At 40.8% G+C, this 72,089-nt stretch overlaps 1 long non-coding RNA gene across 1 annotated transcript; it reads right to left on the bottom strand.

Annotated features, from left to right (window-relative positions):
• Window positions 1-21,879: 21,879 nt before the first annotated feature.
• LOC118649874 lies at window positions 21,880-52,829 on the bottom strand. The gene is made up of 3 exons (XR_004965767.1): window positions 52,789-52,829; window positions 32,772-32,825; window positions 21,880-22,029 (listed from the first exon to the last, which is right to left on the bottom strand). It is a non-coding gene; the product is annotated as an uncharacterized LOC118649874 (long non-coding RNA).
• Window positions 52,830-72,089: the final 19,260 nt, after the last annotated feature.

The raw sequence follows: 72,089 nt of genomic DNA, 5'->3' as shown, positions 1-72,089 counted from the left end.
GGTATCAAAGTAAAGTTCTCTATTCAATATACAAATGTTTTCTGTGGGAATCAAACCTGGATGATTATCTAACCAACACTTTTTTTCCATTGCAATCAACAAAAATATTATTTAACCAGAGGCCCAGTGCATGAAATTTGTGCACTGGGAGGGGGGTTGTCCCTCAGCCCAGCCTGTGCCCTCTCGCAGTCTGGGATCCCTTGGGGGATGTCCGCCTGCCGGCTTCGGCCCTTTCCCCGTGGAGATCAGGCCAAAGCCAGCACTCAGACATCCTTCTTGCAGTCCGGGGCTCTCACAGTCCAGGACCCCTTGCTCCTTACTGCCTGCCTGCCCCAGAGGCAGAAGAGGCTCCCACCACCACTGCTGCACTTGCCAGCTGTGAGCCTAGCTTCTGGCTGGGGCGGGGGTGGGGGGGAGCACCACTCAACCAGAAACTGAACTCGCTGCTCCTCAGCACTTGCCAAGCCCTCTGTCCACTGGTGGAGGAGGCGATCAGGAGCCGGGCCAGCCAGGGGAGGGGCCATGGGAGGTTGAGGTGTCATGGTTGCACCCTGTCCCCCCTCTGCAGAGGCACCGGGACCATGCCACTGCCTCTCCTGCCGCCTCTGCGGAAGGTGGGGGGGGGGGGGGGGGGCGCTGGGAACACCATGGCTGGCCTGGCGGGGCAAGCTCACTCACTGGTAGTTCAGGAAGGCCGTTCCACTGTCTGATCTAACTAGCATGTTATCTCTTTATCATATAGCATTTTCTATATCTAAACAGCAATTATTTGCAACATTTCAGTATATTTTTCCTTGTTTTTAAATAGAGTGTCAAATTTTCTATGGAAAATGTATTTAAAGCTATGCAATCATTTATGTGTTATGTATAGTAATGGGGGAAGGGAATACAAAAGGATTGTATTTCTCTTTTCCCAGCTTCTCTAAGGACTAACTATGCCTAAGATCTAAGTCCTTTAAGGCTGAGGTTTTGAACCCTACCCTAAATAAGCTACCCAAGGGATTCTGATTGAGCTTGGAAACTACTACTTTAAAGGAAAAATTACTTCTGCCAACAAAGACACATCCACCCCCTGCATTATGCACTTACATAACCCCCCTCCCCTCTCCCCCCAAGCACACATTAACTATGCCTGGATACACTGTCATTCTGGTCTAGCTGGTTTGCTGTGTACTTTTTCCTCATTCACTCCTGTTTCCATTCTCTCTAAAACATCAACCCTCATACTTTCTGTCCAGTTCAGATCTATATCCTGAACTGGCTGCTCATTAGACATTTTTACGTGGATGTTTTACAGGCATCTCAAAGTCAATATATCTAAGACAGAACAAATGAGCTTCCCCTTCAAATGTGTTCCTTCTTTTTGAAAAAAATATATTTTTTTATTTATTTTTTACAGAGAGGAAGGGAGAGGGATAGTTAGAAACATTGATGAGAGAGAAACATCGATCAGCTGCCTCCTGCATACCTTCTACTGGGAATGTGCCCGCAACTAAGGTACATGCCCTTGACCGGAATCGAACCTGGACCTTTCAGTCCGCAGGCCAACGACGCTTTGAGCCAAACCGGTTAGGACAAATGTGTTCCTTTTGGGAGTAAATGGCAGCACCACCACCAGGTACTCTAAACAGAAACCAGGAAATCATGTTAATCATCCTCAGCCTCACGTCTTATACCTACCCAATGATTCACAAAACCCAACAATTCTATCTGTTTAGTATCTTAAAGCTCCATTCCAACTCCCTCCAACTCTGTAATCCAAGCCACTCTGTCTCATCTAAGCCTCCTGACAGAAATTCCTCTTCCATTCTTTCATTTCTCCAACCTATTCTAACCCCCAAAGTCAAAAGGAAAATCTGACTATATCATTTCTCAGATTGCATCCTTTCAAAGCCTTCCAAATGCTTTTGGGAGAAAGGACAAAATCCTCCATGTAGCTCATAAGACCCTAGGTGGTTTTGCTCCCACCCACTTCTGCAACTTTATCTCATAGCCCTCTTTCCCTGGCTTTCCAACCTTTGAATATAGGGGCCGTTCATGAATTCCTTGAATGTGCCAAGTTCTTTCCCACAGCTTTTAGGCCTTTGCAAATGCATCCCCTTTGTCCATAACTCTCTCTTCCCCGTTTACCATCCAGTTAATCCCACATTGATCTTTTGGACCTCAACTTCAATGTCACTTCAGTGGAGAAGCTGGACTTGACCACCCACTCCTGCAGGCAAGTCAGGTTCTTCCACTATACACCTCCACAATTTACTTTTCCTTCACTACACTTTGTTGCATAGTGTATTTTCCTTTGAAATCCTATTACAGTTTATTATTTTTACATTTGCTTTGTTCTGTCACTTCTGATTGACTACAGAATTGAGTCAAAGACTAATCTTTTTCACTATTCTGTTAACAGTGATTAGGGCAAATCCTTGAATGAATGAATGAATGCATGAACAAATTACTGCTATTCTAGAGGATAATAATAATAATAGACACTTGAGGCATACTTTTCCATTTTATCCCAATAACAATTCTGTGAGAAGTTATTATTGTCACCCTTTTACAGGTGAGGAAGTAATGTTCACAGGAGTAAGATAACTTGTCCAGGCAGTACAGAGCAATTCTTCCAGGATAAAGGACCATTGGGATCAATCCAAGTATTTTTTTTAAATAATGTACCTATTTTTAAATATACCTTTATTGATTTCAAAGAGGAAGGGAGAGGGAGAGACAGAGAAACATCAATAAGAGAGAGTCGTTGATCAGCTGCCTCCTGCATACACCCCAGTGGGGATCAAGCCCATAACCTGGGCATGTGCCCTGACCAGGAATCAGACCATGACCTCCTGGTTCATAAGTCGAAACTCAACCATTTAGCCATGCCTACCTGGCCGCTCTGTTTTAAAGAATAAATAGTTGCCTACTAAAAATTTTTCTAGTTTCTTTGTCCTTTGTAAAAGCTAAAATGTATTAACATCTTTTTGGTATTTCAAATGAGTTCTTCAGGATGACCAGAACTAGTTACTACCAATTCCCATTTAGAACAAAGCCCACTAAAACCTTCAGGGAAAGTCTGGATACATAAAAAGCATTCTACATTCACTGAAATGGCAAAAACACAGAGAAAGGAGCTGGATGGATTAACGCAAATTAGGTAGAAAAAAGAAATTGGTGTGATAAAGTCAGGAACAAAGAAAATGAATGAGATAAAGGAAGAAAGAGAAGGAGAGATAAGGACACAGGGAAACAAAGAGGAAAACAGACTGACCTCTTAAGTCCTTGGGAGAGTCCAGAAGAGAAAGAAGCAAGAAAAATGCCGTTTGTGATTTGAACAAAAATAGTGGTGTTTCGGAAGACCCAAGCATTGAGTAGCAAATAGCCAGAGCATCTGGTGACCACCTGGGTTGTTCATGCCAAGGTTGTAAAGAATTTTGGTGAATCATGTTCAAAATAACATTTTCCATTTGCTCCTAAGATATTTGTGTTTGAAAATGGGTGAAAGTAAGAGGAAGTTAGAGGAATGTCTTAGGCCAAAATATTGTATATACTGTGCCCCCTGTTTTGTGCTCTGTTTCCCCTCTGGCACCACTCGAAGGTGTGCCCGGGCCCCTGTTAAATTAATTAAGCAAGGACTGAGGTGTCTCTCATGCCGTGGTGTCCTATGTAAGCAAACCAAAATCAGTCTGTGACTGCCTCAGTTACAAAATCAAAATGCTAGGAACAACCAATCACAGTCAACCAAGCTTTAAGCTACAGCTAATCAAATAATATCCTTCCTTTACTTCTGCACTTTCTCAAGAATAGTCTTGGCTTCCAACAGCTTCCGGTTTAGCGCTGCCAGATTGGAATTAATTTTTGTTCAAATAAACTCTTAGAATATTTAATACGCCTCAATTTATCTTGAAACACCCCCTACCTGGGTGCTTCCACAGACCAGCCATGGGAAACACATTTTGTTCCTCTGAATCTGTTTCCTTATCTATAAAGTGGAGCTAATCACTCCTGGCTGGCTTTTCTCTGCATCTTGACTCACAGGATCTCAGTGGTGGCAAGGAGTGAGGGGAGAACCAGGAGAACCTCCAACCGGATGCATTATCCCGCTCACCACTCACTGCCAAACTGGACTGGCTCTTTCACTCCTCCCTCAATGTCCAATACCTTACCTTTTAGACTTTTAGTATTAATCTATGACATAGTTTTTCTGGAATTATGTTGTATAAATAGAAACATTTTGTAGTCTTTCAAAGTTAAGGGGAGATAATTTCTGCTTTACGCATTATACACAAGGAAATATAAATTGAGGGTAAGTGAAAAATAGCATCAGATTTGCAAGATATTTTTCAAGGAAATCTAGATTTTTTAATATTGTTTTGGAACCCAAAGGTGGAAAGAAAAAGTAAGTGTCAAAGGTGCATAATTGAGGACGCTGTCCCTGTGTACCCTTAAGGCCCAAGCTGTGAACCTGGTCCAGCAGCTGCACGAACACCTGGGTATTTGTTAAAATTCAAAATCACTGGCCCCACCCCAGACCTACTCAATCAGAGACACTGGGGTTGGAGACCAGCAGTCTGTTTTCTGACAAGCCTTGCCCCTTGAAATTTGAAAATACTTGCTTAATGCTATGAAGTGGGAAGCTTGGATGGAAGGCAGGGGGAGTAGCTAAAGAAGTGTGTGTTGGTGTGTTTTCATCATTAAAAATGAGGATAAGATTAGGTGAAAACATGTGAAATTGGCAATAGTCAATCACTTTTGGCCTATATAAAGTGTAAAAATATGATTTAATCTAACATATGTATTTTTAAGTATTATGAGGATAGGATAATTACTGTAAAAAAAAAAAAAAAACACCTTGCACAGAGACTGGATATCAAAGTTCAAAAAATTAGCTTCTCTACTTTATTTCTAATGCTCTAAAATGTACTGATTGGGGCCTCTATTCTCAGAAGCAAGCTATAAAGTAATTAGTAGATATGCCTTCCAGTGCCCAACTTGGATCAATGGCAGGCAGCTCACCCCACACTCACCGGAAAGAGTTGTGTTGTTAGATGAAGAGTGCACCACCAGCTCACAATCCTTCTAAAACAACCAGTTGCCACTCTCCAATACCTAAAATATCAGATGTTTATCTACACATACCTCTGGGTAAAAATAGCAACTAGGTTTACTCTCATGTCCTGCTTCTTTCAGGCGTACACCTTACCCTTCCAAAATGTTCTTTTCTTCCAGCTACTTACCTGAAGCTAAATTCTTGTGTTCCAAAACAATGGATACACACTTTGAATGATTATAAAATCAATGTTTATTAACAAATAATTCCTTTTCAAAATTTAAAGGAATCTACTAGTGTGTACATATTTTTTGGAACACTCTGTACGTGGCCTCTAGGGAGAGACAGAAATGAGCACCGGGCTCAAAAAAGCCATTCTGAAGCAAGCCATGAACATAAAGTTAAGGCTCTTGGCTGATGTCAGTGCAAATTAAGAGTGAGTCCCAGGTTTCTCTTATCTTGCTGGATTTGTCTGTGGTGCAATAAGCTGTGTGGTTGAAAATGGCCTAGAAAAAAAAAGGAGCACACTTTCTAGCCAAACTAGGTTAAGCAGATGAGTCATTGAACCCAGATGGTTAAGGTAAATGTACATTACAATCCTGGATAGCTTAAAATGAAAAAGCCTGAGATGAAGTTGGAGGAGGAAAAAGAAAAGAGAGGAATGGGAACAAAAATTTTTCTGGGATGTATATAACCTCTTTCCAAATTAAAATTCAAGTGTTTAAAGCATCAGAGTTCTGTCCTATGCATCCTTTTTTTTTTTTTTTTAATGTTATTATATTGATGTTAGAGAGAGAGGAAGGTAAAGGGAGAGATAGAAACATCAATGATGAGATTCATTGATAGGCTGCCTCCTGCATGCCTCCTACTGGGGATTGAGCCTGCAACCCAGGCATGTGCCCCTGACAGGAATTGAACCTGGGGACCCTCCATTGAGCCAAACCAGACGGGGCTGTCTTATGCATCTTTAAATAATTCTCTCTCCCACACCAGGGGGAGAGGGACAGTCAATAAATAGTCAATACTCATAAATGACTGCAGAGACAGAAAAAAAAGGATCTATAGATTTCCATATAGTAGATGGTTGGCAGGATATACACTTTATTAGGTGTCTCAGTTAGTGAAGACTTGCTATGGATTGAATATTTGTGCCCCTTCTTGGCCCCCAAAAAATGTATATGTTGAGCCGAAACCGGTTTGGCTCAGTGGATAGAGCGTCGGCCTGCGGACTGAAAGGTCCCAGGTTCGATTCTGGTCAAGGGCATGTACTAGGGTTGCGGGCACATCCCCAGTAGGAGATGCGCAGGAGGCAGCTGATCGATGTTTCTCTCTCATCGATGTTTCTAACTATCTCTCTCCCTTCCTCTCTGTAAAAAATCAATAAAAATATATTTTTAAAAAATGTATATGTTGAAACCCTAATTCCCAATGTGATGGTATTTGAAGATGAGACCTTTGGGACATAATTAGGTTATGAAAATGGAGCCCTTATAAATAGAATTAGTGTCTTTAGAGTAACCAGAGCTCTTCCTCTCTTCTCTGCCATATAAGGATACTACAATAAGATGACTATTTGTAGACCAGAAAGAGGGTCTATACCAGAACCTGACCATACTGACACCTTGGTCTTGGACTTGCAGTCTCTAAAACTGTGAGAAATGTTTCATGTTTAAGCCATCCAATCTATGGTATCTTGTTATTGTAGCAGCCCAAATTGGCTAAGATAAGACTCTTTAGACATTCAGATTTTAAAATAATATTTCCCATCTTTACAATCTGCCCACAAATTAATGTATTATTATCAAAGCACCTGTCCATGTCAGAAATAATCCAAATGTTTAAGGAATCACATCCCATGTGGAATATTATTGCCCTGCTTTATGTTGGCTTTCACTTGTTGGGAAAATGAATCTGTCCTTCTCTGTTCATTACCAGAGCTCACAGCCAGATGGGTAACCTTACAGCTCAAAAGTGAGGCTACAGTACATTTGGGGAGTTTGTAGTTATGTATTTTCTTCCTAATGACAATCTCTAGCTTGCCTTCTAGTCCAAGCCATTTGACATTAATCTTTCAGAACCACCGCCTGATAGCAAAGGGCAGAGCCATTTTGTAACCTGATTGGGTGTGGTATAAGCACTACAGCTTATAAAGAACATGACAATCCTGAGATAATTGGAACTAGGTACAGGTAATATATTATGCATTCTGTTCCTTCTTCATTACTCGTGCACACCCTCTATTGCACAGGCAATTTTGTTTTGAATGTATACGTGTATCTGATTATAAGAAGGGGGAAACTAGTTGTCATTTACTGTGAACCAAAGATACCTTTGTCTGGTCAGTTTTCCCTGTCACCTAAGTATTAAAGTTATATTCTCCTCTAAATAAAATTTTAAAAAATTTCTATTAACTATAAAAACTTATGAGTATTTAAAATTTTTCTTTTCAGCCTAGTCTTTCTGACCTAGTCAAATAAAATGTTAAAAAATATTAAAAGGCGGTTAACTTAAAGTAACATAAGATCTCTCTTTCTCTCTCTCTCTCTCTCTCTCTCTCTCTCTCTCTCTCTCTCTCTCTCTCTCTCTCACACACACACACACACACACACACACACACACACACAGTCCTTTTTTCTCCTAAGGGCACTCAGTGGCTTCTTTCCTTCATTTCACCTCACTTTTCTTATAGATAGGCCCCTACAGAACTGTTAGCCCAAATCACAGCTCAGGAGATCTTGTTAGGAGGTTCAAGAGAGCACCTTCTCTCCCAGCTGTCATCAATACACCCTTCATTCTCCCTGCTTATGTCAAATTCATTAACATATAAGTGCCCTTAGCACTTCCCGAGTCTTCCTCCTGTATTAGTTTGCCAGGACTGCCATAAGAAAGTACCATGGTCCTAGCTGGTTTGACTCAGTGGTTAGAGGACTTAAGGGTTACAGGTTCAATTTCATTCAAAGGCCTGTACCTTGGTTGCAGGCTCGATCCTCTCATATCGACGTTTCTCTCTCTCTGTGTCTCTATGCCTTCCTCCACTCTCTCTAAAGATCAATGGAAAAAATATCCTCAGGTGAGAATTAACAACAACAACAAAAAAGTACCACAAACTTGGTGACTTAAACAGCATTTATTTCCTCACATTTGGAGTCTGGAAGTCCAAGATCAAGATGTCAGCCTGGTCGGTTCCTTCTGAGGGCATCTCTTTTTGCATGTTCTTCACATGGTCTTCTTCTGTGTGTCTGTTTCAAACTTCTCTTCTGATAAGGACACCTTGTCATATTGAATGAGGAGTGACACTAATGACCTTATTTAAGCTTAATTACCTCTTTGAAGACCTACCTCCAAATACAGTCACTTTCTGAGTTTCTGGGGATTAGGATTTTAAGATATGAATTTATGAGTAGCACAATTCAGCCCAAAATACCCCCTCATGGAAAGAAAGAGGGTAAGTGGGAAGATGAAGAATACGTAACTGATTTCCTTCAGTAAAGCTGAATGGGGGGGCGGGGGCGGGGAAGAACTCTTTTCTCCACTGACTTGATTTAGGAGACTAAAGTAATGTTCTGGGACTTCGAACAGCACAAAGGAGAGAGGAAACAGAGTTCAGGGCCATGTACTCACTAGATACTAGAAGCACTGAACCTCGGGCTCATGAACTTTCCAAGGGCCAATGAAAATGTCTGAAAGGTAAAAATTTAATGATTTTCAAATATGAAAATAAAATTGTAATCAATAAATGTTTAAAATCCTATAAAACTTAACATTATGTCAACTAGTCAACTGCAACACAACCTACATATCATTCATTCATTCATTCACAGTGCCTCTGAGGTACCAGTGACTGTTCCAGATGCTGAGGATCTAAAAATGAACACAGGAGACAAAATTTCCTATCACCAAGGAGTTCACATAGTGATGCATGAGAGGGAAACAGAAAACATACATATTACGTATTAGAAATGGTGACTGTTATGGAGAAAACTAAAGCAGAGAAAGTGAATGCAGAGAGCCAGGGAAAGGGGACTTGCATTTAAATAGGTCTTTAGGAAAGGCTGAGTAAAGTTTTCAAGGAAGTCTGAGAATTCACCACCCAAAATTTTGGGGGGAATAGTTTTAGAGGGAGGCTAAAGCAGAAGTGCCTGAGGACCCTCTCGGAGGCCAATGTGGCTGTACCAGAATGCATGAAGGCAGGAAGCCAAAGTCCATGAAATCGTTATCTCAATGAGATATCTGAAACCCTGTGTTTATTGCAGCATTATTCTCAATAGTCAAGTGGAGATGGAAGAGAACATAGGAGGATAAATGGTGATGAAAAATTTTAAATTAAATTAAAAAAAAAAAGAATTGACTGGAAAAGGGCACAAGGAGACTTTCTGGATGATTACACTATTTCATGTCTTAATAAAGATTTGTGCTACATAAGTGTAAAAAAATAGACATAGAAACAACCTAAAGGTTCATTGGCAAATGAATGGATAAAAAAATGTGAGATATATATAGGATGCACACATACGCACACACATACAACACACAAAATGGAGTATCATTCAGCCATGAATAAAGGGGAAGTAAATCTTAAAATTTGGGACCAGATAGTTGGACTTTGAAGGCATTATACCTAATATCTAAAAAGATCTTGAAATGGCCAAAGGATGAAGAAAGGCCAGTGTAGAGAAGCAATGTCGATTGGAGTATAAGAATAAAAAGCAGTGGAGAGTTTGCTGATGCTGTAGAATAGAAGAGAATCTGAGATTTTAATAAATTGGCATAGATCTTGCACAATTTTGCAAGTCTGAGAGCAAAATGAATAAAGGTTGACCTTGCATCAATAAGTAAAATACTTTTTAGTTTAGATTATGATGGCTCATGGCTTTATGGGGTGTTCAATTATTAAATGTAATATAATCACCCCAAAATTAGTAGTTTAAAATAATAACAAAATTAATTTTGTTCATGAAACTGCAATTTGGACAGGGCTTGGCAAGAACACAGTGTCAGCTGTGAAAATCCGAAGACTAAGGGCTGGAATCATTGCAGTCTTTCTTCCCCACATGTCTGATAAGGTTTATGCTGGAAGAGTCAGAGGGTTAGCACCACCAGACTTGAGTGATGTTGTGTTTATTGTACTATATTTTCCTTTGCTCAGAGCAATGGGGGGGGGGTTTCTTTTGTTATGTTAATGAGGTGATTTTTGTAAAGTGCTTAAGCAAAGCAACCTTGATTAGAGGACTGGAACTTCCAGTCCAGCCCACGACTTCCAGGGAGGGGAGAGGGGCTGGAGATTGAGTTCAGTCACTATTGCTCATGTTCATTCAGTCATGCCTATGTAATAAAGCATCCATAAAAAACTGAGAGGACAGGTTTTGAGAACTCTTGGTAGTGAACACATGGAGATTCGGGGAAAGTAGAGTGTAGGGAAGCTCTTAGCTCCTTCCTATGTACCTGCCCTATGCATCTCTGTCATTTGATTATTTCTGAGTTATACATCCTTTTACAATAAACCAGTAATCTAGTAAATAAAATGCTTTCTTAAGTGATGTAAAGGGGTCATTAGAACCTCCAGTTTACAGCAGGTCAGTCTGAAGCAGAGGTGACAACCTGGGCTTGTAATTAGCATCAAAGTTGGGGCAATCTTGTAGAACTGAACCCTTAACTGGTGGAATCTGATAGCATCTCTGGGTAGACACCGTCGGCATTGAGTTGAATTGTGGCACACCCAGTTGTTGCAGAATTGCTGGGTGTGGAAAAAAACTCCACACACTTTGGAAATGGTGATCAGAATCTTAGCTTTTATATGTCCACTGGACTCTGTACATGGTCTCTCCAGCATGGTAGTTTCAGGGTTACTGACTTCTCACACATTAGCTTGAGACTCCCATGGTGAATGTCCTGAGAGACAGAGGAAGCCTGGTAGACGCTGAATCACCATTTATGATCTAGTCTCAGAAGGCGTGCAACATAACTTCTGCTGCTTTCTATTTACTAGAAGTTAGTCACTAAAGCCAGCCTATATTCAAAGGGAAGAGGATTAGACTACACAGGTGGGAAAAGCCCCAAATAATTTGTGTACATGCTTTAAAACCACTATACACATGTTTTACTTACAGCTCTTTAGTTACCTAGAGTGTACCTGCATAGGCCTCTGACCCTGATGTTGCCAGGCTCTCTGAGCATGGCCCCTTTCATAGGGGTGATGGCCCTGCTAAGCCTCTTTGCTGGAGAAGCGGCTGGACCATAGATAAAGTTTTGGGAGGGAAATAGAGGAAGAAGTCCTCCTATTTGTGCCCACCGATTATACATAGGGATAATTAAATTTTAAGAAACCATTTGCTGTTATTTGTGATGATGTAGAGGTGGTCTGACTGAGAAGATGGACAGAGAGCTTGGTTGGGTAATCAAGCAATATATAAAACTATTGACTCCTGGGCATCTTCATCTAGATATCCAATCAATACCTTGAACTCAATATATCCAAGGCTAACCTCAACTCTATCCTTCTTCAACTCTTCCCCCTTGTATTTCCTATTTTTATTTCCCCACCCAGCACCTGCTCCTATTGCTCAAATCAGAAATCTGATAACCAAGTGCTCTCCTCTCCATCTCTTCCACTAGCTATGTTCAATTAAGTAGAAGTCCACCTCCTAAATATGTCCCGAATTTATCTCTTCCTCTCTTTCCCTATTGCTTCTGCCTTAATTCAATCTGCAACGTCTCCCATTCACAGTAACTGGTTATCTTGTCTCTCCTCTTATCATTTCATCTTCCAAATGATCAATTATTACCTTTCTAAAGCAGATTTAATAAGGACATTGTTTTGGGTAAAACAGTGTTTTCTTATTACTCTAATGGCATTACTTATAGGATGAAGATTCTAGTTTTCTGCAGGACATGAAAGGTCAGGTTTCATTTTTCATCCACATGTGCACCCAACATTCCAACCACTCCATCCTTCTCACCTTTCTGCGAACACACTGTATTCCCTCTTGCCTCTGTAACTTTGAGAATGGTTTTTCTTCCTGAAAAGTCCTCTACCCCTTGGATCATCAGCTCAAATCCTCCATTTTCAAATCCCAGCTTCAATGTCACCTCTATTGTAAAATCTTCACTCTTAATTCATAGCATCTTCTACCCACTTTTTAAAAGAATTCACACCATATCTATAATAATAAAAGGGTAATATGCTAATTAGACTGGACATCTTCCAGACATCATTCCAGATGTCCTTTCTGATGAAGCCGGGGCCAGAGGGAAGCCAGCCTAGGTTCCAGGTTCCAGGGGAAGGAAGGCCTATTCTTGCACAAATTTTCATGCATTGGGCCTCTAGTCCTATCCTATATAACAAAGAGGTAATATGTAAATTGACCATCACTCCAACACACAAGATGGCCACCCCCATGTGGTCAAAGATGGTCGCCCCCATGTGGTCAAAGATGGTCGCCCCCATGTGGACACAAGATGGCCATCAGGGGAGGGCAGTTGGGGGTAATCAGGCCAGCAGGGGAGGGCAGTTGGAAGGGACCAGGCCTACAAGGGAGGGCAGTTGGGGGTGACCAGGCTGGCAGGGGAGGGCAGTTTGGGGCAATCGGGCCATCAGGGGAGCAGTTAGGTGTCAATTAGGCTGGCAGGGGAGTGGTTAGGGGGTGATCAGGCTGGCAGGCAGAAGTGGTTAGGGGCAATCAAGCAGGCAGGCAAGCAGTTGGGAGCCAGCAGTCCTGGATTGTGAAAGGGATGTCTGACTGCCCTTAAGGGGTCCCAGATGGAGAGGGTGCAGGCTGGGCTGAGGGACACCCCCCCCCATGCACAAATTTCATGCACTGGGCCTCTAGTCTATATATATAAAAACCTAAGCAACCAAATGCCTGAACAACCAGTCCACAGGTCACTATGACGGGCACTGACCACCAGGGGACAGATGCTCAACACACAGGATTGGGCTCCCTCCTGTCTAGATCAGGCATGCAGAGATAGTGCTGAAATCAGCTATCTGACATCCCCCAGCATCCCAGATTGTGAGAGGGTGCAGGCCAGGCTGAGGGACCCCATTGGTGCATGAATCTGTGCACCAGGCCTCCAGTTATTTCATAATTAACAATTTCTATACCACTATACCACAAAACCTGTTAGTTCCTTAAACATAAAAATCATGACCTTGTTCATTTTGACATCTCACTTGTGTTTGGCACAGAAAATACAATCAATAAATAATATGTTTTAAATGAATGAGTGAATTCGAATTAGTATTTTTTAAGCTTGCACAACTTTATACTTCCTTATGACTTTCACTGGTCTATACCCAATTAATTAATTTTATTATGCAGGTAATGTTTATGGTACCATTCCAGAGGGACACCCAAAAAGGGATTTAGAGCATATTTATTCCAATAATATCAATTTTCAGATAAGGATGGCAAAGCACAGAGAAGAAGGAAAGAAACAATTTATTGATCCAGCCACATTCACATATATATCACATCTAGTCTTCATGTCAAACATATACTTCAGGTGTTGTTAATTTTCAGTCAAGAAAATACACTTCAGAGAGGTTAACTTCTTCCTCTGTCACACAATAGATAGGGCTTCTAACCCTGGCTCATTTGTTGTTCCTTCCAGTATACCCTAATATATTTTACTTGTTTTTCCTTCTCATTTTTTACTAAGATATAATAATGACCTCCATTACTAAAACCACATTAAATTTTCTTATCCATGCTAGTCTATTTTTTAATGTATTGGAGGAAATATTTGAGTAAAGGTATAATATCTGCAAAGAAAGGGAACATGGGAGTGAATCACCAGAGACATGATAGTAGGGAGGAGAGGTCACAGGCCTCCTTGGAATCAAGTGTTCATGAAATCAATTTCTAATTCTACATTTCATTTGCTGTCACCCTGACCAAATACATAAAAGTGAAAGAATAAGTATACCTCATCCTAGCCAGTTTGGCTCAGTGGACAAAGCATCGGCCTGAAAAGTAAAGAGTCCTGCGTTTGATTCCGGTCAAGGCCACATACCTTGGTTGCAGGCTTGATCCTGCATGCGGGGCGAGTGTGGGAAGCAACCAATCGATGTGTTTCTCTTGCATTGATGTTTCTCTCTCTGTCTCTCCCCATCTCATCCACTCTCTCTAAAAAATCAATGGGAAACTATCCTTGGGTAAGGATTAACAACAACAACAACAAAGAATAAGTATACCTCAGGAGACTATGATGAATAAGAATTGTGATTGCTTTTATAGGTACCTAGCACCTCCTATAGTGGTTACATGAACTCTAGTTTCTTCATTCCTTCTTGAAGTCTTATAACATACAACCTTAAGATGTATCATATCTAATGGACTCAATAAGATAGATTAAAACATATTTTCTCATTATATATATTTTTCAGAGTGATCCTCTGTGTAGGACTGCTTTTTAAAAACTAATCAGGAAGAACCACGCTTTCTCAAAGAAGTTTGACCTATATCGTGATCATTTATGATAGAAGAAAGAAGACGCAAAACAAACTATCCTTGTTGGATAATTAGATAAAACATACAATGGCCAGATTTCAAAAGGCTTAGGATATTGAAGAAATCGTAGTCTTTTGTGAAAAGAAATAAGAGAGAAATAAGTTGGATGGATGGATGGATGGATGGATGGATGGATGGATGGATGGACTGAAGGATGTAACACTAGATAATGTAAGCCATAACTAAGTGATTCTACTTAAGAAAAAGTAACTTCTCTACCTGAGACTTGCCCAGATAAGTAAGCCACATGAATTGTGTAGCAGCCATCCACCCACAAAGATTCACAGAAAAGAGAAGTGGTTAGTAACTTAGAAATTACCGGTATCGGAAAGATGCTTATCAACACTATCAAAAAATGGCCAGTTCCTTTAATAACAGGGGGACTGCAAAGGTTCATAATTCTAGCTAACAATGGAGTCACTAAAAATGTGTAGAATTTATCAGAGCTTATCCTATCTAATAAAAGAGAAACATGGTAATTGGCGTATGACTGCTACCCTTCCCACTGGCTAATCAGCGAGATATGCAAATTAATTGCCAGCCAAGATGGCGGCCGGTAGCCAGGCAGCTTGAAACTAACATGAGGCTTGCTTGCTTCAGTGACAGAGGAAACCAACGTTCCCCACCTGCCTTGCCGGCCTCTGAGCCTGCAGTTTAAGAAACATTGTAACAAATATAGAAGCTAAACAAAACCCCCAAAACCTGCTTTCAGCTAGCCAGGATCTCAGAGCTGGAGTTATACAGTGTTTCGATTATAGAACCGAAACAAACCAGATACCTGCTTTCAGGAGCGGAGGCCTAAGAGCTGGAGCCTCAGAGCTAAAGCTGGCTCAGAATTTAAAAAAAAGAAAAAAAGGAGCGGTTGGGAGCTTCCGTCACCCGCCAGCCTGAAAACAGCCCTCAGCTCCTCACCCAGACTGGCCAGGCACCCCAGTGGGGACCCCCACCCTGAAGGGTGTGTGACCAGCTGCAAACAGCCATCATCCCCTCACCCAGGCTGGCCAGGCACCCCAGTGGGGACCCCCACCCTGATCCAGGACACCCTTCAGGGCAAACCAGCTGGCCCCCACCCATGCACCAGGCCTCTATCCTATATAGTAAAAGGGTAATATGCCTCCCAGCACTGGGATCAGCGGAGCTGCGAGGCCTCCCAGCACGGGGATCAGCGTGACAGGGGGCAGCGCCCCAACCCCCTGATCAGCCCTGCTCTGTGCCTGATAGGGGGGAGCTCCCCAACCCCCTGATTGCCCTGCGGCTCTGTGTGTGACAGGGTGCAGCGCCCCAACCCCCTGATCGGCCCTGCTCTGTGTGTGACAGGGTGCGGCGCCCCAACCCACCCCCCCCACCCCCCGCCCCACGGGCCCTGCGCTGTGTGTGACAAGGTAGAGCCATAACCTTTCCATCGGCCCTGCACTGAGTGTGACAGGATGCAGCACCCCAACCCCCTGATCCGCCCTGCTCTGTGTGTGACAGGGGGCAGTGCCCCAACTCCCCTATTGGCCCTACTCTGTGAGTGACACGAGGGAGCTCCCCAACCCCCTGATCGGCCCTGCTCTGAGCATGACAGGGGGAGCTCCCCAACCCCCTGATCGACCCTGCTCTGTGAGTGACAGGGTACAGAGCCCCAACCCCCCTGATTGGCCCTGCTCTGTGCGTGACAGGGGGTGGCGCCACAACCTCCCCATCGACCCTGCCTTGAGTGTGACAGGGGGCGGTGCCCCAACCCCCCAATCAGCCCTACCCTGAGCGTGACTGAGGGTGGCATTGCAACCTCCCGATCCACCCTGCTCTGTGTATCACAGGGGGCGGTGCCCCAACTCCCCAATCAGCCCTGCTCTGAGCCCAACCAGGGGCTGCACCTAGGGATTGGGCCTGCCCTCTGCCACCCGGGAGCAGGCCTAAGCCAGCAGGTCGTTATCTCCCGAGGGTTCCCAGACTGTGAGAGGGCACAGGCCAGGCTGAGGGGCCCCCCCCTACCCCCCGAGTGCACAAATTTTTGTGCACCGGGCCTCTAGTGTATTATATTTTCAAATAAGTGCCTTGTCATTTTAATCACATAATGTTACCAGTTTTTTTTCTTGTTCAAAATGAAATTTTTATTTAAGAGCTATTCAATTATAACCACTAAATGTATATGGTAGTTAAAATCAAATGTCCATATTAAAACTTGTGGCCAGTCACAACATAAACTAGAATTAACATAAAAATGTTCACCCAGAAGCAACTTGCCATGAGAGACTGTTCTAGCAAACACCTGAATAGAATTCTTATTATTACTATTCTATAAAAATATTAAGCTCTCATTTATAAATGTCCTGACATATATCCAAAGGACTGTGTTTCTATATCTATTTATAAATTCATGGTTTTATAATGTTGAAATAAAAATAAAGTTTGTATGCCTAACCTCATTTCTTTAAATAGGCATTCATTCTACTTATCGTTAGCTTCTAAAGTACTAAATTTATGACATAAACCTTTGTGGTGCTGCCTTCTTCAGAACTGTTAATGGATTTGCTGTTTCTTACAGAATTTCATAATGGATCAACACATAGAAATGTTACCAGTGTTCATTGCAGCCATCTTTCATGCTACATGCTCATGCAAGGTTAACATCTTTAAAGTGGAAGACTGAGAAGAGTATGGATAGAGTCCCTCAGCTTCCTTCCTGTTAACCAAAAGGAGAAGAGATGAGCATTTATGAATACCAAGGTTTAGTCACCAGGAAAAAAAGTTTTTGTAGATCTGAACAAAGAGGCATGGCCACTCAAACTGGAGGGTCAGATAGAGAACTGCACCTCCGTGGGCTTCTCATTGCACACTGAGGGAAGAGACCAACTTGGTATACAGAAGCCTTCTTGCTTTATTTTTCTATTTCTTGTTTTCTTTCCCTCATTTTCCTTTGCATATATTTCTCTTCTCATTTTTTTCTCTTCATCTCCTCTATTGTTATTCTTTTTTCCCTCCTTTGTTCCCCCACCCCCACTTTTAAAATTTCACCAGCAATTTTTCTTACCTGTTAAATTGTGTTTCAGGGTACTCACAACTGTAGGCCTACTTTTGCCCCACCCTGTATAAATGTATCAAATAATAATTTTTTAAAAGCTGAGAAGTCCTGATTCCACAAATAGTGCAGAGTGAATCTTTCCAAGTTTGAGAGCTTCATGTAATCTACACCATAATGGTTGTAGAGAAGGCACTATAACCCCCACTTAAACTGAAACATAAAGAGGGTATTTGTCCATTGATTTATGGGCCCACATTCCAAATCTCCAGATGCCCTTTCCTATGTTCTTTCTATTGCAAAAGGATAATACCTTCATGCATTACTTTCCAATTACCTCAGAGCATATAAAAGAATAATGGCAAAGAAAACGTGAACCAGAAGTGCAAATAGTAATCTCAGCTTTCCAGTCCAGTAGAGCCAAAGAATTTTACTGCAGGACATAGTGATCATTACCCCAGTCAGGAGGAAACTGCTGGACTGAAACAAATGAAAGAGATTGAGAAATGCTCTGGTGAAATCGGTGACATTTCACCTTATCCAAAGATTAACTCAGTGAATGGTGTAACTGAAAGAATGCGATTTAAAGACATGCCTGGCAAATACTGAAACTCAATGTTTTTCAAAGAGATTACTGTTAATAGCATGACAGTAAAACCTGCTTGTGATTAACAGGGAGAAAAGCTTCATCTGGGAGATCCTCCTGATTAGATAGGCCATTCCATGCAAACTGTCACAATAACCATCAGAAAGGCATCCTTGAAATACACAATGAAAGGTTTTAAAAGAAATTGGTTTACCTAGAGACTAAGGCACAATACAATTTAGTCCTTGTGTAAAAAGGTGCAGCCAGAGGAAATGATGGTGTGTCTTCGAGGGGTTCCAAAAAATTGAACAAAAATGAGAAACAGACTGTGTTGCTGTTTCATTCAATTTTCATCATTCAATGGCTACTCATCCTTTTTCCTACTCCTCACAGTCATGAACAATCTGGAACCCACAACAGAAGAGAAAACAGAGTCATCACCCCAAAGACTGTACCAGTCAAGCCTGGCCTGGAATTAATTTCAGGTCAATAAGGCATGCATGGGAGGAAGTGAATATACTTCCCTAACATTCAAAATTCACAGTCATCACTTAAAATAGAGATGATTTTATCAGCAAAATTAGAAAATACTTAATGTACATTATGGGGTTGAATGGAAGGTCAGACAAAGGCCAAAGGAAGATTATAAAGTGAGAAAGAAAAAGCCCTGATAATGAAAATATAAGTAATATATTAAAGTTCAAAGAAATAAATATGTTGGTTGTATTATAAATTTAAATGATGACTATGAAGAATATTTGTTCAAATGGAAAGATAAAATGGATGATAAAAATTTATGTGGTGTTGTTTTTTGTTTTGTTTTTTTTTCAGTTGGAATTGCAGGCAGTTTCCAAATTGAAACTAGATAATTTTCCAAAGGTAATTTGAAAGGTACTTATTTGGAGTGTAGAATATATGTTACCATGGAAACATTGAAAACTCTAAATTAGGTTCCTTGGTTACCTGTGAATTTGATTTAAACCAAATATGTAGCAAAGTAATATTTATATTTTGAATTAGTAGAAAATAAAACTGTTGCATTAGAACAGAATTGGTTACTGAGAGATGAAAAATTAGGGAAATAATTGTATGGAACTCCTGATAAGGGCTTCTGGGAGGTATCAAAGAATTTAGAATTTGATTGTACCAGATTATTATTTAGGTCCACTTTCACTTTCTTCTCTAGCCAACATCAGTTTCCTTAGTGATCACATCTAGTTTATTCTAAGATTTCCCAACTTTATAACTCTAGCTTAGACCTCTCTGCTCAACTGTTGTCAAGTATACTCAATGCTTTCTTGACCTTAAACTTAACATGTCCAGAACTGGATTTCTGATCCCCCTACCCCACCCCACCTCCAAACCCGACCCACCCTCCATTTTCCTCATCTCAGTTAATGGCAACTTTATTCTTCCATTTCTCCCTCCTCTTTTCTCTCATTACCTAAATCCCATCCTTTAGTATGTCCTCTTTATTGCCCCAGTTCTTCCCTATCAGAAGCAGCATTAATTGACTGTAAAGCTGGAAAGATATGCAAGAGGTAGATAATGACAGGACTTATAAGTCAGGTTAAAAGGTGGGCTTTATCTTCAAAGTCATGAAGTTCCACAGTTGCAGTTTCAGCAGGTTTGAGTTGCAGGAAAAGCATTGTTAACTGCTGGAGCTAGAGACCAGACAGAATGCTTTGGGCTGTTTTTTTTCCTTTCCATTAAAAAAAAAGTGTCTCTGTGATGGATGATCAGAGTAAGTGAGAACAGAGCATTTGTGAAATAAGTATTTATTCTTTCAGGTATTCAAGTTATTTGTTTTTTTCAATTTACTCAGCTAATATATGAACTCTTACTCTGTGCCTGCTGGCATTGTTCTAGCAGGGTAAGGCATTGTTTGCAATACCTTTGCATTACATCCAGAATTGTACTTTCATTTCTCATTTTCTCTAGTTCATGACACCATGACCTCTTAGCTATATTACTGCAACTTACTCCTAACTGGTCACCCTGCCTTACTCTTACCCTCAAAAGTCCCTATCAGCACAGCAGCCAGAAAGGTCATGTGAAATCATTAGTTAGCTCATGTCTCTCCTCCACTCAGAAACGACTCCCATCCCACTGAGAGTAAAGTCAAAAGTTTACATTGCTGTGTGCCCCATCCCCAACCCCTTCGAGTTCATCTCCTACTCTGCTCCTCATGCTCATGTAACTCCAGCCTTACTGGCCTATTCCTCTTCCTTGAGCACTCAGTTCTGATGCTCCCTTAGAGCCTAACCCTGCTGTTCCCACTGCCTGAATGTTCGCTACATAACCACACAAGGAACCCGCACCTCACCCCTACTGGGTCTTTGCTGAGAGGTCTTCCATGGCCATCATATCTTTTTAAAAAACTCCCACCTCCCCTGCCACTCTTTGCATGTCCCATCTCTCTCTCTCTCTCTCTCTCTCTCTCTCTCTCTCTCTCTCTCTCTCTCTCTCTTTTGCTTTCTTAACTACTATTACCATTTAACAGATTATACATTTTACTTATTTGTTCATTGTCTATCTCTCCCATTCTAGAATGTAAGCTCCATGAGGGAAATGACTTTGTCCCGGTACCTAGGACGATGCCAGCAGGCATAGAGTAGGCGTTCATATATTTATTGGATAAATTGAAGAAGAAAAAAACAAACACACAAATAACTTAGAAACCTGAAAAAATAAATATTTACTTTGCAAGTGCTCTGTTTTTACTCTTATCCATCACAGATATAGATATATATATATATCTTTATAGATATAGATATATATAGATATAGATATATCAGATATAGATATATATATATATCTATATATAAATAGAAAGAAGAAAAAAAGCATTCTTTGGTCTCTTTAGCTCCAGCAGTTAACAATGCTTTTCTTGCAACTCAAACCTGCTGAAACTGCAACTATGGAACTTCATGACTTTGAAGTCACCTTTTACCCTGACTTATAAGTCCTTTCATTGTCTACCTGTTGCATATCTTTCCAGCTTCACAATCAATTAATGCTGCTTCTGATAGGGAAGAACTGGGGCAACAAAGAGATTTCAAATCATTGATGACTCCTTTGATCAATGGTTGATGCTGCTGGATCCAGGGAGCGTGGTCACTGTGAGAGTTGGCCACCTGCTACTCTTATGTATGAGATGGTCCCTAAGTTGTCATACATCACTCACAGAGTGCCTATGCCTTATAAGGTTACAGTGCAGTTGCTTTACCTACACCTTTTACCTTGAATTAAATGTTATAGAAAACCGCTCTACAAAAATATTTTTCAAGTGAAGCTGTTCTACTTAAGATAATGGGGCTTTGAGGGGTTCGAGGTCCAGCCCTAAGCACTCAGCTACCTTATGGCGAACATGGCCCCTGCGGCCCCTGTGAGCAACTACTGCCATTGAGGTTCCAAGACAGAGACTCTCAGACAGCCTGACAGTGCACCCACACAAGAAAAGAAAACCTTTCAAAACAGCCACTTTATTGGTTATTTACAAAGATTGCCTAAGAAACTGAAATGCACTTTGCTGTCCTCTCCTCCTCTGTTTAGTGTGTGACAAATAGCAACATTTCCAAATGGCAGGAAACAACAGAACGAGAAATATGTCAGCGTGTGCGTCTGCATGGTGCAGGAGACGGAACATTAGGCGGGTTTTTGCCCGATGACTGGCTCCCGGAGGAGTAATTAGGATTTGGCGCACTTCTTACTGGCCTTACCTCAGCTTCTCTGCCCGGATTCTGAGAAAAGGTTTGTTGTTTCAGTTCAAAAATTGCATTTTAGACCAACTCTTCAGAGTGCACGTAGGGACAAATGGTTTGAGTGTTTAGCAAGCGGTGTTTGTATTCACATCCTGTCTCTGTCCATGGCAGGTTTATTTTTCAGAAGCCTAATAAAAAGAGATATTAAAAATTGAAAGTGGAGTTTTTGCTGCCAGAAGATGTGATTTTTATTTTTAGAGGCTCTCGCAGTTCTTTGTCATGCCATTTGAGAATGGGTAAGATTATTTTCAAATTGAGAAATAAAACCCTATCCAATTTTGAAGACTCAATTTGAGCCAAACAAAATCAACCTGAAGTATGAGAAGGGCTATTGCCAATGCAAATCTAATAATATCTCTGCCTTGCAATGAAACACATATATACATCCATGAATAAGTCTATTTTTTAACATTCAACACTGTTCTCCCCACCCTCCACTGCCTTACAACAAAAAACAGCTCCCAGGGGTCCAGGAAAGCTATTGGAAAGAACTGGTTAGGCATTCTTGACTTCAACTTACTAGTATGACTTTGGAAGAACTAAGAAAAATGAGCAGTTATTTATAGGATACTGTTATGTCTATCTTATTTCAAGACAGAACAAATTGCAGTAATGTCTTCAAATAGTCCTTCAATGAATCTGGAACAACTAAAGGATAAATGTCTACCTATAGCTATATCGCATTGCACCCTTCTCTCAAACACACTAACAGCTACAATGTATGCATGCCACCCGTGGGAACCACGCCAGAGAAGCCTAGTAGTCAAGGCCAATTAAAGCTCAGAGGCCTTGTTGTCAATACACTGGACTGTCCAAGGCCACTCCGCACCTAGGCTAAGATACCATACACAGATCTCATGGTACGCTGTTCCCTTCTGTAACCCAAATGATTGATGTCACTGTTGGCAACTAGCTTTCTTTATCTCTGGAGTAATATATAGGTTACTGACCAGCTAGTGTAAGAAGCAGAGAGCAGCTGGGCAGAAGGAGTGTGAAGAAGACGAAGCTGGAGAGATGGAGCTGAGAGCTGGTACTGCTACGATGTAAGGATAAGAGCTCATAGAGAGCTCAGATATAGCTACCATGTTAACCAGCCAGTGTGCTGGGCAGGGGAGACAGGAGAAGCTGCTGAGCCAGAGAGCTTAGGTACCGCTATGATGTGAGGCGGTGAGTCTAGGGCGCACCATTTCTCTCCACTAATACTAGCAGCGAATATTCTAGTAGCCGATTGCCACATCATTAGTCTTGGACTGACCTGTTTGGTGTGTATAACAGGAAATATTTCACTTTCGGAGATCAAGAAAAATAGGTTTATTTGCGTTACACTTATTAATTGGTGTAGTTGTTCAGTGTCTGGTAAGTTAATGTTCAGGAAAAAATACTAATTTTATTAAAATGTCCTATTATTTATGTTAACGATTACTCATTTATTTCAGCCCTTTGTATTCAGCATGTCTCTATGGAAATAAACCTACAAAAATTAAAGCTATGTTTCTACAAAAATTGTTTTTTTGGTGGCCCACATAAACTTAAACCTTATTTATTTGGCTCGTGTTAGCCTTTGAGTTTGACATGTTTGCTGTAGAAGAAATTAGGTAACAGAGGTCATAGTGCAACACCATCTCCTTCTCCTTTGTCCAACACAAAAGTTTCCACTTCTCCCACAGGTCTCAGACATACAGAAGGTGAGCTGGGTGACAATGGTCCCATCTCCCAGAAGCACTACCCTCTCAGTGGGATTTTGTGATTTGAGCACCTTTTCCAACTCTGCAGATCATTTGACCTTTACTAGCAAATGCTTTCATAGCCTAGAAGAAAACTTGTTTTCAGTTCCAAAACAGCGAGTACTCTTCATAAATTCATTTTCCACATTTTTGTGTAAATAAGGCGAGCCTATGATGATATGTTTATGCATTTTCCAGGAGTCAGGAAAAAAATACCATAGGGGAAATACTATTTATAAATGATGAAAATGCGTGCACACGCACACATTCAGAGATGCAGAGAGCAGACTCAGCCCTGTGGTCATGGCGTCCTGTCAATGAATAAGAACTGAAAGCCAGGAAGGTGAACTCACCTTCAGAACTGATAAGAGTCATTGTTTAGCTTTCCTTTATTCTTTGTTTTGATCTAAGGCTGCCTCTCCTATCACTTTCTCCCTTGACACAGTCTCTCATTGTCAACGTAGAGGCTAAAGAAAATTGTTCTTTCCACATAAGAGCAATATTCTCCCCTCCTTTTGTCTTTTCTAGGAAATTAGTAGCTCATGTTCCATGAGCTGGAGTGTTTTACCTTATCTTTTTCCTAGAAGAGAAGGGGGAATTTCAAAGCCATAATTTAGAATTATTCTGTCCACTTTATCCTAAATGGATTCTGTTCTCATTGAAATTTTTATCTCTAGACCTTACTAAAGATTATATTCAGACTCACCTACAGGCCCACAATTGTGCTCTCTTAGGAGCTGAGGTCTTTAGAAACACAATGACATGTGACAGGCTTTTGAATTGGGCTCTAGAAACTGTGTCTTTTATGGCCAAGTGGATTCCTTGCCATTTTAGAAACCAGTCTCTACATTGTCTTATAGAAGGACCTGAGAAACTGAGGGTTTTCTAAACAGACGGTACTTTCCCATTGTTCCAGGACAGACTTACGGAGATTTGTTGCTTCTTAAAATATTTATTTGAAACTTGAGGTCTAAAAATAATATCTAGTCATCAGATGGAAGCTTCCATTTAGCCCTTTATCATACAAGTACCAAGGGTGATGATGAAGACTAACGCTGCAGGCTGTGACAGCTTTTTACTGTGCAATTCAGTTTCAAGAAAATTTACATGGCCAAAAGCTGGGTGACATTCTTCCAGGATGTACCAGTTCCCCTATCAAGTTTGTTTTATTTGTCTTCTTTTTTTTTTTTGTCTTTTGTTAATCCTCATTCCAGGATAATTTTTCCACTGATTTTCAGAGAGAGCAAAAGGGAGGGGGGGGTGCAGAGAGAGAGAAATATCAATATGAGAGAGATACATCAATTAGTTGCCTCTCACATGAGCGACTGGGTCCGGGGATCAAATCTGAAACCTAGGTTTGTGTCCTTGACCTGGAATCGAACACATGACCCTTTGGTCTTTGGGCCATCCTCTAACCACTTAGAAACACCAGCCAGGGCCCAGTCAAGTCTTTGATGACTGGCATCTCTTTGGATTGGTTGGAACTTATGCTATGCCACTGCTTAAATAGATTACCATCTAGTCCAATTCCTTATTTTAAAAATAAGTCAGATCTCCATGAAGACTATGTTATGTCATTTGAATTCCACTTTAATACCCTTTCACTAACTTATGTGGTCATCCTATATAATGAAGAGGTAATATACAAATTGACCATCATGCCCTTGCACAAGATGGCTGCCCCCATGTGGTCAAAGATGGCCACCACAAGATGGCCAGCATGGGAGGGCAGTTAGGGGCAACCAGGCTGACAGAATAGGGCAGTTGGGGGTGACCAGGCCTGCAGGGGAGGGCAGTTGGGGGCAATCGGGCTGTCAGGGGAGCAGTTAGATGTCAATCAGGCTGGCAGGGGAGTGGTTAGAGGTGATCAGGCTGGCAGGCAGAAGTGGTTAGGGGCAATCAGGCAGACAGGCAGGCGAGCCGTTGGGAGCCAGCAATCCCAGATTGTGGGAGGGATGTCCAACTGCTGGTTTAGGCCCTACCCACAGGGCTCCCAGATTGGAGAGGGTACAGGCTAGGCTGAGGGACAACCCCCAAGTGCACAAATTTCAGTGTACTGGGCCTCTAGTCTATATATAATAATGAACCATATTCTAACAATACTTCACTGTTTTGATAATTGAAAGCAGCCTTACAGTTCAGTATACAAGCTCAATTATTCTACAGCATTTAATAGTTTTCTAAAAATACATAGATAGTTACAGCTTAGTATGCACACATATCTCTTCTCTGACCATAACACGATAAAAAACAAAGCTCAGAAGGGTTCATCCAGGAGCAGTAGAAAGAAAATGAAATTTGCCAGGTTCTCTGGATTCTAGTCCTGATTGTCACCAATAATTTTGTGACTTTGGGCAAGTCTAAAAGATAGGTGCTTAATTTGAGATTCTCAGTTGAGTGGTTAGACTAGGTGATGATTGAGATACCTTTCAACACTGAGATTCTTTTATTTCCTAATCTGTTTACCAGAAATTAGTATAATATACTCTTCTTACTGACCTTTCAAGAATCACGATGGCCACAGCAGAGTTTACCTACCAAGTAGCTCTGATTTCTGGTAAGCCATTGTAGCAAAGGCTGTTAGCCATCCACTAATGTCCACTTGCTACTTCTTTCTGGTATTAAAATACCCCACCCAGATTTTCACAGGGTTTAAGACAATTCCTGGCCTCTTTTGCAACTAGGCTCTGTGACTAAGTTCTGACTAATGACATGTGAGCCAGGAGTGGTGTGTATAATTTCCAGGTTTCACCCTTAACTAGGAGGGATGTGCCCCCCACTTCCTCTTTGCCCTGTTTCATTGTCTGGAGAGAGTGGTTATAGCTAACCCATATTGGACACAGAGATGGAAGCTGTATGTTAAATATACCAGGGTTAATATACCAGCCCTGTATTGCCTACTTCCAGACAGGCAGATAAGTGAAAAGTAAATTCTCACTGCACTGTGAGTATCTTTGTTTTAATAGCCACCAGTGAATGCTGTCATGGAATAAAATGAAGAATCCTAGTATTACTGGAGAAAGTAGAGGGGCAGATTTCCCAATGCTCATGGGAGTGGGGTTCTTGGGAAACCACTGAAATAAGCATTTTCAGAAGCCCCCACAGGAGAATGAGATGTGGTAGAAGACTTTATATGGGTGGAGTTATAGTTCTCGGGTTGCAAAGTCCCCTGCCCCTACCCCAGTCCTGAAGAAGGTGCAGCTGGGGTTCCAGTAGAGCCAAAAGCAGGGCCAGGGTCCAGAGCTTCCATTACATGTTGCAACCAGGGCCAGTCCAGCATCAGACTAATTAAAGTCCATTAGCTCACTGTGTGGAGCCCATATGGCTGAGAACCACATGGGCAAATGCAGGGGAATGCACCCTCTGCAACAGGAGTCAGGTGCAAACAGCAAGCAAGAGAGCCGAGAGGAACTCCCTTTGTCTAGTTTAAATATTCAGGCTCCGCGTTCTTGCAGTGGCCACAACTATTCTGGCCACTGATCGCTTCCATGTGTGACTGACAGATAAGCATCTTCCCACATCACTCAGACCTTACTGGGCACATGTCTGTTGTCCAGTCCCTTCCCCCATCCATCAGTGGGAAACAGAGAGTGTTAAATTACAGCTTTCTAGCAAAGCTGTACAAATAGCATGCCTATGTTATTAGTTCTTCCCTATACTCCTTTACTGTTAAATCATAACCAGGTTATTATAATGGTATCACTAGCAGGATGCTTCAGCCTTAGATCCCATGCCGTAGTAACCTAGCTTATACATTATGGTTCCATTTACAAAAGTTAAAAATTAAACATAGTTGTAATTATAAACTAAGACATCTCAAGTTTCATAGTTTGTAAGACCTGTTGATTACTAAGGCTGATGATGTTTTAATATAACATATCCTATCAGATAATGATAAAATGAATCTTTATCCTTAACATATTATATGGTAGTCAATATACTTTTCAAAATTCCAAGTTCAATAAATAGTCTTACACTACAGAAACATAGTATAAACATACTATAAAATATAAACACTACTGCCACCAGAAATGAAGTAATCAGTATTGGGTTGGGTTATAATAGCCACCAAACTGTCTTTAGAAAAGTGTTTCTTCAAATAAAAGACGTTTGTGAATCCTGAAATCTCAGGAACCCAAGGACTAGATGTCACTAACCTTTCTGCTAGTGTACTAGAAGATTATTTACAAAATTTTCCCTTTACTGGTCATTTACTGCCACATCTTGACTTCAACACTGGGCTGATTCATAAATCATTATGTCTGTATGTAAAACCAAGGACTGATATTGAACCAGCAACTACCTTGAGAATAAAAAACAAGCCACAATTTGGTCACAGTAATAGTGCCAGATACTGCAGACTGGTTCTCTCAACACCCCTTCTAGCATTTCTTCTTGTAGAATAAAGGTTGGAAAGTTAGAACTCACATTTCGCAGAGGGTTCTGCATGGGACCCAGTTTCTTCTAAGACCACTCACATTCTATAAACTACCTGATACCTTTTATTCAATCTCTTTCTCTTTACACTGGCTAATCTCCATCTATTTCTGTAACTAAGAATTCTGACTGCTACAGTGATATTTAATTATCTGCCTCTTTAAGGAGTGAAGATATGAGGAGCTTCATAAAAAAAATATTTTTTGGCTACCTTTTTAACATTGGAATTTTTAACATTAATTATTTTGTTAAGGGAAAGAGAAGGAGGCACCAGTCTGGAGGCTAGGTCTTGGGAGCTGTGAGTGCTAATCAGAAGTGTTAAACAGCTACCTTCTTATTCCAGACTGACTCAACAATCCATCTGCGAAGATAAGTAGTCATTTTCACACTGGTCTCAATGTGAACGTCAATGCTGGGAGACTACTGAGTGCAACTGAGCTTAAGATGGGTACTTTGATCATGTATTAAACTTCTGGAGGTTAAAGGATTAAGCAACAGGGGCCACAGTCATTGGGAACCCTGTTGATAGAGGAATTGTTAAACCTGCTTTATGTAGGTTTATGGTTCTCAGTGTGTGGTCCCAAAACAAGAATATCAGCATCACCTGGAAACTTCTTGAAAAATACAAATTTTTGCACATGTACTCACATGCCAGACCTACTGAATCAGAAACTCAGGGTCAGCCCCAGCATCTGTTTGAGAAAACCACCAGGCAATTCTGATAGTAGCTCAGGTTTGAGGACCACTGCTATAGGTTGTTCACCCCAGTTGAGGTTAAATGGAATTTAAGTTAGGGCAAGAAAAGACAATTGAAAAAAACAGGTCTTTGATTTAAAAGGAAGTGCATGTTAGAAGTAGAATGTAAATCTTTTCCCATATAAAATGGAAAAAGCATTAGTAAAAAGAGCATTGTCCTGGGAATCTAAATCATTGAATTTGAATTTTTAACAAATAATTAAGTAACTTTGAACTAATCACTTAATTTTGGGGGGATTCCATTTTCTCCTTTGTAAAATGAAGAAATGGAATAACATGTTCTCCAAAAGTCACAATTCTGTTTTCTATCAGTTCTGGACAAACTTAACACTATTATCCTTGTTAGCATCATATTGCTTCCTGAGTATCATGTTCTTTCTGGGTAAACCCAGAAACCTAATTTTCCAACATTCTGTTTTTCTACTTAGGAGCAGTAACTGGAAGAAAATTACTAAGAGATACATGTCGTTCTCTACCCCAAGTGAAAAGTCCAGGAGAACACTCCAGCTTAATTCAGAACAGGTAAAATCCCCTAGATAGCTGAAAGGCCAATGTAATATTTAAAATGTATTGGGAATTTACCAATACACTACAAAAATATGTACAAATTACTTATATGTGTCTTGTATATTATTGATGATTTTTGATCACATATGAAATTTGAATATTAATCCTGGACACTGTGTGTTAATTAAATCTACATCCAAAATTGAAGAATTGACACTCACTGGCATTTAGCCAAGACTCAGGCAGGTAGTGATTATACTTGGGAAAACCACAAAACTACACCTCTTAACAATCTAGAAACATTGGAACATTGAGAGGAGAGGAGATTTTCTACTTTGTGAATGTGGGAACTCGAGAGGAAAAAAGTCATCTGTGTAATGAAATGTATATGCATGAAGGAAAGGAGGGATGGGCCTACCTATGCAGCAACAGAGGCCAAGAACTAATTGGCTAATAAATTTGCTAAAGATGAAAATGCAAACACATCACAAGGCTCTAAAGTAATAAATTAATATAGAATGCCAGAAGGAAGTACAGCAAAAATGTGTCCCGAAGGCTGAGACTATATCTTTCTTCCTATCATCTATCTTGGCAGATAGGAGGTACTTAGTAGATATTTGAGATTGAATGAATGAATAAAGATTGTGAATGAGAATATTTTAATTTGTACATAATCACAAAAAGTCCACAAAATTTAGCTGTGTGTTTCAAGCAGAAACAACTTGTTTTATTTTTAATGACCCTAAAATATAGTATCTTCTTTCAAAGTTTTGCAAGGTGAAGGGAGTGGGAATTAATATTCATGCAATCTTTATTATGTTGAACCTTATGAAAGTATAGAGATTCACTGGTTTTGGCCTATAAAAATGTCAAATTCAAATGGTCTGACCTAATCATTATTATTATTATTATTATTATTATTATTATTATTATCATTATTTTGTCTAGCAGGAATTATCCACATTTAAAACACGGACTAGCACTATCTTTGTAAACACTGAGTCATAAAGAGTTAATCCTGGCATTTGAAGAGATAGAGTCAGTATATGTTATGAAGACTTGTGACTGCCCATTATCTATAGGGATTATTTTAGAGTATAAAACTTCTTATTAAAAAATTAGAGGTCTGGTGCATGAAATTCCTGCACAGGGGGTTGAGAGGGGGTCCCTCAGCCTGGCCTGCACCCTTTCCAAACCAGGACCCCTTGGGGGATGTCCGAAACCAGCAGTCAGACATCCCTCTCACAATCCGGGACCACTAGCTCCTAACCGCTCACCTGCCTGCCTTCCTGATCGCCCCTAAGTGCTCTGCCTGCCTGCCTGATCACCCCTAACCACCTCTGCCTCGGCCCCTGCAACTGTGGGTTTGTCTGGAAAGACGTCTGGAAGACGTACAGTCTATCCAGTCTAATTAGCACATTACCCATTTATTAGTATAGATAAATTAAACAGTGTTGTTCCAGAGCTATTAGAAGAAAACACTAGAAAAGAATCTTAAATAAGTTTTAAAATTAGATAGTGGTCATGGTTGCACAACTCAGTAAATGTACTAAAAATCACTAAATTGTACACTTTAAAAAAGTGAATTTTATAATGTATCTATTATCCTATATAATAGAAGGCTAACATGCAAATTGTCCCTTTAGTAGTTTGACCAACTGGGAGTTCAACCGCTTGCTGTGACGTGCGCTAACTACCAGGGGGCAGCATGGAATGCAGGAAGGCCCCGGCCCGGAAGGAAGGCCCTGGCCGGCAACCAGCAGTGGGGGGAAGGAAGGCCCCAATCTGCCCTGATCAACAGCCAGGCCTAGGGACCCTAGTTGTGCATGAACTTTGTGCACCAGGCCTCTAGTATCTCAATAAAGATGCTTTTAAAACTAGAAAAGACTAGAGCTACAGAGAGTGGAAATATAAGTGCACTATGTGGATTATTCTGCAGCACAGAGGAGGAGGAGGAGGAGGAGGAGGAGGAGGAGGAGGAGGAGGAGGAGGAGGAGGAGGAGGAGGAAGAGGAGGGGTGCATTACTGCCAAACCTCAGACATCTGCCTGATTGCTAGCCAACCTTCACAGTACCATCTTTGAGAAGATTGCATGTTGCAGCTCACGCCCTTGCCAAGTCATGAAAGCAAATATACATGCAGTATTAATAGCCTCTGGTATTTTCAGCACGATTCTTGAATTCTGGAAAGGGATCCCCTGAACATCCCTAAATTAAAGCAGAGTGGGTACTGTTGTCTTTGCAGAATGTCATTTCAGTCTTTGTATGAGGATCTTTCTCAAATCCACTTGTCCAGTGAATCCCATATGGCTGGCTCTAGGGCATACAATAAACGTAGAGAGTTACCTATTAGCCATGATTCTTGAACTGGGAGGAGGAAAGGTCAAGAATCCCAGATGAAAGGCCAAACACTCAGGAAAATGTACAGATACACAGACTCAATTTAACATAAAACATCAAGGACATAAGAGCCTTGAATCCCTTCCATGGACTCCCTATCAGAAATCCTTGGTCTGTGTTCTGCATTGTCTGCATTGCATTCTATTTGAGTATTTTAATAAAACTTAAGATTGAAAAATAAATACTAGAATCTTAGAAACCTCTAAAGAGGTCATCCCTTTTATTTACTATAACAAATACTTTAATTTCTTGACTAGAACCTACAACAGATGTTAAGAGGATGCAAATGTGCTGGACAATAGGAGAAAGAACCCAATAATTATAATTATTTTATGTTTTACCTAGAGGCCCAGTGCACAAATTCATGCACCAGTGGGGTCCCTCAGCCTGGCCTGTGGGATTGGGCTGGAACTGGCTCTCTGAAATCCCCATTGCAAGAGGGTGCAGGCCCAAACTAGGGACCCCACCGGTGCACAATCGGGGCCAGGGAGGGATGCAGGAGGTTAGCCAGCTAGGGAGGGACTACAGGAGGGCTCCAGGGCATGTCTGGCCTGTCTTGCCCAGTCCCAATTAGCCAGACCCCAGCAGCAAGCTAACCTACTGGTCAGAGCATCTGCCCCCTAGTGGTCAGTGCACGTCGTAGCGAGTGGTTGAGTGCCCTTACCATATCATTAGCATATTATGCTTTGATTGGTTGAATGGATGACCAGACGACCGGACACTTAGCAAATTAGGCTTTTATTATATAAGATTGCCTTTTGCTTCTCTGTTTTTTTCACTTGTTTGTCACATGATATTATTCAATTTTCAATGCTTCTTTGGCATTGCATTTTAGCCCAATACCTTCAAAGAGCTCACTATCAGTGGAGAAAACAAGACTGACAAATATAATGCAATGAGAAAATGGAAGAACAATTAGTAGTAAATATTCACCTTCAACGCAGGGCTGGATTTGAACATCAAGAAGACAAAAATCATGACTACAAAAGAAATACCTGACTTTAACATATACAATGAATATATTAAAAGTGTTGAAATGTTACTTACCTTGGTTCAATTATCAACTCAAATGGGCACTTCAGCCGGGAAATCAAGAGAAGGCTGAGAATCAGAAGGGCAGCAATAGAAAAATTAGGACAGATCTTCAAAAGCAAAGATGTGTCATTAGATACCAAGGTTAAGGTCATCCACACCCTTGTATTTCCAATTACTATGAATAGTTGAACAGAGAAGAAAATTGACAGAAAAAAATATTGACTCTCTTGAAATACAGTGTTAGAGAAGAGTCTATGGGTACCCTAGACCCGTGGTCAGCAAACCGCGGCTCACGAACCACATGCAGCTCTTTGGCCCCTTGAGTGTGGCTCTTCCACAAAATACCACGTGCAGGCGCGCACGTACAGTGCGATTGAAACTTCGTGGCCCATGCGCAGAAGTCGGTATTTTGTGGAAGAGCCACACTCAAGGTGCCAAAGAGCTGCATGTGACTCGCGAGCCGCGGTTTGCCAACCGCTGCCCTAGACACAGGAAAAACAAACAAGTATGTCCTAGAGCAAATTAAGCTTGAAACATGGAGGCAAAAATGACAAAACTGAAGTTGTCCTACTTAGGGGACATCATAAGAAGGCAGGTTTCTTTGGAAAAGACAATATTGCTAGGGAAAAGAGAAGGCAGCAAGAAAAGAGGAAAACCAAATATGAGACTCCATAAAAGAAGCCATAGGCTACAGGAGCTGAGCAGGGCTGTCGAGGACAGGACATTATGGACACCACTCATTCGCCAGGAGTCAGAGCTGATAACAGACACATTTACAATCATAACCCATAGAAAGAAAAGTGTTTCAAATAAAAACAGAAGTGTTCTGTGTTCTACCATCTGAGTGGCCTATACTAAAACCTAAGGACTTTATGAATGCTGCACTTAAATAGCAAAATTCTGGGGTGGGGGGCGGCATGTGAATAACCACCACTAAGAATGTATTTCCTGGCACTCCACACAACTCCATGCTACAAAATATGCACCTTAAAATTTAAGAAGTCATGGTCTTTCTACGTAAGTCACTCACAATCCATGCTCTCCAACTTATCAGAGAGAAAATGTTGCTTTTCTTTTTCTACATGGAAGTTCCAACAGGAAGTATAAAAGGAGAAATCTGTTCTTGCAAGATTCTCAACCGAAACAGAAACATTTCCATTAAAAATATAGCAAATAGGACTGTTCTCCTGAGATGTCTAACCTAATTAGTGAGATGAAAACATCTTTCAGATATTGCTTTGCTCATGTGTTTGGAGGTGATTATTAAAAAAAAACATTCAGTGTATTTCTCCTCTGTTATCTATGGAACACAGGCTGTGTCACTTGAGGTGAAAGGAGGCTGACAAAAAATAAATTTGCAGGTCATTTAAAAAGAGCACGGCTGGGATGAAAATAAAAGAGCCAAGACAAATTCTCAGGCGCCTCACCTATCCTCATGTTAGTTGTATTAACATCAAATGGTTTATATCTTTAAACCAAGCTACAGTAAGATTAAGTGGCTAGTAAGAATGAATAAAGTTAGTTTAATCAAACAGGATATTTTCTTGAGGGTTTTTTGTGTGATAACAACCAAATCCTAGAACACAGTCAATCAATGATGTTGCCTGAAGGAGTGGCCCTTGGAATCCAGCACATACTTTGCTCATAGCTGCAAACAGCCAGACCCACATTAGCATATTAGGAATTATATCGCCACATGCCATGGACAGTGGTCTTGGATGCATGTGTGTTTTACTTTTCAACATATAACATGCATATAGAAAAATGCATAAACTATACGTGTGCTCTTTGACAATTATTTATACAAACAGTCCAATCCAAGTCAAGAAGTAGAATACCATCAGCCCTCTACTGTGTACTTCTCCCCCAGAGATAACCACCACCTTTCCCTTGTTAATCATTTTTTTGCTTTTCTTTATATTGCTACTACATAATACACATTATTAAACAATGGAGTTTGGTTTTATCTGTATTTTAATTTTACAAGAGCAGAATCATGATGTGGGAATTTTTATGCCATGATTCCTTTATTAACTTTATGATCATGACACTTTCCATGATGTTCTCTGTAATTGTCACTTGTTCATTTACATTACTGTTTTAGTATTCCAATTTATTTCCCATTGTCCTGGGGCCTATAGGCAAGCATTTCTTTAGTGTATATTCCTGGAAATGCTGGGTATTATGGTATGTATATATCTTCAGTTTTCCTCAATAATGCCAAGCTTTCTTTCAATGCAATTTTATATCCTAACTAGTGGCTCAGTGCATGGATTCATGCACATTGAAAGAAAATTAATTAGAAGAAGTATTTTAATATTGCTATTCATCCTTTCTCTATAATAGAAGTGTCAACCAAATTCACAATCGACAGTGACAGATCAAAACACACACGTGCTGTTGGTGCCGGCAAGAGTTTTATATGTATCGCACAAGCGCAAGCCAACTTTTATATTCTATATACTAGAGGCCTGATGCATGAAATTCATCTGGCACCTGGGACCCAGGCTACCCTCACAACCCTGGTTTCATCCAGACAGTCATCCAGAAGGAGGTCCAGTCTAATTAGCATATTACCCTTTTATTATCCTATCTAATAAAAGAGAAACATGGTAATTGGCGTACGACTGCTACCCTTCCCATTGGCTAATCAGGGCGATATGCAAATTAACTGCCAGCCAAGATGGCGGCCGGCAGCCAGGCAGCTTAAACTGAACATGAGGCTTACTTGCTTCAGTGATGGAGGACTGCAACGTTCCCCGCCTGCCTTGCCAGCCTCTGAGCTTGCAGTTTAAAAAACATTGTAACAAATATAGAAGCTAAACAAAACCCCAGAAACCAGCTTTCAGAGAGCTGGGATCTCAGAGCTGGAGTTGATACAGAGTTTTAATTATAGAACCGAAACAAACCAGATACCTGTTTGCAGCAGCTGAGGCCTCAGAGCTGGAGCCAAGCCTCAGAGCTAAAGCTGTCCCAGAATAAAAGAAAGAAAGAAAGAAAGAAAGAAAGAAAGAAAGAAAGAAAGAAAGAAAGAAAGAAAGAAAGAAGCAGTTGGGAGCTTCAGTCCCAGCCTGAAAACAGCCCTCAGCCCCTCACCCAGACTGGCCAGGCACCCCAGTGGAGACCCCCACCCTGAAGGGTGTGTGACCAGCTGCAAACAGCCATCATCCCTTCATCCAGGCTGGCCAGGCACCCCAGTGGGGACCCCCACCCTGATCCAGGACACCCTTCAGGGCAAACCAGCTGGCCCCCACCCATGCACCAGGCCTCTATTCTATATAGTAAACGGGTTATATGCCTCCCAGCACCGGGATCAACGGAGCCGCGAGGCCTCCCAGAACCGGGATCAGCATGAAGGGGGCAGCGCCCAAACCCCCTGATTGCCCTGTGGCTCTGTGTGTGACGGGGGCGGGGCCACAACCTCCCTATTGGCCCTGCTCTGTGCCTGATAGGGGGGAGCTCCCCAACCCCCTGATCACCCTGCAGCTCTGTGTGTGACAGGGTGCGGCGCCCCAACCCCCCCACCCCACAGGCCCTGCTCTGTGTGTGATGGGGTAGAGCCATAACCTCCCCATCGGCCCTGCCGTGAGTGTGAGAGTGGCGGCGCCCCAACCCCCTGATTGGCCCTGCTCTGTGCGTGACAGGGGGGAGCTCCCCAACCCCCTGATCGGCCCTGCTCTGTGTGTGACAGGAGGGATCTCCCCAATCCCCTGATCAGCCCTGCTCTGTGCGTGATAGGGGGCAGCACCCCAACCCCCTGATTGGCCCTGCTCTGTGCATGACAGGGGGTGGCACCACAACCTCCCCATCGACCCTGAATTGAGTGTGACAGGGGGTGGTGCCCCAACCCCCCAATCGGCCCTACCCTGAGCATGACTGAGGGTGGCATCGCAACCTCCCAATCCGCCCTGCTCTGTGCATGACAGGGGGTGGCGCCCCAACTCCCCAATCGGCCCTGCTCTGAGCCCGACCAGGGGCTGCACCTAGAGATTGGGTCTGCCCTCTGCCACCCGGGAGCAGCCCTAAGCCAGCAGGTCATTATCTCCCGAGGGGTCCCAGACTGCAAGAGGGCACAGGCCGGGCTGAGATACCCCCCCCCCGCCCCCCCTGAGTGCACAAATTTTGGTGCACCGGGCCTCTAGTATATAATAAAAGAGTAATATGCAAATTGACCCTAATGGCGGAACGACCAGAATGACCACTCGACCAATCACTATGAGGCACACTGACCACCTCTCTGTCTCTTTCCCCATCCAGCAGGCTTCCATCACCTGATGGAGGCCAGGGAACTGGGGGTGGGTGGTGGCACCAGGCCAAGGTCCCCACCCCATTGGTTGCCCCACTCACAGAGGGTGACCCATGGCGGGGGTGGGGCTGGCCAGCGGGCATGAAGGGCCGACCTCTTCGTCCCTCCCCCTGGCTGGCAGGCCCTGATTGCCTGATGGTGAACAGGGAACTGGGGGTGGATAGCGGTAAGTGGCAGGGTTGGCTGTCGGCAGCAGGGGAAGATGGCCCTGATTGCAGGCCAGGCCTAGGAACCATACCCAAACATGAATTTCATGCATTGGGCCTCTAGTATATAGAATAAACTTTCTTAATCATACCTGTTTCTGATGTAGCTAAACTTTTTCCAGCCCAGTGAAGCACCCCAACTTCTCTTTCAGGTAATTGTCAGCAACACAGCAGTAAATATCAACATGAAGCAGATTATTATTGTAGATCACACAGGGAGAACAAAGGGTAAAATATTTAACTTCAGCAGCATTTGACTATATTCTGCGCAGTGAGAAAACCTGAAGTCATTTTCAAAGTCCACCATTTCTTACTTATTTTCAGTCAGGTCAAGTTTTTAAACTTTCTAAATCTCCATTTTCTGGCTAAAGAAAAGAAAATAGGATTCTATTGAGTCTCCCATCTACCTATTCCAGGACTTCTGTGAGGATCAAATGAGATGGGGCACAGGAAAATGCTTCACAGACATTTGGTTAAAGTATAAAATGTTTCCACCTGGCTATAAAGCAAGTCATGTTCCTGGGCTGAAGAAACTGCAAGGAGGATAGTTGTCACTAGGGAGAGGAAGCTGGGTGTTGCTATGTGACATCATTACCTGGTGCTCACAGCGACCATTTCCAGGCTGGGCTGGGCTGTGGGCCGCATTTTGTGCCATGGGGTCTGAACAGCGTTGGCTGATATTTGGTGGGTTGTCGCTCCAGGATGGTGGCAGGGCCTGTGTCCCACTTGGGGGAAGCCGAGTATTGCTTTGTCGGCACCAGGCCCGCAGTGCTGTTTCTTTGTAAATGGCCAGTGCACATCACAGCAGCTCCTAAATTGAGCATCTGCCCCCTGGTGATCTGTGTGTGTCATAGTGACCGGTTGGATGGTCGAAGGAATACTTAGCATATTAGCCTTTTATATAGAGAGATTTTAGCCAATCTGGTCATTGTGTCATTGTCATTTTAATTTTTCTAATTGCTAATGAAATTGAGCACCTATTTCAGTTTACTGACCTCCATCGTGTCTTAATTTTATAATCATCTCACCACATTTTTTGTATGCCACATTCATATGCAGCAAGAAACCTAATCATTTTCCGGTTAATCTGGAATAATATCATTTATGTGATTATAAAACTATATATTAACTGTGCTTCAGTTCTCACCAGTCGTTGAAACAGCCTGCAAAGGATGGAATGGTTTTTTATTATATCTACTGCTTGATGTTATAAAGAAAGTTTTTTACAGCCCAGCCTATATCTAGTCCTAAGCTAATCATGGTGAAGTGGTACCAGGATAAAAGATGAAACTTGAACTCTTTCTGCCACATAAAGAAGCCTGTGTAATGCAAAAATTGAGGCCTTAAGACCCATCAATGCAGAGCATTATGATAGTAGCTGATGGAATTGGTTTCTATTTTCTGAGTGGTGTTACAGACTTTGATACTTAGGGTAACACTAGGATTCTCTCTTCTTCTAACTGAAAGAGCCCCATAATTTCAGAGTAAGAAAGATGTAATATGCTATTGTGTTTCTTATAGAGGCATTCATTAACTATTTACCTCATGGGCCCCCAAGGTCAGGGGCAAGCTATACTCTTCCTGATAAAGAGCATTTTCTGAAAGAGTCTCTATCTTGCCGGAATGTAGCCAGCTCTGCATGACCTTGGCTGTGCAGCACAGAGAGCCCCACTGTGCCCAGCGTTAATCTTTTAATCCTCTTAAATCATTTGGTTTATTGTCCTAATCTACCTGTTTTCGTTGTTTTTGTATTGTAAGTCAAAAAGAAAATCTTTTCAGCAAGGGGAAGATGGTCCTGATTGTTCTAGAAAATAGTTTAATAAAGGACATTTTAAACTACTAATTTTGGTGAACATGAACTGAAATGAAACTTTGTTTTTATTTCTTTTTCAAATTGCATGAATATACATGCATTTTCTAGTTTTTTCTCTTTTGTGAAAAAAAATTCCCAAGACCTATTTACAAAATAAATATGCTTCTAAAGTACATAATTATATATAAGTATAAGCCTATTCAAAAATGAATAATTGCACAAATAGCAAAGAAATTCTTCAAAGACACCCATCTTCATGGGTTTTTTGTTTATTTGCCTTTTTTTCCTTGTCCTTTTCAGAGTGAATACAAGACTTACCAGGGTGTACTAAAGTCAATATATGAAGGAAAAATAACTTGTGTGAAATGTGATGCAGAAATAGCTAACCAATTGTCACTCAGATAAAAATAAAACCAATTGTTTACCCAAATTGATAAATTCAGTCAGAACAGTTGTTTCATCTGGACATGGACATAGGTAAATCTTCAAGAAGCATAGTAAAGAAGTAGAATGGCCTCAGGTATGTTAACATATTACTCTTTGTCAGAGAGGACTGCACAGGGCAATTGTCCTGAAAGGGTAATTGCTGCAAGATTTTTTGCAAACATTTCTGGGAAGGAAAGTTTTAGTCAATTTTATATCACAATATATTAAAATATTTTCTTTCTATTGAAATGCATCTTACAACTGAGACATTGTATTTAATATAATATCCCTAGTATCTAGCACAGGGGTAAGTACTTAGTAAACACTCATATGTTTGTTGAATAAATCAGTAAAAACTTTCTGTGGCCTAAAATTTACTTCATTTTGAAGGTTTAATTTGAAAACTATGGTATACTAATTGATGTTAAATAAAAGTATATACAACTTCCAGTTTAGACAGGTTAAAGTTTTGTGTCCAAAATGGGCTAAAAGCAGAACAGGAGAATCCCTCATGTTTTTTCTCTCTAACAATCAGCAAAATCCTCAAGAAGCCAATAAGTCCATGTTAAAGTAGGAAAATAATAACTAAAATCCTGTCTCTCTAGTTTACATAAGGGCAAAAATGCAATTGTAATAACATTAATGAAAAATTTAGCTCACTTCTCCAAATCCAGCATAGTATAATGAAAAGAACATGGACTCCATTCATATTCACTCAACAAATATCTATTGAGAAGCTAGGTCAGGCACTGTGTCAAAAAATAGACCAAATAAAACAGGCAAACAAAAAACAGCCCTTGCCAATCTTATATTTGTTTGGGGGTATTCTTTTCAGGCCTTTGTTGAAATCGCATTTTTACCACTTATATGACTGTATTAATTATTTAAGGTACCAAGTCCTCAACTTTCTCACCTAAATAAATTAGGGAGTTTTTAACCTAGCTCTCAATTGGTTGCTAGAAGGATGAAATATGGCAGTGCATATACAGTAACTAATGCACAGTAGACCTTAACATTGATTAGCTCCTCTCATCAGCTCCTTCTTCTCCTGTAAACAACCAGCCATCTTGAGAAGGGTCAAGATATGTATATAGTCATGATATAATTTAGTTTGCGAGATCCCTCTAAAGCAGGGACAGGTGTCATAATCTACACTTTTTAGTAGAGGAACTGGACTTATACTATCAGATCTAATACCCATGTGTTCAGATTTCTCCTTCTATGTTTTGCTCACTAAATTGCCCATAATGATTTCTTTACCGCTAAATGTCAGCTTGGGAGTGACATAAAAATGTCACAGAGAACGAAGATGGCAGCATAGGTAAATGCCTGTACTCGCCACCTCCCACAGCCACATCAAAATTACAACTAAAATTTCTCAACAGAAACTTTGCAGGCCAGAAGGGAGTGACAAGAAATATTCAAAGTGATGAATAGCAAGAACCTACAACCAAGATTACTTTACCCAGCAAAGCTATCATTCAGAATTGAAGGTCAGATAAAGAGCTTCACAGATAAGAAAAAGCTAAAGGAGTTCATCACCACCAAAGCAGTATTATATGAAATGCTGAAAGGTATCCTTTAAGAAGAGGAAGAAGAAAAAGGTAAAGATACAAATTATGAACAACAAATACACATCTATCAACAAGTGAATCTAAAAATCAAGTGAATAAATAATCTGATGAACAGAATAAACTGGTGAATATAATTGAATCAGGAGCATAGAAAGGGAGTGGACTGACTATTCTCAGGGAGGAAAGGGGTGTGGGGGGTGCGGGAAGAGACTGGACAAAAAATCACACACCTATGGATGAGGACAGTGGGGCAGGGAGTAAGGGCAGAGGGTGGGGTGGGAACCGGGTGGAGGGGAGCTATGGGGGGGAAAAAGAGGAACAACTGTAATAATCTGAACAATAAAGATTTAATTTATAAAAAACAATTACAACTAAAATACAGAACAACCATCATCCAGAACTGCTGGAAAGCTGGCTGAATGGGAGTCCTACAACTAGAGAAGTATAGAAGAAAGCACACTGAGACTGGTAGAAAGTGCAGAGGCGTGGAACGGGCTGGTCCAGTACCCACATGTGCTGCTTTTTTAATCTCGAGGGAGCTCATCTCTGCAGAGGCCATCCAGAGGAGCAAGGGGTCGCAACCCCACATCAGACCTCTAGCACAGGGTCCCAGAGCTGGGAAAAGAAGTCCCTACAGGCAATAAGAACTATGAGCTATAAAAACCAGTGCAGATTAGGGCTCAGAGGCTTCTGGAGACCCAGCTGTTCCTCTTAAAATGCCAGCACCACGAACTGAACTTACAAGGTCCTGCTTCCTCTGAGCTCCAGCACCAGGGTGAGGCTCTGGGAGACACAGACACATACGAGGAAGAACTGGATTGTCTTGTATTGGGGCATGAACTGGGATGGCTTTCTTCCAGATGGAGGTTCTCACAGGGATCATTGTTCCTATGCTGGGACCTCCCAGGTCACAGGCTTAACTGGCAGCCATTTCTGTTTGCTATGCCATGGTGATTCCCTAAGACCTCACCTCCTCCAGTTCACAACCCCACCCAAACTGTGCACAGCAGCTTTTGCATAGAATGGCCTGTCCTTTGTCCTTGCTCAGGCTAAAATTTCTCAAGCTGAAGCTGGGTCAGGGAGCCCCAAACCTATCAATAAAAGGCCCAAGAACCTGCACCAACACCAGCCTGCCTTGCTTCACAGCTGGGTCTCACCTAGGCACTTCTAAACCTGATAAAAAGAGGAGGAATCTTCAGATCTCTCTGTAGCTCCTGCTGGGTGGCACTAGGCAGTGGTTGCTTTGCACCTCCCTGGAGACTGAAGAGCCAGTGTACCCAGTGGTCACTGTGAGACCATACCAGATTACAACTCTACACATTTATAAGCAACACACTCAAAGGGCAGACTCAGTGAGCAACCAAAGCTCACTGAAGCAAGTCCTGCTCCATAGGGGTATCTCCTGCATAGCAGCTCTCCCACTGTAGTCACAGTTGGTCCTCATAGCCAATTGGCCTGGAGGTCAATTCCTTCCAATGACACCAACAGCAATCAAGTCTCAACTACAACAAGATTGTGCTCACAGCCCACAAAGGGTGCACCTAGAGTGCCCAGCTCAGGTGACTAGGGAGGCTGAGCCACTGGGCCCTATAAAACACCTATTACACAAGGCCCCTCTACTAACTGAAGGAGACATAGCAGCTCTACCCAATACATGAAAACAAACACAGGGAAGCAGCCAAAATGCAGAGACAAAGAAACACGTCACAAATGAAAGAAATGGAAGAAAGCAAACTACTGGGTATAGAATTCAAAAATCACAGTTATAAGATTATTCAAGAATTTTCTAGAAACCTTCAAAAAAAATAGAAAAGGACCAGTCAGAAATTAAACATACACTGACTGAAATAAAGAATAATATACAGGGATTCAACAGTAGAGTAGAGGATTCGAGAATCAAAGCAACGATTTGAAATCTGAGGAAGCAGAAAACACCCAACCAGAAGAGAAAAAAGAAAAAAATAATCCAAAAATATGAAGAGAGTGTAAGGAGCCTCTGGTACAACTTCAAGCATACCAACATTTGCATTATGGGGGTGCAAGAAGGAGAGAGAGAGCAAGATATTGAAAACCTATTCGAAGAAATAATGACAGAAAACATCCCCTACCTGATGAAAGAAATAGACTTACAAGTCCAAGAAGCACAGAGAGCCCCAAACAAGAGGAACCCAAAGATTACCACACCAAGACATCATAATTAAAATGCCAAGGGCTAAAGACAAAGAGAGAATCTTAAAAGCAGCAAGAGAAAAGCAGTTAGTTACCTACAAGGGAGTACCCATATGACTGTCAGTTGATTTCTCAACAGAAACTATGCAAGCCAGAAGGGACTGACAAGAAATATTCAAAGTGATGAATAGCAAGAACCTACAACCAAGATTACCCAGCAAAGCTATCATTTAGAATTGAAGGTCAGATAAAGACATTCACAGACAAGAAGAAGCTAAAGGAGTTCATCACCACCAAACCAGTATTATATTAAATGCTGAAGGGTATTCTTGAAGAAGAGGAAGAAGAAAAAGATAAAAAATATGAACAAAAAAATGACAGCAAATACATTTTCTATCAACAATTGAATCTAAAACTCAAAATAATAAGAAATCTAGTGATCAGAATAAATTGGTGAATAAAATAGAATCAGAGGCGTGGAAATGGAACAGACTGATGATTCTCAGAGGGAAGGGCGGCGGGGGGTGGAAAGAGATTAAACAAAAATCTTATATACATATATGCATTACCTATGGACACAGACAATAGGATGGCAAAGGCCTGGGGAGAGGCAGGAACTGAGTGGAGGCGTGCAATGGGGGGGAAAAAGAGAGATACCTGTAATAATCTCAACAATAAATATTTTTTTAAATGCCACAGAGTCCTCTGGATGTCCAAGCAAAACAAAAAAGGTTGGGGAAGGAGGGCTGACATGAAAGAGGAAGAAGAGACAAAAAGTAGTACCTCAATCTAACCTTGGATTACTTATGTAACAGTATAAAAGAATAGAGTTAATCTAAAATTCAGTGGAATCAATATTAAAGTCAAGGTTTTATAACTACTCTTTTTTTAACTGATTTGACTCATTTGGTGCTACTTTTATTGTTTCATTAACACAAATGTTAATGAAAACAAGTCCCTCTCTGTAGCTTGACATAATCAAAGGGAACTATATGCAGACATTTGGGGAATGATAAAAGTGTACTAACAAGTAATACAATGACAAATTGGAAAAAATATTTACCAAATATAGAAAATATGAACATTCATAATATATGAAGAGTTAAAGGCCTAAAAGGGAAATAACACAAAAGAAAACAAAAAGACAAGAAACTCTAAGAGGCAAGTCACAGCATAACTATATATGATCAAACTATTAAATCTCACTAATAATTAATAATTTAAAACATTAAGATAATATTCACCCCTATCAGATTAATAATATCCACTTTTGCTAAGGGTGTTTAAAAATGTAAATTCTCTTAGGGTATATTTGGGGGTGTAAATTCATGTAAAATTTATGGGGTGCAAGTTAACAAAGTCTATAAATATTTAACATACATGTGCTCTGGCCAAGCAATTCCACTTCCGAGAATTTATCCTGTGGATGTACATACGCAAATACATAAACTATAAATAACAGTTTCTTATAACACTTTTTTAATAGTGAAAAATTGGAAACATTTTAAATGTTCTTATATAGGGAAATAGTCTTAAAATTATGATTAATCTATAAGATGAAATATAATATCATGGAAGAATTTCTTAAAATAATGTGGATACATGTGTATGACAAGAAAACATGTCACAAAATATATTACTAGTATGAATAAAAAGTAAATTATAAAACAAATTGTATATTTTATTCCAATTTTTGCAAAAAATATATATGTGTGTGTGTTGATATCTTTGCCATATGTCTAGAAAGAAAGGTTAGAAGATATTAAGTAACTTAGGGATAGTAATTAATTGTAAGGAGTGGTTGATGATGAGCATTGGGGGTTGAGGAAGAAAAAAGCATGTTTTAGGTTATATTGCTTGAATTGTTATAATGTGCATACACTATTATATATATATATATATATATATATATATATAGAGAGAGAGAGAGAGAGAGAGAGAGAGATATATATATATATATATATATATATATAGAGAGAGAGAGAGAGAGAGAGAGAGAGAGAGAGAGAGAGGTTTTCTCTCTTTCTCTCTCTCTCTGACTTGCAATTTCCATTCAAAGAAAAGTAAGACTTGGGCAGAAAAAATTTATTTGGACAATGTAAGATAAAATATTATTTTTCTGTTTTCAGTGATTGCATTGATCTGCATGAGCAGTCGGTGTGATCTGTGCCCTTTTATCCTTCCAACAATGACTACATTTGCTAAAATGCAGGTTCAAGTCAATTAATTCAAGTTGACATGATGTGAAAGAAATTATCTTCAGTAGCTTTTTTTACTGTTGCAATAGAGTCTGTTATTTCCTGCCACTCCCCCTTAGGTAGAATAACCACTAGATAAAGTATTTGTTTTATCAAACCATCTTATGTGTGTATATCTTGCTTCCTCATTTGTATTTTGCATCTGCCAAGAATCAGCTTCTGAGCTTTCTGTTCTCTCCCAGTACATAGTACGAGGCAAATGAATTAACCGGGTGAAACCTCAGTTCATGGACATGTGGACATCTAAATAATAGCAAGATGTATACCAATGTCTATGTGATCATTATTCCAAAGCAATGAGATCATTCACCAAGTCTTGTCAAAAATTTCAGACTTGGGTCCTGAAGAGCCTGGAATGAGTCTCCTTAACCTAATTTTTCAGCTTTAATTCACTTTAAAAAATAATAAGACTCTGGATCTAGAATTTGATCCAGGTATCAAGAAAAAAAATCTTAAACATGAATTCACAACTATATACTGCTTAATAAATCTTCAGTAAACAAAGCATTCTTTGTCTAAATATAGTAACATGGGCATAAAGGAAACTGCTAATTTAGTCTTCTCAATGCCAAGAGTAGCAGTGGCATCTGAGAAAGTAGCCATAGTTCTGTCTCATGTCTTTGACAGATCAGTCTGAACTTGAATCCTACTGAGTAATGGACTGAATCTCACAGCTACCATAACCACCACCATCCTCCCTGCCCCTTACCCTACTTACACTTACACAGAAACACACACAGGCATGCACATACACAACCAAAAATTAGAAAATCAAAGCCCAGATCCTAGAAATAGGAGTCCTTGTGTCAGTGGGTAGAGAATTACCCACATGAAAATGAAAACATGCATGCAGAGTTGGGAGCTCCATATAGAGGGCTTGTCAAGAAAGGAAAAGGACACAGCTTTGTGCCTCCTACATCATTGTTCCTTTTGATGACAAAGTTTAATGCCACAAAACAGATCCCTGAAATTAATGTTTTTCATTAGCAAAAGTATGACTTTACATTATGCTCAAATTCCTAATGGGGACATGCAAGTACCCTAAAATCTGTATTTAAGTCAAGGTAGAACAGACAGGTAACATTAGTCAGGTGAATCAGACACAATTTCATTAAAACAAACATTTAGCGTATCTTTGTATCTATAAATAGTATGCTCACACCTTTTTTACTGAAACAAACTTCTCAATCTATCTGCTACTTGCCTGATTTTGAAAAAGTACAAATTTTTAAAATATTGTAATTTTATTCTAACTTAACAATACAAAAACCAACAGCCCAACCTTGATCATAAGTGGCAACTCACCTCCGACATCAAGGAGAAATTAGAATGGTGTGAACTTTGTCATCTCTCTTGGAAATGGGGTAGGGGGGCCACTACTCAGCTCCAATCACTTGGAATCACATGGATATTAATAGGTACAGCAATACCAAATTGCTCCATTTTTCAAGAAAGGTCAGAAAATTAGAGTTCTACTCATTTTAGTGCCGAAGAAAAATTTTAAAAAAAATTTAAACATTCTGTAAAGGTGCACAAAATACATCTTATGGTCTTGCATAGAATTCCATTGAATATCTACTCTAAAATAATTTTATATGTATATATGTATGGAGGTGGTGGTGGTGAGCAAATCAATGACATAATGTCATGTGGAGTGAAGAAGTAGAAAAGAATGTTAAATTTTAGTTCTACTAACACTTGAGCTTACACATTCCTTGCCTCTTTTTATTAATTGGAAGAATTTTTAACCTCTCATTATAAATTAATTGAGATCATTTAGAACTCTTATAGTAACTTTCCTCTTTATGAAATCTATCATGGTGAATTTTATATTAACTTATTACATTATTTAGAACATCATTTTGGTTTATCTAAACTTCTTAAAGCCACCAGAACATTGCAAAAAAAAAAAAAAATCGCTTCCATTACTCCAATTCTAGTATCAAGCTTAATTGCTTACATGGTAGAAGGGGTCTTTTGACAGTTAATTGTATGAGTCCACTTGACTGGGCTAAGGGATGCCCAGATAGTTGGTAAAACATAATTTCTGTGTGTGTCTGTGAAAGTGTCTACAGGAGAGATTAGCATTTGAATTAGTAGACTGAGTAAAGTAGTTCACCCTCACCAGTGGGGCTGGGTAACCCTGTGAGCCAATTCCAAATAAATAAACAAATAAATAAATAAATAAATAAATAAATAAATCCTATTAGTTCTATTCCTCTGAAGAATCCTAATACAGATTTTGGTGCTTTGATGAGGTTAGCATTTGAAATGAGACTCAGTAAAGTAGATGGCCCTCCCCAATGTGGATGAGCATCATCCAATCCATTAAGGGCCTGAGGAGAACAAAAGAAGGATGATGCAGGAATTTGCCCCTTTTTTTTTCTTGCCTCACTGATTGAGCCTGGACATGTCCTCTAATCTTCTGCCCTTGAACATCAGCTACTCTAGTTCTCAGACCTTCCGATGGGACTGAATTACATCACCAGCTTCCCTGGGTCTCCATCTGACAGAGGGCAGATCATGGAGCTTTTCAACCTTCATAATAGTGAGCCAATTTCTCATGATGAATCTCCATACATCTCCTACTGGTTCTCTTTCTCTGTAGGACCCCGATTATTACAAGTACAACCCACTTAACTCCCACTGAACTAACGTAAAATATGTTGCAGATCAGATGGGCTCTGTTTGACCAACCCAGAGAGTTTGCTGATTTTTTGTTCCCCAACTTGCCCTGCTGCATAGAAGCCATCAAAATTCCATCTTCATCAATGCTTCACTCCCACCATTTTTTTTAATCTTTAATTAATTTCTGGTTCTAAAGGAGCATGTTTACAGTTCTTCTTTATACAAATGTATTTAAATAAAATCTTATCCTTTTCATATGATAAGAAAACACCCTATTTTAAACTTCAGTTGGTCCAATTGTTACCTACACTTGACCGCTGAAAGAATAGCTCTAACAAGAATAGCCATTTCTAATCACTGGCCAACTGTTTAAAAATGTTTCCAAGTATCTCAAATCAATGACTTGTAATGAGGCTTAAAAACTAGAATTTCTGACAGCCTACAAAGAATAAAAAGGTTTCTTTTCCTGATAATTACCCCATGTCTGTACAATGGTGAAATGGGAAGGGTTTCAATGACTCAATTTTGTAAAAAAAAAAAAAAAAAAAAATAGACAAGTGAGCACAAGGCAACTAAGAAAGATTACAAACTTCCTTATTTCACAGAAGCAGAAGTACTGGGAAAAGGAAGCTGACTAAGGCCCATACTATCCAGAGAGGGCTTTCAACATTCTGATCTTCCAAGCCTCTGTTAGCTTTTATTTATTGATGAAATTACTTATTAATTTCTAGTATAGCAAACAAACTCTCAGTCACATGCTCTAAAATGGAAAGATGGAGCGACATGATAAATCAAACAGGAAAGAATCAGTGGAATACTTTTTTTTTTTTAATATATTTTATTGATTTTTTACAGAGAGAAAGGGAGAGAGATAGAGAGTTAGAAACATCGAGGAGAGAGAAACATCGATCAGCTTCCTCCTGCACATCTCCTACTGGGGATGTGCCCGCAACCCAGGTACATGCCCTTGACCGGAATCGAACCTGGGACCTTTCAGTCTGCAGGCCGACGCTCTATCCACTGAGCCAAACCGGTTTCGGCCAGTGGAATACTTTTAAAAGTTCATGCCTGGCTTAGGCAGGAACTTCATGTTTTCATGTAGTAGCATTATATTTCCTTTTCTAATCAAGTTTGGATTAGTTGAAATCAAAATTAGTTTCTGTTTCCTGAGCCACTGAAAGCAGGGGGGTAGGGGTGAGAGGATGTTTTAGGACATTCTTCTGAATAAAGCGATTGCAGCTAAACCCAGGGCAAACCACAAAGCAAAATTTCACATTCAGATAATCTGGAACTCAGTTTAACACACACCCTGAATAGAAGAAATGCAACATTCATGACTAAGAGAACCCAGCTCAAAAGCAAAAGCAACACTTTCCTTCACTCCCACCAAGTGAAAATAAACTGGAGAATGGCTAAGCTCCAAAACAGTGAGTTGATAACCATCACGGTTTTCATGCCTCTTGTAGAGGAAATGAGATGTCATCCAATGCCTGCAGATGCCTTTTCAGGAAATTGCTCATCTGTCTAATTAAGCTCTATTTCTTCACAGGTCTGCGGATACATTCAGCTTTGTACATGCATGTCTTGGATTCCAGAAAACCTTCTTGCCCTTAATCTGTTGGTCATTGGAAATTTCTAATGTGATGGAATCTCCTTAAAATGCAGACTTTTGGAAATTAAATCTCCATTTTTAGGGGTTTTCATCATCTTACATTAATCAGTAGCTGAACTTCATTGCCACCTTCTTAGAGGATGTCATTTCCTACTGGGAAGTAGTTTTGAAAGAGCATAAATTAAAAGGCCTAAGAGACTTTAGAAATGGCTTTAAACCTTGTTACTAACATAGAGCATCTAACTGCTCACAGACTCCAAGTTTATAGGTTCTCAGGCAACCTTGTTCCCGCTTGTTTATTTGTTTTTCCAGTGGGATGGTCATGTACATTTGGCCTCTGCTCCTTTCATAGTACACCACAGAGAACCTTCCCTGTCCTACTTTCCACTGACTAACCTTGCTTTATTTCCTATCCTTGTATAGTTAGTTCAACCCACTTAACTTCCACTCCAAAATTGATCATTTCCTTCCTTCTAAACTAGGTTTGTCATTTCTATCTCAATTGAAGAACAATATAACAGAAACTATACCAGATCCTGGAGATATGAAACAAAACAAGACAAGGGTATTTTCCCTCAAGGAGCTTGCTATCCAGCAGGGGGGGAAAAACTACAACAACAACAACAAACACACACACACACACACACACACACACACACACACACACACAGAATTAACCCCAGACCCTACATCCAACTACAATTGGAGCAAAAGAAAAAACAAAACAAAACTAAGTTATGCCCTAGTCAGTTTTTCTCGGTGGTTAGAGCGTTGGCCCACCAACTGAAGCGTTGTGGGTTCTATTCCACTCAGGGGCGTGTGCCTCAGCTACAGGCTTGATCCCAGGCATATGCAGGAGGCAAGCAATCGACGTGTCTCTCTCATAGCAATGTTTCTCTGTCTCTCCCCCTCCCTTCCACTCTCTCTAAAAAATCAATGGAAAAAAATATTCTCAGGTGAGGATTAAACAAGACAAACAAGGTATATATAAATTGCATGTTAAAGAAGCAAAGAAAAAGCAAACCGTCATTATGCCACCTATTAAACAATGTTTATTACTTTGAAATGCTTTTATACTTTGCAAGTAATACTATTCAAACATGTGGTCACAGATATGCAGTTAGAGGAGGGTGGTTAGCAAGCATATTCATCCTCTGCCACTGACATGTTATATCTAAAATACTTTATGAAATGAAAACTGATGTTTATTAAGCTCTATACACACATAATCCTACATAATAAAAGCCCAGCGACCGAATGGTAGAATGACCAGAACGACTGGCCGACCAGTCGCTATGACACACACTGACCACCAGGGGGCAGACACTCGACACAGGAGCTGCCCCCTGGTGGTCAGTGCACTACCACTGTGGGAGTACCGCTTGGTTGACCAGTATGAGTGGCTGCTCCCACTGCAAATCAGGGGCCCACAGGCCGGAACCTGGGCTGCGATCATTGCCTCTTCGCCCCAGACTCCTCTTCCTCCTCACTCCCTGCCACCTCTTCCAGACACCCACAGGCCATGCAGTGCCACTGCAGGGCTTGCAGAGCTGCCCCCCGAGGTTGGGAGGCAGGTTTGTGGCCGCCACAGGATTGAGGCCTACGCCACTGCCTCTCAGTGCTATTGTCCCTGGGCCTGGCCCAGACTGGGTCCCCTGGAGAGGTGAGTGCTCCGGCTCCATGGAAGATGCCAGATCAGGGAGCAGCCACTCAGAGGGCAGGTCCACAGCCGCTCAGCTGACCGGATGAGCGGCGCTCCCACAGTGGACCAATCCCCACAGGCCACACACCCCCACCAGTGCATGATCCCATGCACCAGGCCTCTCGTATAATGATAAATGAGGTTAAAAGAGAATGTCATAGTATTCAAATCTATTGACGCACACTCCCAAAGCATAATATAGTAATAATAGAATAGGCCTGAAACCCATCTTATTCAGTTTTGCCATCCCCTTAACTCACCTTAAATCAAAACTAGACACTTAGATCTGTTGAAAGGCATTGCATAGATATAATTATGAGCCTTCAAGCATATCTCTGGATTTGAGATTAACATCTCAGTAGTGCCAGCATGCTTTCAGCTATATATATGCACACCAAAATGCTTGTAAGGAAGTTTTAGTTTACTTATGTGCAACCCTAGCCTGTAGGCTCCTCACATCTCCTGCATTTATAGGTTGAGAGCAGATCTAGCCAAGGTCATTTCCATTTCATTCAGAAATTCTTTGAGCCCAGGAAGTTCTCATTATTTGAACATGCATTATACCCCATCTCACAATTACATATTTGTTTAGGGAAGCAAGAAGTCATCATAACACAAAAATATTCACAAAGGGGCTGACAGATCTCTTATAATACTTGTCACCATGTATCCCACCCCACTTAAGCCTAGCTTGTCTCTCCATCCATCACATCAATATTAGCTCTGACTGATAGTGCAGATGTTGTAGACATTTAATCAAACAACGCGGATGCAATGCAATAGATTGTCAAGCAAAATGGCAAACATTGCAAAAGTTGTGGGATTTCATAAGATTGATGAAAGTGATGCTGGAAAACTTCTTGGATCACACAGATACACACACACACACACACACACACACACACACACACATACACACAAGCTAGCAGAGAAGGACTTACTAAAAATTAATAAATAGAAAACCAACAAGGATAATGATATAATAAGCATGGCCAAAAAAAAAACAAACCTATCTGAATAAAAAGGATTAAAAGAGTGCTTTGGGAAAATTGACAAAGCCCTCACTTAAGGCAAAAATAACCTTTATGGTGATAACATTGCAAAAGTTATATATACATTAAATGGAGATTTCAATATTGCTATCATACAATTTTATTATAAAATATAGACCCCCCAAAATCAGCATTTACCTTTGTTTTATCAAAGTGCTAAGTATAATTTAAATGTATTTAAATGTAAGAATAAGCAAAGACTCAATCACAGTTCTTTTAATTATTTTTAAAAATATTTCAAGTGGATTCATTTTCAGGAGCTTTTAAATCTACATGCACTTACTAATTTTCCTTGAATAACGAGAATTCAAATCACTGTTCCAGCCATGGCACTTGTTTTGAAGAAGCTTCTAAAATCCTGCCAGGCTATAGCACCCATCAGGTCACAGGTGAGCATTTATGACATCCACCTGGGCAAAGAGATTCACCTGAATATTGCACACACATACCCATGGCCAATTAACTTAGGGCTGGTGAAAGGATTTTGCTCCTTATTTTAACCTGGGTATTTTCTTCAATTAAAAGGAAAGACCTAGCACAATAAATTCATTTCCTCAGGACTAATGAAAGAACATCCACCAAAGAAAAACAACTCTAAATGCTGAATTCTAGCTTATGCAACTCAGGTGGCTAAGACTGCTTAGTTGGAGAGGTCAGGTACAATGCCAGGAGGCACATGCAGGGAGGAGAGGATTCTGTCCCAGATCACAAAATACAGCTTCCTCCACCCCACATGCCCTGGCCCTCTGACCACGGCAAGTTGGCTGGGGCTCTATTGGAAAAGCACTGCTCTCCACCATACATTGTGAAGCCCTCAATGGCACACAATTTTATATCATCCTTTTTCTTCTGTGCAGGTGACCTTGTACAATTAGGAACCTGGAAGTTTTGAAGTCAGGTGGGCTGAGCTTCAAATTCAGCTTTTGTATTTATAAGCTGTGTTATTTGGACAAGTTTCTTATCCTCTTGAAGCTTCAGTTTCAACCTCTGTGACACAGAAATAATAAATCTACCCCACGGAGTTGCACAGAGACTACAAATGAAACAATGGCTCTGAATGCCCAATAGTGTACAAGCTTTACAGTAGTCACACTGTGAAAAAGAATGTTAGTTCCCACCACTTCCCCCATGTCAAGAAAGATTATGGGGAAGCATAAACCCTCTGGCACCTGGTGGGAAAGGAGGAACTGAAAGGCGATAAAGGGAGTGTAAGAGGAAATGGAGAGGGTGACACAGGCTAACTTCCCCAGCACTGCCCCCACTCTCCCGTTTCACCCAGGACTGGTCCCAATCGCACATGAAAATGAAGGAGAAGATATCTGTGTTTCAGACAGAAAGTACAAATCCACTGCATCTGACTCAGAAACTCCACAAAGAGGCCCAGAGGAGATAATAAATAGAATCACCTGATCTAATTCAGAGGCCTCCGGGTTTAGTCACTCCCAGCTGAGAGGTTCTCGTACCAGTGGTTCTCAGCCTTCCTAATGCCACGGCCCTTTAATACAGTTCCTCATGTTGTGGTGACCCCCAACCATAAAATTATTTTCGTTGCTACTTTATAACTGTAATTTTGCTACTGTTTTGAATCATAATGTAAATATCTGATATGCAGGATGTATTTTTATTGTTCGTAACCCACAGGTTGAGAACCGCTGTTTATTGGAAGGAAATCCACTCTGGCCTACGTGTGACAGTTGCTGATAGTTAACTAATCATAGCTTTAAATGTAATTTTTTTTATGAATGAGGGTTTTGGGGTTTTTTGTTGTTGTTGTTGTTGTTTTTGTTTTGTTTTGTTTTGTTTTTAATGATATATGAAAGGAGTTCTCTTCCATCACTTGGAAAACAGATATTCAACAAAAACTGGCCAATGTTCCTGTTAGTCATTATCTTCAAGGTCTGAGCACTTTCATTGACAAACAGTCCACAAATATTTCTTAAGCACTGAGAGTGTTTGTTGTGCCAGGTACTGTGAAGAATTGAGAAGAGGCGGAGGGTGTAGATTCCATTCCCAAGGAACTTGCAACCAGCTAAGGCACACAAACTCCGTGTGAAATAACTGGCCAATGGGGCAACACAAAAACATCTCTATTCAAATGAGAGTGCACAGGAACACTTCCTGGCTCAGGATGTTGTCATGAAGTTCAAATACAATGATGCACAGAAGGCTCCTACCTGGAACATGTGTGTTTAACAAATCAATGCCCCCTCTCCCCAGGAGAAATCTAAGTGAGAGCAATGTCAAAGCAAGGGAGCAGGGAGTCACAAGAAGAAGGTTATCAATAGCAAATACCAGGTACTGTGCTAGATACTATAGATCTCAAATGAATTAGGAAAAAAACCACTGCCTTCAAATCTCATCTATTTGTGGAGAACAAGCATACAAACAATACTTAGAATATCTATAGTCTAGTCCTGGCTGGTATATTCACTGGTTAGAGTGTCAGCCTGCACACTAAAGGGCTGAGGGTTTGATTCCTGGTTAAGGGCATATACCTGGGTTGCAGATTCAATCCCCAGCTGTGCCTGGCTCAGAATATTGTCATGAAGCTCAAATACAATGATGCACAGAAAGCTCCTACCTGGATCATGTGTGTTTAACAAATCAATGTCCCCTTTCCCCAGGAGAAATCTAAGTCAGAGCAATGTCAAAGCAAGGCAGCAGGGAGTCACAAGGAGAAGGTTATCAATAGCAAATGCTGCTGAGAGACTTTGACCAAGAGGAAGTCACTGACCCTTTAGAGTACTGTTTCTGGAGTGTGATGAAGATCAAAGTCAGTTAATTATAAGGAGTTAGGGGGGAAAAGGCATATTCAGAAAGTGTAGCCAACAGGTGTAAACAACACATTTTGAGAGGATTGGGAGAGATAAGGAAGAGAGAAAACCACAGGATCTAGTGATAGCAGTTGTTTTCCTTTGTACACATGGAGCTCTGTTTAAAAGTTTTCTCTAGAAAGGGGGAAAGAATATATTCTAGCACCATACACAGCTCTATTCAGAAGCAAACAGTCAACCACATGGCCTTGTATCTCCAAGAAACACAAAGGTAGGTGGAGTTAATTCCTTTTTTTTTCTATTTAATAAAAAAATTCTAAAATAAACTAGCTTCCCAGGATTTTTCAAAAGAAAAAAAATAGCCTTGTGTATTTCATCAGAATTCTACATGTGTAAGGCACAACAAGATAGAAGTTAATTCCTTTTATCTGCAAGAAAGTTAGGGTACTTTTGACTAGGATCTTGCTAATCTCTGTTAATATTATTAAGAGTTAGTTTATACTTCATCAATAAACATTGACTCATTATATCAGCTTTTTATATCCCTCACATCACTGAGAAATTGTTATAGGAAATATAGAGATGTTCATGACAGGCCCTTTGCCCTCCAGAGGAATCAACTCAAAAGAGACAACAGAAAATGTATAAATAACATGTGTATAAATGACACTGACCAATTTAATAAAGAGCTACAGATATTAAGAGGAGAAAAGAGAAAGAGGTTACTTCTGGACTGGGAGAGCTGACTTTTCTTGGAGGAAAGATGAATTTAAGTTGGCTTTGAAGAAAGCATAAGAGTTTCCAAGGAAGGGCCCAAGAGGGGCTGAGGGGAGGCGCAGCTCCATTGCCATCCAGGCAAGGAGAATGAATGAAAACCATAATGAGGACAGTTTTGAACAAGAGACCATACCTAACAACCTACAAAGACAGGTCAGCTATCAGCTATACCAAAATCGACTTCACTAAACTAAAGCCCTCTAGGGGGAAGATCCATACCCGTGGGCCTTTTGGTCTGATTCATCGTTATGTTTTCACTCATGCCATTGTTTCCTAACTTCAATATTTCAGCTCTGGGGTCTGTTATTTTCCCATTGTACTCAGACTGCAGAAAGAGGAAATAACTCATCCAGCAGTGGGGATTTCTTAGTAGGGTTTTGAAGAGAGATGCTGAGGGTGGCTGACTCTGCCAAAATGTTTCCTTTTTCTCTTGCTGTTTGTCAGATATTGCAGTTGAGCAACCCTGGTGTCATCAACATGCAATCTCATCTAATTTATCTTCCTTCACTCACTCAAACTCAGCCCTTTGCCTTTTTTTTTTCCTGGCTCATTTAGAGTTTCACAATCTCTTACCTCTAACTGCTGAGTAAGTTCAAAACACTGTGTATCTGGCATCGGATACCATAGTCTCCAAAAAAAAGGGCTCATAGTCACCAAGATGGCTGTGGCTACCTATTATGTCTTCATATTTTGCTTTGCCATTATTTCATTTTAAAATTTTATTTTAATTTGTCTCACAGATTCAGATCCAAACAATAAATTTTTGTGGCTGTGTTTTCCTCCAAGTCCCTCCCTTTTGAAATACAGATGGCTGAAATAAACATTCATAGAGTTCCTAGTGTCAGTCTCTCCAGAGACCCATAAAAATATTCCACACTAATAAACCATTAGTCCAAGTACAGGCTATGGAATATGTGGGTCTAATGGGATCCTAAAATTGACTTTTAATCACACAGATAGAGGAAATTAACTGCATTTGTAGGTCAAAAGCTTTTACGGTGTCTTGGAGGCAGGGCCACCATGGTTACTTACTCCACCCAGCTAGCACAGATATTGGGTCTTTATAATTTATCCTGACTTTATAAATCAACCTGACTTCCCTTGGATCAGCCAAGGAAACTTTCCTTTCTCCCCTAATCTCTCCTCTCTTCATCATCTCAGTAGGAAGAAAAATGGTTTAGTTTTTGATAGAGGTTTCTAAAGCAGAATTCCAGATCTGATTGTTAAATATGGACTGGTATACATATTTTGAGCCTAGTGAAGGATATGACTGTGAAGAATGGCTAAATAAAGCAGGTAAAAGAAAACAAGGCAGTGTGCGGATGCTCCAGCAGTCTGAAGTTTGTATAGACTCTGCCACTCCACGCCTGTGTCCGGACTCACAAATTTTGGGGCAGCAAGTATTTTCAAAGTTTTCAGTTAAACTAGGAAGGACTAGAAATGCATTAAAAAGTTTCTAGGACTTGCCTCCACATCCCTGAATACAAGCTCTATTCTACCTATTATCTTCCTGCAAACCCTGAAAAGGTCAAATCCTGGGAAGTCACATGGTCTCTGTCAACATACAAAGGAAGCACCTGCTGGAAGATGTTTCCTGCCTGCAGCCATCTTTGCTTCCAAGTTTGCTGCTTGTCCACAAAGCTTGCCATGGCACCTGAAGCTTAGTAAATACTCCAGGAATCAACAAGTAAAAAGTGCTCAATGTTGGTGAAGTGTTCTCTTAACTGCTCACCTTACCAAAAATCAGCCTTGCTGTAACCACCAATCTGTAGTCTCTGAATTCTTGCCATATGCTTCCTTTTAGGCTCCCAAGTATTTCCACCATTTTGAGTTTTAGCCTGGGTTTGGCCACAGGCAGCAACTGGACTAGCAACTTTTATGGCTATTTTGAAATTAGACTACTTGGTTCTTCTTGGTTCTCACAGTCCCAGATTCCAGAGACTGTGATAGAAATCTATTATAACACGATGGTATAAAATAGTAAAAATGTGGGGAGTTACTGCATATCATAGCCACCTTCCAAGGCAGCCTGAGTGACCCTGCCTCCCAGTCTCCATGCTCTCATCTGATCTCCTCTTCTGGAGGGTAGACTGGGCTTAGAGCTTGCTTCTGCCAAAGTGAGGACCGTAGAATAAGTGATAGTATATTACTTCCAAGATCTGGTTATAAATGACTGCTGATTCCATCTTGTAATATCTCTCTCTCTCTCTCTCTCTCTCTCTCTCTCTCTCTCTCTCTCTCTCTCTCTCTCTCTCTCTTGCTTTAAGGTAGGGGTGGGGAACCGTTTTTTGCCAAGGGCCATTTGGAGATTTATAACATCATTCACAGGTCATACAAAATATCAACTTAAAAATTAGCCTGCTCTATCTGGTCAAACATTTCATTAACTCACCCCTAATGCCTTTAAAAGGTCAGACCAAATGATTTCACAGGCCTTCGACTGCCTGTGGGCCAGATGTTCCCCACCCCTGATCTAAGGGAAGCTAGTTACCAAGTGGAGCAGCCCCATGGAGAAGCCCATGTGGCAAAGCATTGAGGCCTCTGAGCGGACAGCCAGTGAGGAACTGAGGCCTGCCGACAGCCACCTGTGTGTGCTTGGGAGTGGGTGCTCCAGCCCATCCAGCCTTGCGATGACTGCAGTGCTGGCCAACAACTTGACTGCAGCCTCATGAGAGACCCTGAGACAGAATCACTCAGCTAAGGCAGCCCAGAGCTCTGACCACAGAAACTATGAGCTAGTAAATGTTTGTTGTTTTAAACTATCAGATGTTATGATTATTACATAGCAATAGATTACTAATACATTAAATTAGGGGTTAGCAAATACTATCTTAAAGGGCCAGATAGTAAATATTTGAGTATTTGCAAGCCATGCAGTGTCTATTGTACTCCTCAGTTCTGCATTGTAGCCCCAAAGCAGTCAGAGACAATGAGTAACTGAAAGCATACGGCTCTACTCCTATATAATTTAATTTACAAAAGCATTCATCCAGCTTACGGTCCATAATGTGCTAAGCTCTACATCAAACCAATGTATTTTCAGTCTTTATGATTTCTAATGTCTCATTGTTCTTCAGCTACATCCTATCGGGGGACAAGCATGTTAATTTCGGTCATTGAGTTTGTTGTGTAGTGTGAAGGGGACACCCTCCCCCATGATTAGTTTTTAATTACTATTAAAAAGTGAGGTTGGAGCTCTGAAAGTAGGAAAATAAGGCATAAGGAAAGTCCCTTCCAGAGTTGGAGAAGAAATAAAAATCCAGACCTTTTCCTCTTTTTCTAATCCCAGGAGAGTTTAGAAGAATAAAGAGAAGCTGGTGAGGAGATCAGATATCCAAACCTTAGCCAAACACTGACACAGAGCCGGGGTGAATGCTTTAGATACATCTAGATAGGCACAAGAGTCCTAAAAGCTTCAGAAGTGGTCACTCAATTCCGTAGGTAGTTGAAGGCTCAAAGCCTCTAGAGCCGTGGTTCTCAACCTTCCTAATGCTGCGACCCTTTAATACAGTTCCTCAGGTTGTGGTGACCCCCAACCACGAAATTATTTTCGTTGCTACTTCATAACTGTAATTTTGCTACTGTTATAAATCGTAATGTAAATATCTGATATGCAGGATGTATTTTCATTGATACAAATTGAACATAATTAAAGCATAGTGGTTAATCACAAAAACAATATGTAATTATATATGTGTTTTCCGATGGTCGTAAGCGACCCCTGTGGAAGGGTCGTTTGACCCGCAAAGGGGTCACGACCCACAGCTTGAGAACCACTTCTCTAGGAGAATCCCTGAATCATTTGGCAAAAATGGCACATGATTGATAGCACGACATTGGTTAATGGAGCCTGAAATAAGGTTTATAGCCTCCCACAGATTAGGCACAGCATTCAGAGGACATAGAAGTTCTCACATGGTCCCCACAGAAGTATTAAGAAGACCATTTAGTCAACAGAGTCAGAGCTGCCTAAGGATGGGACCTCAATGGCCAGAGGCAATGGCAGGGTCTAGAGAAGGCAGCAAGGGAAGAGAATCAATTTCCTCTCTGGAAAGGATACTCTTTGCATCATTAATATTTCTTTTCCCCAAAGCACCATTCTATAGGACATGCCCAAAGGTGGGGGGACCAGCTCTAATACCAGGACATTCAGCAGAGGCCAACAAGCAAAGATGAGTGGAAACAGATTCATGCCCAGAAACTTCTCATAGACTAGCCACCTCGCCCCCATTCCCGAGGAGATATGTGAGCTCCTCTACCTCATAGGCCAATGGGCCACCTGGGAAAGAACAGAGAAAGGGAGTGGAAACCTGGGAGAGCAAACATTAACCCAAAAGAGATTGAGCTACCTCAATACATAACTGTTTAAATCAGAAGGGGTTGAAGTACTTTTACTTGATACGTTTCCACTGTTTTCCCTGCTAGACAGAGGATGGGGGCTCATGAGAAAGTTTATCTCACCAATCATTCTAGTTTTCTGTTGCTACCACAATAAATTACCACAAACAGCACAAATTTGTTATCTTAAAGTTCTGTGGCTCGGAAATCCAGCATGGGTTTACGGGGCTATAATCAAGGTGGAAAAGGCTACTTCCTTTCTGAAGGTCTAAGGGAGAATCCCTTTCCTTTCATTTTCCAGCTTCTAGAAACAGCTTGTGTTCCTGAGCTCCTGGTCCCTTTTCCTTCCTCAGAGCCAGCAATGCAGCATCTCTCTGACCATGTATCCATTGTCACATCTCTTTCTCACACCCAGGAGAAAAGTTCTCCACTTTTGAGAATTCGTGTGATTTAACTGGACCCACTGGCCATGTAAGGTAACATATGCATAGGTTACATCTGGACGTTTGCAGGGGCAAGGATGCAATATTCTATCTATACAACTATGGAAATAAAGAAATTATATTCAATTTCAATTTATACTGTCAGTAAATTTGGGACCCTGATATTATTATTATATATTATTATATTATATATAATATATATTATATTATTATTCTTATGAATACCCAATATTTAAGTATAATTTATATTCTGCACATATTATAATTTATTAACCTTCAAAATACTTACCTTCTACATTACTGGCTAATTCCTTAAACTTTTCAACTAACCTTGAATTAAAATTTTTAAAGCATAAACTATGTCTTTTGGAGGCAGCAACCTCACTCAAAAAATCACCAAGGGCTCTTGCAAACATTCACTTAACCAAAAGCACATTTCAGTGTAGAATTCCAAACAGCAGGGTATGAACCCTGTGTAAACAGCAAGAAATAGATAAGACTCTTCAGTGAAAGGGTTTTAAAAACTCCCTGAAGCACTGGTTTACTTCAATTAAAATCTAACTAACCAGCATACTCCGCCATTAAATTAGGCAACCTAATTAATTATTGAATGGCACCAACCACGTAAATCATAGAGGAGACTCCTGCCAGAATAACACTTGGTGTCAAGAGTAACACTTGCTGTAAATGATTTGCACTCTAAATGAACTAACAATATCATTCTTACAAATATTAAAGCATGAATATTGGTTGAGAGTTTTGTGTTAGCTCTGTTTTGAGTGCTTGTTTCTTGTTTGTGGGGCTTTTTGGGTTTTTTTGTTTGTTTTCAGATAAAGAATATTTAAATTAAAGCTATATTTGAGAACTGTCATAGTTGTTCTTTCCAGCCATCTTTTATTACTATAATTTTTAGCAAAGATTTTCAATAATCAATTATTGATTCAAAGAAAATACATCTAGGCTGTATATGACTGCCTTATCTCAAATACATTTTTAAATATACTATTTACCATAAGTTAGACCACTTCCACAAAAGGAAACAACATATCTGGCAATGAACAAATTTAGAAATTCCTTTGGAGAAATTAAATGTTTGGGTTTTACAGTGGTGATGGTTGTCAGTGATGTCATAGACCATATACAGGGATAGAGTTGCATTTTTCTGAGATTTTTGTAGCCACTGAAAATAAGCTCATTTTCATTATAAAATAGTCAGCTTAATGAAATTGTATGAAGACCTAGGTTTCATGTTTTCTTGAGGACTAAGAGGAATTCTCTTCAGTTTTTTTATAAAGTTTTCTTTGTAGGCAAACTTTTATCTATTCTCCAGAAACTACACATCTACAGAAACTTCTTTCAGAAGAGCAAAAGTACTAAAACATTATACTTCTTAATTGTTACATACATTTCTGCAACTTTTCATCTTCTCTTTTGCTCGGTCACCTGAGGACATACAGTCAACAACATTATCAGGTCATTTGAAAAAACCCAGCCACCTATAATCAATGAGGCAGCACTGTGTGGGTACTTACCTATATATATATAAAAACTTAAGCAACCATCACAACCAAACGGACAACTGAACAGGCTGCGTGGGGCGACCAGGTCGGCAGGGGGTTAGTGAGAGGCGACCAAATGACCGAGCAGTAGGCTCGTGGGGTGATCAGGCTGGCAGCAGGGGGCAGTTGGGGCAACCAGGCCACCAGGAGAAGGCAGTGAGGGGCGACCAGGCCAGCGGGGGGGGGGGCAGTTAGGGGTACCAGACCAGCAGGGGAGGCAGTTGGGGGCAACCAGGCCAGCAGGGGGAGGGTAGTTAGGGGTGACCAGGTTGGCAGGCGGTAGTAAGGGGCAACCAGGCCAGTGGGGGGCAGTTAGGGGCGACAGCAGGGGGGGGGGGTTGGGGGTGACCAGGCCAGCCAGGGGGGCAGTTAGGGGCAATCATGTGGGCAGGCAGGTGAGCAGTTAGGAGCCAGTGGTCTCGGATTGTGAAAGGGATATCCAACTGCTGATTCCCAGGATCAGGCCTAAACTGGCAGTCAGAGGGGTCCTGGATTAGAGAGGGTACAGGCTGGGCTGAGGGGAACCCCCCCACACACACATGAATTTTGTGCACCGAGCCTCTAGTTGTACATAAGACACCTGTAAGCAGCTAAACCAAACATGGACACAATAAAAGAGGAAGGTTATAAAGGAACCTAAGGAATGTAAAATTAAATGTTGTGCAAATGTCAAGGAAGGAAAGATGGTTCAACTGGGTCAGTAAAGAAAAGTTCAATGTAAAAATGTGGTGTTTGGGCTGAGTTATGAACAGTCGGGAGGCTACCATGATTGAGGGGAAGGGTTACAGTCATCAGGAACAGCAATATGAACTCCTAATTTTGCAGAGAATCAGAAACAACACACAGGTCCCTATCCTTAGCAAAATGTAACAGACACAGATCTTTTTTTTTTTTTTATAGTTTTTTTTTTATTTATTTTATTTTATTGATTTTTTACAGAGAGGAAGGGAGAGAGATAGAGAGTTAGAAACATCGATGAGAGAGAAACATCGATCAGCTGCCTCCTGCACATCCCCCACTGGGGATATGCCCGCAACCCAGGTACATGCCCTTGACCGGAATCGAACCCGGGACCCTTCAGTCCGCAGGCCGACGCTCCATCCACTGAGCCAAACCGGTTTCGGCAACAGACACAGATCTTAATGGCCATGTGGAATAGTGGAAAGAGCATAGGTGTAGGCATAAAAAGGCATCAGGACTAAGAAGTAAGGTCCAGTCACTATGTGGTCACTTATAATTTTACTAGAGGCCTGGTGTATGAAATTCATGCTTAGGTACAGTCCCAAGGCCTGGCTTGTGATCAGGGCCATCTTCCCCAGCTGCCCTCAGCCAGCCCCGCTCCCTGCTGCCATCCACTCCCGTTTCCCCATTTGCCATTGGGTGATCTGTGCCTGACGGTCGGGAGAAGGGACCAAGAGGTCAGCTGTTCCCGCTTGCTCACTGGCCCCGCCCCCGCAGTGGGTGGCCATCAGGCAATCGGAGCCTGCTGGACAGGGAAAGGGACCAAGAGGTGGTCAGTGTGCCTCATAGTGACTGGTTTAGTGGTCGTTCTGCCGTTAGGATCAATTTGCATATTACCCTTTTATTATATAGGATTACCTTTCTAAGCCTCAGTTTAACACTCTGTAAGCATCGAGAGTGATAAAAAGTTGGCAATGTTGTTGTATTTGTAAGCAAAAAGCATAGCTCCTAGTGCAATGTTATATTTGAAATAAATGTTAGTTATCTACATTAATAAAAGAGAAAGATGCAAATTGACCATACCTTCATGATGCCCACCAGCCAATCAGGAGTGGGTATGCAAATTAACCCACCAAAAATGGCGGGTTAATTTGCATGCGCAGGTGCCTAGCGGCTGGGGATGGGGCAGGACACAGGCATTCTGCACCGCCCCAGTCGCTCCGGGCCTCTGGGCAGCATGGGAAGGCAGAAAAGTGGCTCCGGTCCTGAACTAAGGCAGAAAGGCAGCTCCAGGCCAGAGCGAAGGCGGAAAGGAGGCTCCGGCCAGAGTGAAGGCGATGCCAGCAGCCAGGGGAAGGAAGGCCCATTCTTGCACAAATCTTCATGCATCAGGCCTCTAGTTTTATTACAAAGTTTCTCCATAGCAAAGGCCTAAGTACTTCCTTATATGTAGATAAATTTCCTCTTCTAAGATTACTCTGCATCTAACTTCTAAATTCTCTTTCCAAAATTAACTCTGGGATCTTGAGACTAGAATAATAGAAATCTCACATGATATTTTTCCAGGAGCAAGATACTGAAAAACTGCTAAATATAGATTCTGAAAAAAAAAGAAAATTGGAAAAGTATGGACATATAGGAAAATTATGGCTATAAAATTTCAAAATCACATTGAAAAATGCCAAATGCTGGAATTTCCTATAAAGCTTAATTATATTTATTTCAAGAAGAAATAGTTTGGAAAGCTGGGTTTGAGAAGTTCCTCACATTTTGGCGTAACTATTTCCAATTATGCTGGAACTTCATTATCAGTCCTGACACTGGAAATGTATCATTATCTAAACAATCATTTCCATTTCACAGAAATCTCAGGACTATTTTGCTAACAATTGAGCCATAACAGTGCTGTTCCCATGGTTACCAAGAGTTCTAATTTCAGTTCCTCAATAAGTATTTTATCATGTAAGATTGTACAATGCTTCAGAATAGGCCACTCTTAGTTCCACATGCTCTTTCTATTATTTCTCCCCAAGTTTCTCACACCCAGTCCCTATTTAAACTTCCTGTTTTGTTCTTTTTTTTTTTTTTTTTTTACTAAAGTTTTGTGTCCAACCTATATAGTCCTCGTGTTTATAGCCAATAAATTCAAGGTATTGGAGCAAAGTTTAGAGACAGGACTTGAGCAAAGGTTAAAAGAATCAAGTCCTCATCACTCCCCATGGCCCTATATTTAGCCCTATAACCATAGCAAACAGGGAAAGAGCAGCATGAATCCTAACTCTGGGATCCTCAGCAATTCTGTAATTCCATTTTATCTCAGTTTGAATTTCTCAACAACAAAGGAATTTGGTGCTCAAAGCTCCGGGAGATGCTGTCTCTAGAGATCTGGGTCTTAACCAGAGTCCATAGAATGAGTTCACAGATTCTCATCTCATAAAATTATGACAAAATAGATAAACATTTGAATAATAATTTAAAAAATATTTGTACTAAACTAACAGACTTAGTGTCATTGTGTTATTTCAAATGTCTCCCACAACTGGAACTGAAAATAAAGTAGAGACTTCTGTTTAAACATGATACTTTGAACATATGTTTTTGTCTTCATTCCTTCCCCATATTTCATTAAAATGACACAAGAGATATGAAAAAAAGGAATGAGGACAGAGAAGAAAATGACAGCATCAAAAATTTGGAGCCTATAAACCAACAAATGAGGATGACTGATTAAAATGGGAGAAAGTTAAAAATACACCAACAATATAGTAAGATTAGGAATAAGCTTATTTATGTCAAAGAACCCTTGAACATTCCAAAATGAAAGATCTTTTACCTATAAAGAGAGTAAAGCCCTGCTGGGGTGGCTCAGTTGGTTTAGCATCATCCTGTGCACCAAAAGGTTGCAGGTTGGATTCCCCAGTTCAGGGCACATGCCCAGGTTGCAGGTTCAATCTCAGCTGGGGTGCATGCAGGAGGCAACTGATCAGTGTATCTCTCACACATTGATATCTCTCTCTCTCTCTCTCTCTCTCTCTCCCTCTTCCTTCCGCTTCCTCTCTTTCTAAAATAACTAAAACGGTGGCATCACACCCTCGCATGATGCCTTCACACGATGTCATCACAAGATGGCCACCAAAAGATGGCCACCCTCACGTCACCATAAGATGGCCATCACAAGATGACCAGCAGGGGAGGGCAGTTGAGAGCAACCAGGCCTGCAGGGAGGGCAGTTGGGGGGGAACCAGGCCTGCAGGGGAGGGCAGTTGGGTGCAACCAGGCCTGCAGGTGAGGGCAGCTGAGGATGACCAGGCCTTCAGGAGAGGGTAGTTGGGAGCAAGATAAGGCCAGCAGTGAAGGGCCTTTGGGGGAAACCAGGTCGGCAGGGGAGGGTAGTTGGGGGCAACCAGGCCTGCAGGGGAGAGCAGTTAGGAGTGACCAGGCCTGCAGAGGAGGGCAGTTAGGGATGACCAGGCCTGCAGGGGAGGGCAGTTGGGGGAAAGATCAGACCAGCAGGAGAGAGCAGTTGGGGGTGATCAGGCTGGGAGGGGAGGGCAGTTGGGGGCTATCAGGCTGGCAGGAAAGCAGTTAGGCATCAATTAAGCCAGCAGGGGAGTGGTTGGGGGCAATCAGGCAGGCAGGCAGGCAAGCGGTTAGGAGCAAGCAGTCCGATTGTGAGAGGGATGTCCAACTGCCTGTTTAGGCCCGACCCCTGTGGGTCCCAGATTGGAGAGGGTGCAGACCCAGCTGAGGGACACCCCCCCCCCCCCCCCGCCATGCCATGCATGAAGTTCGTGCACTGGGCCTCTAGTATTTTATAAAAGAGAGGTAAAGATGTGGCTGAAATAGATACATATTTGAAAACCACTTCTATATTAAAAGCCAAAAGATTTAGACCCACTCCTTGCCTAGATTCACCTCTCCCATTCACATACTCAGCCAGAGAACTTTCCCTTCTATATTTGAATACTACCCAGCAAAAAAACTACTCTTTGGAGGGATTGAAGCTTTCAGTTCTATATCCCACATATGAGTGTAATCATCTGGCTCTTGATATTTTCCACCTGACTTAATTTACTTAGCATAATGTTCTCAAGATCTGTCCATGTTGTTGCAAGTGGAAGTATTTAATATTTTCTTATGGCTGAGCAGTATTCCATTGTGTATATGTACCACATTCTCTTTATCCAATAAATATAGTGGTACATATATCTCTACAAATAAATGTTTTCAAAATTTTGGATAGGTACCCAAAAGAGGAATTGCTGGGTTATATGATAATTCTATCCTAATCTTTTTGTGGAATCTCTGTACTGCTTCGATCTTTTTTAAATCAGAAGATTTCACATGAAAATCTGGACTATCAGACTTCTCTTAAAATACTAGAATATGCTGCATTACTGGGTCTACATTACACAAAAAAAAATATTGAAAATTTTTGTTTTCTATGTATGCTAGTGGTCTTTGTTTCATTGATTTGTATGCTGACTATTGTGTCAGTTATGCATAACTGCATTATTTTAATTGTTGTAACTGTATTTTTTCTAAAATCTCTAACTGTTCTGTGTATTTTTGTATATGTACTTTAACATAACTGTGTTTCACCCCATGTCAAAGTATTATATGTTCATATCAAAATCTTTAAAAACTTACATATTAAAGAAAAAAAGAAACATATTAACTATTTGATTTAAAAAATCTTATGGCATCAGCTGGGCTGGTGTGGCTCAACAATTGAGTGTTGACCCATGAACGAGGAAGGAGTTCATGCTTCGATTCCCGGTCAGGCCACATGCCTGGGTTGTAGGCTCAATCCCCAGTGCAGGGCATGCAGGAGGTAGCTGATAAATGATTCTCTCTCATCACTGATGTTCTATCTCTCTCTCCCTCATCCCTTCCTCTCTAAAGTCAATAAAAAAATATTTTGTGTAATTTCAGTTTTAACTAAGAGTACAATGCAATTCAGTTAGAGCAATTCCAGTGACCACCACAACTACACGTGCTAAAGGATTTCCAAAGGTTGTGGTCCCAAACCAGTTCACCCATCATTACTATGGAAAAGGTTGAGATTAGAGAGGGAGAATTTGGAGAGGAGTTATAAAGTTGCTCTCGTGCTATGGCGTTAGTTCTGGTAAGCATGAGTAAGTGTGTCCTTTTCCTATTATATAGTGATGCTTATTTTGTTAAGTAAGCATATTTTTTATATTAGACACCTGTTTATAGTAGAAACTGAAATGGATTTTTAAAGCCTAGTCCAGTTTTATACCAAAGATCCAAACTTTTATTCAAAATAAATGTTTGTTTCCTTTTCCCAGCGTGGCCCTGAAAAAGGCTGTGGAACCTGAGAGGAGACCGGGGCCTGGTCAGGTTCTTCTCTCTCCTCACTCACCCTCCTCCACTATTTTACCTAATATCTTTGGCCTGCTCCAGGATCAGGCTTAGCAAAAAGATTTAAGAGAAAAAGTCACAGTCTTAGGTGGCTTGGAACCTCTCCTGAAAATTTTTTTTAAAGAAAAGGTTGGCTAGAATGGCCTGTTTGGTGATAGAACAAGAGAAGCACTGGGGCAGAGCACAAATGTGGGCCCTGTGAGGGGGAAATGGCCACCAGCATCCTGAATAGACCCCATACTTAAAGGATACCTAGTGAGTGCAGCACTCAGCAGGGTAGTGACCTGCAGGAAGCTGCAGCCCTAAGAGGACGTCAAAAGCAGCCAGCTGAAGGGCCTTGTCTAAATCAACAGAAACAGAGTTGATTTTCCCAGCAATAAGTTTCCTGAAGAAACCAATAAAAGTGACCCACAAGAAAAATATTTTATAGATAACATTTTTCTTAGCATTTTATGTGTCAACCACTGTTCTGAACATGTTACATATATGCATTAATTTAGTCTTCATAACAACCCAACCTGGTAGAGTCTATTATTACTCCCACATTAAAGATTATAAAACTAAAGCATAGAAGGGTTAAATAACATGGCCCAGGACACACAGATAGCAACTAGGTAGAGCTGTGATTTGAACCCAGGAACTCTAGCTCCAGGGTCTCGGTTTTTATTGACTACACTTAAAATATCCTCTTAAAAAAATAAACATTGTTTATCAACCACACAAAGGCCTCAATGTCTGGTTACAACTATCCCAGCCATCGAAATTCTTGTGAAGTTCCACTTACTTTTTATACATTTCTCATACAATGAAAGCAGAGCTAGAATAACCTGTTAGAGAATGAAAGTGGCCCAGTTGCCCAATCACCCCCAGCTAACAGGCAACCAACTGTCACATGCAAGCAAGTTTAACAGAGACTAGGACAACCATTCCGATTAAATCACTGGCCCACAAATGCATGACTTAAATAAATGGTTACCGTTGTAAGCCACTGAGATTTTGGATAATTCATAGCAATAGATAATTGATACTCTCTTAAGTCATTATTTCCTTCTGTAGTCATCACAGAAATAATCAAAGAACTTGGTTAATAAGTGGGAGTGATGGTAGAGAGGAGCTGTCCGGAGAGTTGCCACCAGAGGTACCTAGAAGCCAAGGATCTGACTACATCATAGATACAGAATCCACAGGCTGGTTGAAGAGCCTCATGGGGAGCCTTCCAGCCCAAGGAAGGAAGCTGCATGCTCTATTGCAGGTTTTAGATTGGATCATCCATTAGAGTATTTAGCCTGTGCTTTTTTCCAGACTTAACAGATGGCCAGTTAAATAATCAGTCTCCCATTCAATGCTTATAGGCAAAAATTTAAATTGCATTTTAAATATCAAACAGTCTGGCAAAATATGCCTTAGATCAGTGATGGCGAACCTTTTGAGCTCGGCGTGTCAGCATTTTGAAAAACCCTAGCTTAACTCTGGTGCCATGTCACATATAGAAAATTTTTGATATATGCAACCATAGTAAAACAAAGATGTATATTTTTGATATTTATTTTATATATTTAAATGTCATTTAACAAAGAAACATCAACCAAAAAAAATGAGTTCACGTGTGTCATAGGTTCGCCATCACTGCCTTAGATGGTGCTCAAGGAGCATTAAGTAAATTGGTACAAATAATCTATTTCTTTTACATTAAAGATTATAAAACTAAAGCACAGAAGGGTTAAGTAACATGGGAACAATGTGGTGATATATCATAAACCACAAATAGAATTACAGTCATTGACCTAGAAATCCCAATTTTGTTAATTTATTCTAAGACAGAACATTTGCAGGCATTTTAATTTTTAACTCTCTACTACACACTGCAGTATCTGGATAGCCATACACGTTTAGTCTATTGCCAGAAAGAGAACATTCTCATTCTCTGTTAGCTGATCATAAACCTACCTGTAGTGAGAGTACAGGGCAACCTCTAATATCAACTTTTTATATTGTATCGTCCTTCAGCCAATAGTCAGCTTCTAATGAATGAGTGAGGGCCCCATTCCTCCCAATCTGCCTCCTTCTTTCTTTTTTTCACCCTTAAACCACCCTGCAAACCCTCCACATACATCCCACAGTTCCTACTCCAATCAGCTGGCATTCTAGGAATTCAAGGCCATGCAGCCCTATGTCTCAAGCTCCATCCTGGGAGAAAAGAAGCAAAACCATGTGTAGTCTTCTAAAGAAACAGGCATAGGACTTCATAGGAAAGCATCTACAAGTAATCCAAACTGACTCCATGCAAATATAATTATTCCACATGACATAATGACGATTTATAAAAAGATATCTTTCCCATTATAGGTAAGCACAAAGAGGGTGATGAATACATATAACTGAATTTTTTTTTCAGTATTGTTGATAATAAAATTTTGTGAACAACTTAATTCCTCAACCATAAGGGAAATTTAAATAAATTCTAAATGCTAATTACTCTTCCCTACTAGGTTTCCACATGGCTGACTCTTTCTCAACGCTCTTCAAAAAGACCTTCAGGGATTACTACTTACCACCATCCTCCAACGGTTTCTCATTATCTTGTATTTTTACGTTTTATTTTTATTATAGCTATTTCCCCACTTAACTACATATTTTTGGAATTTATCCCTATGTTTATTGTCTGTCTTTGCCAATCAGGATGTAGCCTCCATGAGATCAAGGATCTTATATATTCTGTTAACTATCATATCTCCTGTATGGACAGAATGTGGCATATAATAGGTTCTCAATAAATATTTTTTTTAAAAAATCAATAAATTTCAAGTATTAAAATTATAAATACAAAAATGTATAGTTTGATGGAAAATATCTTGCTTAAACATAAACAACATAAACTATGATTTTAACAGTGTTAAAACACTTTGCATATGAGTTAAAGGAACAATTACAAGAGCTTAATTTACCAAGGCAGAATAATTATGAATAGCATTTTCTTACTTGTATTATTAGTTACATTAATGCCATTAAAAGTGTTTATGAATTTTTAATCATCCAGCCTAATCTTGCTCAGATGTACTTAATAACATGAAAGGATATCTTGGCTTTCCTGGAGGAAAACATTAGTGCACTGTGATATAAACCTAACTCTTTGAAATGCTTAGAGACTAATCCTATCTAATAAAAGAGAAACATGGTAATTAGCTGTAACTTTGCTACCCTTCCCATTGGCTAATCAGGGTGATATGCAAATTAACTGCCAGCCAAGATGGCGGCTGGCAGCCAGGCAACTGACGCGAACAGGAGGCTTGCTTGCTTCAGTGACGGAGGAAGCCAACGTTCCCCACCTGCCGCTGCTGGGCTCTGAGCTGCTCTCTAAGAAACATTGTTACAAATATAGAAGCTAAACAAAACCCCAGAAACCTGCTTTCAGTCAGCCAGGATCTCAGAGCTGGAGTCGCAACAAAGTTTCAAATACAGAAGGTAAACAAAGCACAGAAACCTGCTTTCAGCAGCTGAGGTCTGAGCTAAAGCCGGCTCTCAGCTCCAGTGACAGCCATAGAAGGTAAATAAATCCAAGAATTAAAAAAAAGGAAAAAAGGAGAGGTTGGGAGGAGCTTCAGTCACCCACCAGCCTGAAAACAGCCC

The sequence above is a fragment of the Myotis myotis genome, unplaced genomic scaffold (genome assembly GCF_014108235.1).
Source record: "Myotis myotis isolate mMyoMyo1 unplaced genomic scaffold, mMyoMyo1.p scaffold_m19_p_3, whole genome shotgun sequence".
Classification (NCBI taxonomy): domain Eukaryota; kingdom Metazoa; phylum Chordata; class Mammalia; order Chiroptera; family Vespertilionidae; genus Myotis; species Myotis myotis.
The sequence above is the reverse complement of the archived record's forward strand: the minus strand, read 5'-3'. Positions and strand labels throughout refer to the sequence as shown.